Raw genomic sequence first — 72,089 nt, forward strand, 5'->3', positions numbered from 1 at the left:
AGCCAAAACTGATTAACCTTTGAGTATTTTCAATCTACTCCGGGGTGATAAGAATGGGAATGAGCTGAAGTTAAGGACCTTCTATAAAACCAAGTTGTTTATGTTTGTTTGTTTGTTTGTTTTTTGTTTGTTTGGATTACCTTGTCCAAACATGTGTATATACTGGACAGGATTCGAATTCAGGACCCATTAATCAAGAGCCCGGTGATAACCACAATGCTCTCAGTTTGCGTTTATCCTCCCCTTCTACCCACAACATCAGGTCGTTGGCTTACCTATATGATGAGGAGATGTTGCACATTACAATAATAATCAGGGAATTGCAAGCCTTAGATGCAGAGGACCAAAAATGACTATGTTTGGGAGTATATTCCCTGGAGATCCCTCCTTTTAATTGTCTAGTCACATACTTATTCTTCAGCTCTGAAGGAGAGGCTACATCTTTCAGAATTTGTAATGATGTATGAAGAGTTTGATCGTAAAACGACTTAAATCCATTCAATTTGATTTGAGATATTTGTGATCAAACCTGCGGAAACAAAAACAAAAAAACAAACCAACAACAACAACAACAACAAAGAAAGCAATAAGAATATTATGGTATATTTTCATCCCATATCTATACTATATAATCGTATAATTTCCAGAATGTTTCTTAACAAGGGATATAGATCCAAAGGTTTTTATTTTGCTCTTTTAGATGATGGACTTACTTAAAAATGTTAACAAATGATACTTAACTCGTTTTGCGAGGAAAATCACTTGAGCATCAATGCATCAGCAGGATGTGATTCTTGTCCAGAAATCCTTGTCTCGAGGTGAAAGTCTTGTCATTTTTGTTTGCTTATTTTTTTAAGTGAAAACATGAAATAATACATGCGTTTGTATTATTTGAAGAAATTCTGTTCCTCCAACCAATAACAGTAAAGAAAAGTAAGCAACAATTAGTACAGACGGTTGAACATGCTACTGAGAAAATGAGAAACGAGGGAGGATAGATGGGAATAGGAGAGAAGAAGAAGATGAAGAAGAAGATGAAGAAGAAGAAGAAGAAGAAGAAGAAAAAGAAGAAGAAGAAGATGAAGAAGAAGAAGAAGAAGAAGAAGAAGAAGAAGAAGAAAAAAGAGAAGGTGAGAATTTGGAAGACTTGTGAAACAGAGAATCAGCAATACAACTTCATAATAATGCTATTCTGTCCTGAGACAAGTTCCAAACAGTGTAGAGTTTAGAATTACGAGTACGACTAGCCTGAAAGTGCACAAACGCTAGCCAACATGGTCTAAGGGGTCGTCATTTTGTCTGGCTAACGTCATTAGTCCGACACGCAAAGAAACCACGCGATACGACGACGAAGGCTTACTGCAAGCGGTGAACACACAGGAGAAAAAAAGTTGTTTACTTATTTATCGCTCTGTTTCTTGAAATGATTTAGACGAATTTATAACGCGAGAACGAGGAGAACGAAGAGAAGGGGAAAAAAGAGGCGGGAAGGGGGGGGGGGGGGATAAGGAGGAAAGAAATGGAGTGCAAAAAAGAGGTCGGGATATGGATTGTGAAGTCTGGGTGACGGCTTGGCGAAATATGAGCGGTCGCCTCGCGCGGTACATTCCGTCGTCTCCGTAACCTGACGCGGGCAAAACGCAAATACCGGCGACAGGCAGCGACTACTTTAAGGGTAGGTGAAGAACTAGATGCCAAATTAACCCGTAGACTGCTCACCCCAGCGATGCTAGTCATCGCGACGGTGTATACAGCGAAGAGTGCCAGACACAGGGACTTAATAGTTTGAAGGAAACGGTAAGGAAGTAGACCAAAACATGAAAGTGCAAAGGCCTTGAATTGAGGTGAGAGAGACCTTACCGACTTGCGTAACGGCTTAGTTTGAGTTTGTAGACAGTCAGGACATTTCGGCAAACGAAGACGATCTGTTTGAAATGAATACTTCCATCGGTAATGGTAAATGAACACATACATTATTACTTTTAGGGCAGTTGATATGCGTGAGTCATACCCTGGAATATTCGTAAACAGCTATCGAGTCTTTTCGAAGTGATGAATAAAGCTGTTTTCAAAGATAATCAAACTATGGTGGACTCTAGTACTAGTTTGCCATATTTCACCCTTGTATGTTGAAATGCATACTGGTCACTTTGTGTGTTGATAAGTAAGTAGAATCAAACTAATTCTCTTTGGACTAGTGATTGTATTGAAATTGTTTCTGGTACATGTCATGTTGTGGGTTTTTTATGCTTAGTTGCAATTTATAACGTTAAATATTAAATGGAAATGATACAAAAAGGACGACATCTGACGTCACTAATGAATTAGAGTATACCTGCCACAATATGCAGCATGGGCTCATATCAAGATCTTTATCAAGAGATGGACGAACTATTTGCCACTTTGCACGTTGGAATAGCATTGGTCTATCGTTCACACTGCATCGGACCAGTCAGATACATCGCCATTAATCTTACGTATCATTTTAACATCATTACTAAATAAAATATCAACATCGGATCTAAGTGATATGTTCCGCTCTCAATCATCCCTTTTATCATCGCCATCGTAATCTTCATTTTCTTCCTCATCGCCCTTGTCATGTTATGTTCATCATCATCATCATCTTCATCATTATCATCATCATCACCATCCTCCTCCTCCTCCTCCTCCTCCTCCTCCTCATCATCATCATCATCGTCGTAATCAATGTACATAATCACTATCAACATCACTACCATCCTCTTTGTAGACATGATCTTCATCATCATCATCATCATCATCATCATCATCACCACCATCATCATCAGCATCATCATCATCATCATCGTCATCATAACACCCCAACCAACACCACCACCACCACCAACACCATCACCATCACCACCACCACCACCACCACCACCATCATCATCATCATCACCATCACCATCATCATCATCTTCGTCATTATTATGATTCGACTACTGTCACCTCATTGGCTTTCAAACTTGTTACTTTTCAACGTCTTCGTCACTACTTGTGTTAAAAATACTTCTTCGAGGCATTTGCAAAATAATTCCGCCATATTTTCACTGACGAGTATTTTTCACTTTTCAGTCTCTCGGGTGAATGCAACGCGGTTATAATCTTTGTCACGACACGGTAAGAGGGACTTTTTGAATACTTTAACACTGTTCCTCTAAGGGAAGATGGTTGATTCCAGAATTCAGATACACTTAGAACATACATTCAACCCAAGAAGCATCGGGGTTGGATTCCAGAGAGTTTTCTATTTGACTTGCTGAAGGGCTTCTTAAACGAACGTCAAATTAACATAGCAAAGCAAATTGTTTTAAGCTTTAAGTAAGAATGGAAACAGATGGAGTAGAGCGTTATATCCCATATCAACGAGATCTCAACTCTCTCCCAGCATAGCATCCGTTTACAGGTACTAATTAACTTTGCCTAAAAGATTTCGAATCCATTATACCAAAGCCCAAAGATTTGAACTGTTGGATCTGAACCTGTCCATCTTGTCTCGACTGGCAGCATGAAGGGAAAGAAATGAATTTTAGAAGAAGAAAGAGGAAAGTAAGACTGGAGTGTGTACGTTTGTTTTAAGCTTGGGTTATTTCCACCCTAGGGTACGCGCAAACAATGGAAGAAACTTCACAAACAATGGGTAGAACTTCGCCAAACAATAGGAGAAACTCGTCAAACAATGGCAGGAACTTCTCAAACAATGGAAGGGACTACTCAAACAAAGGAGAAAGCTCTCCAGATGACAAGGCGAGCTCTGGGCAAACATCGGTGGTCGAAAAATTGAAGTGTTCAAGTGCTGGCCGAGAAGGAGACGGTGAAAGAATGTGAACTGTGTTTTAAGACAAGGCACAAGGAAAGGTGTTCGATTCTTCTTCGACCGCAGAGAAACCACTTGGCCCATTTTTTAGGTCTTTGGAAGGCAAACCCCACAAAACACAAAACATCCTACAAACATATAGTTTTGAATTTCAGACTATTATACACACATAAATACAATACATATACTCAGAGGCAGTGACACATTTTCATTCTCTCTCTCTCTCTAAATCTATCTACTTATATATCTATCTACCTACCTTTCTATCTATCTATCTATCTAACTACCTATCTATCTATCTATCTATCTATCTATCTATCTATCTATCTACTTATATATCTATCTACCTACCTTTCTATCTATCTATCTATGTATCTATGTATCTATCTATCTATCTATCTACTTATATATCTATCTACCTACCTTTCTATCTATCTATCTATGTAACTATCTATCTATCTATCTATCTATCTATCTATCTATCTATCTATCTATCTAATCTCTCTATCTCTCTCTCTATCTATCTATCTATCTATCTATCTAATCTCTCTCTCTCTCTCTCTCTCTCTCTCTCTCTCTATCTATCTATCTATCTATCTATCTATCTATCTATCTATCTGTTTATCTACTTTGCGAGCTGTTGCTAGCAAGACGATTGCTCTCACCCGTCGTTTATAAACCGAAACCTTCGGCCATATTTGACTCATCAAGAAGTGTATATAGTTTAATGTAATAATGTCGATACCATACAACTATCTTTATTATGTTAAACAAAATCCTACACGACATTCAAATACAAAATGAACACCTGTGTGTGTAGATTGTTGTGTGTGTGCGTGTGTGTGCGCATGCGTGTCTGCTTATCGGTGTACTTGTGTCATAGATCTCTTGCAGAAGTCCAAGCTGGCCGGAGGCTATGACTAACAGATCTATAAGCATTGGTAAGGGAATAACATTTCCTGACATCTACATAAAGTTATTCCACCGATGTGTGAGGATCATACTATAATCATCATATCAGAGTACAGATGACATTTCATGACAATAACAATGTAGGGCCCATGTGTGTGTGATTGGGTGTGTTTCTGTGTGTGTGTGTTTGTGTATACGTTTGTAGTTATACACACATTTTTTAATGTGTACAAAACAAAAATTGTTTGGAATTACGTCTAGAGCTAAGGGCAGTACTTATCTAATGGACAGTTCAAGAAGTACAGAGGTCTGATATCAAAGGGCACGTACAGTACAATTGCTTTCAGTTTCATTCTTCTTAGCAGGAAAAAAAAAAGTCTTACACTCAGGTTTTGCCCCTCGTATGAATAATACACTCATATTATACACAGGTTGCTATAGCTTGGAAAGCAAATACAGTGATCAAAGCTGTGAATATGTTTATGTGGATGGGGATAAAGATTTTATGTATCCAACAATGTCTGTGTGTATGTATCCAACAATTTCAGACAATAATAACAAAGCAAAATAGCATTAATACCATCGCAAAAGTAATTGGGACAAATAACCCATAAGAATTTAAGCGTAAGGCAAAGACTGACATAACCAGTTGCAGAAAGAGGAAAATTTGGAGTCGCATCTGGAAAAAAAAAATCGAAAGAGCAAACAAGCAAAGCAAAATCTTTTTAGGTTGTATTCGTCGTTAAGCTTCACAATCTTTAGATTCTAAACTTTAGGAGCTTTCTCACTTGGTCACCTGTGTAAAATACTTTATTAAGGCAAGGGCAACGTTTTTCTTTTGCCTTTTTGCTTTCTTTTTTTCCGTTAAAAAGTCCATAGACATCTTACAAAGTCTTGGTACCGTTAAAGCATAGTGTATAGTAGCTCCATGGTTAAAATATACCATAGGGATGGCTGTTTCGTTGTAACACATCTATGCACTGAATTATGCGCGAGACAGCAGGCTCTAAATGACGCCATTGTTCAACCCAAGTCTGTTCCACCCCATTTCAATGTGCCTCTCTTTTATTATTATCGACATTCCTGAACTTCTTAAATCCCAGACAAATCCCATTGTGAATTTCTTTTGACTACATGGACGAGTCAATGGCGTGGATCAGGTTGAGCAGTAGGTTCTAGGAATGAATTACATTGGAGGCCAATTAGTGTGTAACAAACGCGACCACCAGTCGAGGGTGGGGACCATGTTCAAATGACCACTCATGAAAAGAATTCGTCCCGGCCAGTCATCCTCCCTTGACCACCTGTCACGCTTGACCGAACAGCTTCCATGAACTTGACCTTTCAGAGATTTTTAAGTCTCCACTGTAAAGAATGCCTGCTTTTCTCTTCTCTCTCAAAGAACATCCCTGACCAAGCACTATGGAAACACGACAAAACATACCAGGCCATACATTTTTGGAAGAGGTAATCACCTCTCTTACGTAATATTTAGGGGGTAGCCTCTACTTAGCCCAGTAATTGCTCGTAGATGACGTTTTCTTGTTTTTCTGACTAATCGATCAAAGAGGACTAAAAGATACCACATTCCTATATTCGCTCTAGAAGGTTTGATGAAGTGCAAATGTGTGCCCTCTAAAGTGTAACTTTTTTCTTCGCACTGACTATGTGGTTTGATTTCCCGGAAAAACTGTTAACTGGAAGTCGATTTTGCATTAAGAAGGAAAAAAAACCCAAACAAACCCAGTACCAAAGTCAATGTCGCAGAATTTAGCAGGATGACTATAGCATTTACATATTTTATGAAGAGCTAGGGCATGTCAATGGGTGTTGAATCTCGTGTGCAGTCAGCTATCTTGATATCAAAGCCATGAATTATATGAACATCATTATCATGCAAAATACCCAAGTCAACGTGTGGAAATACTGAGTACAAACTATTAAAAGCGTCATCACCCTCCCTATAATAGAGGTGTAATAGAGGTTGCTTTTTGATTTGTGTGATGACCATTCTAACTGTTTTAGATAAGATTGGACACATGTAAGCCTATACTCTTCACTGTTCACTTCAAGAAATAGAAAAGAATGAAATAAAGTAACTACATTTTGCAGCAATAGTTAGCTTTGTTTTGATTTTCGGCAGCGTCATGAACAATATCGAGCACAATACAGATCAAATGCAAAATGTCAACGCCAGAACGTTTGGAAAATGTGAGCTTTAAAGTTTAGAGACGAATATCAGTACGTTCGACAAGCAGATAACCACCCCTTTAAGAAATACTGGTTTGCCATAAGTATTGCCATTTATGTTTTTAGTCTTTAAAGAAGTTTTCTCGATATTTGCTCACCTGTACCAAAATATGGGTGATATTATGTGAGCATACTCACATATTTAATTCCCATGAGAATGAAGAGACGTAAAATGAAATGTTATATTATGTCCACTATAGAATCATAAAATATCATTCGTTAGATGTTTAATCGAAGTAACTGGATAACCCCTAATGCTATCCAGGATTCAAACGCATGAACTCTAATGAATAATTACGTAGTACCCGCTACATGGTATAGTATATATTAGAACCTGCGCTGACTGTCGGGCGGAAGTTCGGTGAACTAGTGGATAAGATGCCTGTCAGGTGATCAGGAGGTCGTAGGTTCGAATCCTGCCCGAGTAAGTGTGCTAATGGTTTCTTTTTTGTTATTCCTGCTACTACAAACACCTATCCATTCATTTACGGAGTCGTTAGGCAGATTTGTCAATCAGTTGCAACATGAAATATGTATGTAGGCCTATATAAATGTTATACAAATATGCATCTAAGCGTATTTGAGTGTTATAAATGATCTTGACCCGTTAACAGTCACTGAGAAGAATTTCCATAATATGATATCAGCGTGCAGTGATTTCATTCACATGGAATCATAAAACACCATGCTCAAGCGTTTGGACATTATCAAATATTGATTTGACATGGTTAGACTTTTAACTATTTGGACATGACAAGAATCATTGTCATGATCTTGCGATGAAATTGTGTGATGGAAAAAGTCATTACAATAACTTTTATAGACTTTGAAAAAGAATTAAAGAGAGAGAGACAAAAAATTGTTAACCCCTCTGTGTTCGATTGTTTCTCAAACCCGTCACCGGAAGAGGACGACCTAACTACTTGTATCATTAATAGTTATTGTACCTATATAGGTTATGGCCGGTCCGTATAGTTGAAATGTCAAAGGAACATTATTATCTCCCTTTACAGATCTCACAAGAACCTAAATTCCTTGGGAGTCTTCTTAACCATTAACAAGTCTCAAGACAAAAAAAAAAAAAAAAAAATACAGAAGTGAATGTCAGCCATTCAGCTATCATATAATGGCTTATCCGTAAGTCTGAAATATTCAGAGCACACCATACGGGAGATTACAAGGATTTCTGCCTTCCCTCCAACCTTAACAAAATTCGAAACAATGGGACTAGATTTGTCCATCGTTCAAACCAAGGAGGTGCTATTTGGTTCAAACCCATTATCACTCTCCAAACCTAGAAGCGTCCTAAACCAAGCTGATAGCCTGTGCCATCATGATAACAAAAGAGAGCGCTTAGATAACAAAAAGAAAGAATCTAGATGATTAGAGATGATCTCTTCTAGGATGCGTGAAAAGGTACCCGGAACTGTTCAAAATGGAACGTCACGTCTCTTCAAAGGAATAGCCCATGTACACGTGTTTGGAGAGTTTGTATCCTGGTTGCTAAGCGACCACTTGAAAGAAAGAAGACACCCTTTTAACTGCAGGGCGCCTCCTAAATAGGTTATCAGGGAGGAGAAGTCACGACGTGACAAAGATGATTGACACAACATCGGACCCTCTGCTTTATGGAATGTTTCTAATTAACACGAAGTAAGCAAGCAGTTAAGTGTGTGTGCGTCTGCGTGTAAATGTTCGTACAGACAAATGCAGCTTTTAACGTGTGGAAGGCACTTCTGTGCATTGCGCAATGCGGGCGCCATTAGCAATTAGAACCATTACTTCTACAATTGTTTTACCTCATCGCTTCATTCAAATTTCATGCATATCTCTATGTGAAAGAATGCAAGCCTGGGTATGTGTGTCAATGTGCCTACGTGTTTGGGGCAGACCGTTGATACTACTTGGTAGTGACAGGCAGAAAGAGGTAAGGCTTGCCCGACATAGCGACAAAATAGTGATTCATGCGAGCTATTTTCTAAGCAATGAAAGGCATTTAGTCGGAACAGGTGAATTGCATAGCCTTTCACAAAGGGGGGGGGGGGGGGGGATATCCATTACGAAGCCTCGCAACGCCTGTCTATTATTAGGGTGTTATCGTAGATATGTGCCATTATTCATTCTTGACAGTGAGCTCAGTTAGCAACGAGCGTTCTGGAAATAAACATGTCCATTGTCAATTACATGGTTTTTTTTATAACACGCATATTATAGTATGCGTTTACAGACAACTGCATATTGCGTAGAGGTACATTGCACTTGTCATGCTTGTAGATAATGAACATCGGAAACACTCAGATGAAAAACCCGCGCGTGCACTATATAATGGGACGGTCGTAAATTAGGCTGCACGTTCCGAACAAACATCGTTCATTGGCCTTAAACGAGACATACTTCACCAGTCATATTTGTCGATTTGAACAAGTTTGTTCCAACAACCCCCTCCAAACTTCTCGTTAAAACAAAAATTTGAGCAGCTGCACTGGCGGAATGCACTCGTGTAAATTGCACACCCTTTTCCGTCCCGTCACCTTAAGAGGGAGCAAAGTCGGGCTAGGGTTGCGGCTGAATAAAGACAGGAATGTCGTATCTACAGTATATACCTAATAGTCGTTATTTGCACTATAATCCTGTACCTGCGATACAAATAACATATAAATATATATATATATATATATATATATATATATATATATATATATATATATATATATATATATATATATATATATAATATGAAGAGCTTGATCGCAGAACGCGTTAACTCCATTCTTGCCAATTTGAGATATTTCCGATTAAACCTTCGAAAAAAAAGAGGAAAATGATAAGAAGATATGGGATATTTACAATCATAACTTTAAGAATAGTTTTTGTTGTTCAACAAGTAAAATACGAATGGAAAAGTTTTGTTTGGTATTTCTGATGATAGATTACCTTTAAAAGATTTACAAAATGACGCCTGGTCTGTTTGCGATAAAATTCTTCACAAAAACATATGTGTACCTACATGATGCAACCCTCATAATGATATCAATCATGATAATGATGATGATGATGATGATGATAATAATGATAATGATAATAATAATAATAATAATGAAGATAAGAATAATAATAATAATAGTAACAATTATGATGTTAATATCATAATTATTTATTATTATTATTATCATCATTATTATTATTATCATCATCATCATCGTCACAATAACAAAATTAATGACAAGGCAGCATGAGAGAGTAAGGATGAAATCAAGAAGATTAGACCATGTGTAAATACGACCACACTCTCATCTTATTAAGAAGAAATAAAAGGGCCGCATATGTGATTTTTAGTGAGTCCCCCATCTCCATTCTCCAATTCATTGATGAACAAAATTCCCATTTCTTCAATCCCCATCAAAAGTATAACGCAACCCGCTTTTTTTATCACTAATGTTGATATTTCTTCACTTTCATTCACATTGTGTGCATAATAATGTGTCAATGACTATGTTGAGATGCAGAAAAATGAAATAAATTTGAATTTGAAACTGGAAGGTTTTATAGGTTTTCATGAAACAGTATGGTATCGGTCACCAGCAACATCAAAATGATATGAAAGGATAATGCCATAGCCTTACGACTCTTCTGATCTTATTTCTGTTTACATAACAAAAGCCATATTTTTAGTCTATAATGTTTGGAACATCTATCCCCTCCAACTTCAAGTCAACGCATTTTTCCACTTTCTTCTTCCACAGAACACAATAGAAAAAACAACTAAAATGATCTTAAACACATACGAGTTCACTGTACAATGAAAATTAGAGGTAATTATGAATAAAAAACGAATATACCTAGTTACAAATCAATCTAGATACATGTTACATTATCGATGCTCTGAAAAAAAAGGAAAGCGAGGACTCTACTCAAGAGCAGAGGTTGTACATTGTGGACAAATTGCAATCAACTCAAAAAGTTATAAAAGAAAAAAATATAAAGTCGTTTTGAACAAGACTGACGTAATCAGGACAAAAGGGACAGATTCCTCTGAAAAACTGAGTTTTTCATCTAACATTTAGCCATGACAACCAAACGGGAGCCTACACATCCACAGGCAGATTAATGACACCTGAACTCAAGCTTACTACAGCTGAAAGAACTGTGAGCAGAAGTTGCTGTTTTTTAACTCATTTCTTTCTAACTTCTCCTCAAATAGCCACGACACCACTCGTCGGAGGGACTAGAAGCTCTCCAAATCCCCGTAACGTGTTTGCAGAAACTCTTGAGACTGTCCTAATTATGCAAAAAAAAAAAAAAAAAAAGAAGGAAAACGGGAAAAGGAGAGACGGGGGGGGGGGGGAAGAGCGAAAACGAGAGAGACGTATAGTACTTGGCTGGGCTCAACGGGAATAACGTTAATGCAGGACGGCGAATTAAATAATACATTCAATGTATTGGAAATAGGAAGGGAACTTTTATGACGGCATGTATGTCATGTACATGCAGACTATTACAATTGCTGTTCAAAAAAAAAATAAGTAGGTGGATGAGCATGTAGATAGAGACATAAGATAGATAGACGGATCAACGGATGAATGGTGGAAGATAGATATAACCTGTGCACAGTGTATAACTTGAACATTGGAAAGGGCATTGACCGATGTATATATATATATATATATATAAAACACACTCAAACAAACATACAGACATACACACTTAGGTACGTACATCGAGAAAGAGAGAAGAAGTAGAGGAGAAAGAGAGGGAGAGAAATGAAGAGGGAGAGAGAGAGAGAGAGAGAAAGAAACGTGAAGAGGGAAATGGTTATAAATGGTACCACCGTCGGACCCTTAATCGAGCAAATATTGGGCAAGAATTTACCCCCCTCTTAGTTTTAGGCTTGTTTGTGTTTGCTCAGAGATTTATGCGCGGTAAGATGTTCTCTCGCATGGCGAAGAGTCTTATAGCTGCCAACCAGTCCAACACACACACACACACACAAAAGAAAAATGTCAGCACTGTACGTCAACACACCTGCTATTTTACTGAACACAAGAGGTGATCATTAAAATCATTAATTTACTTTGTTAGCAATATTTTATTTCACGAAAAGAACTGTAATTCTTAGTATGGAGGGCTAGATACGCTCGAAGTCCTTTTACACGAAGTCCCTTACGGTCGTGCGGGTAAAAAATAAAATATCTACAGTCAAAAAATTTGTCTTAAAACACCCGCAAACACACGCACGCATTTACTCTAATAAATAACAAAGATAAAAGTTCGCGTTTCGTACTTACATATAGCATTCATTCTATGGGGCTCATCAGTGCATTCAACAATAATGGGCGTCCATCTTAAGCCAAATGGAATTCCCCGCAAAGATTTAAAGACAATGCTATTAAAGGGCTTGAAAAAACACTTTCATTTCTCACAACAAAAGACTTGGTTATCAACTCAAGCCTGAATCTAACATAAATACACACAAACACAAACACACACATGCACGAACTCACACATGCACACGGAAACACTTTCAAAGATGAAACATGTCCGGAACTATTGAGCAAAGCTATTACTCGTTGAATACGCCAAGAGTGGTATCGCCGTACGATTGTGATCGTAACTACCAGTGACGTTATCGTGTCGTAATCGCGCTATAACGATCTCAAGTGGAGACACACGCTCGCACTGTTTGCGCGCAGGCGCCACGCGCACGTAGATATGTTATTTGTCAAAATGCTTACGCACACTCTCTTATAATAACTTAGATATTACTCTAGAAAATTATAATGAGTTAAAAAGACAGCAATTTGATAATCCTCATTAGTCAACCAGTGATAAAGATCATCGTCTTTGAGAATAACGTTAAGGATTTTACATAAATTGCTAGTCGATTTTGGACACCTGCATTAAAAATAGGGTATATGTTCACGTATCATAACAGAGACATACACACCTATAATACTGCACTTATACTGTAAGATGGTATACATACACAAAACCTTCTGTTTGTGTTTGCGTTAATTGTTGACTGCGTAAGACAGTTTATACTAGTTTCACCCTCGTTTATAGACCGTAACTACCATATAGGCTATTAATGGCATATCAATGCTGTTATGATCATCGTTACAGTAATGAATGTTATATACACCTAAATCATCGTGCTCTGCCATTATACGACGTAGGTTTAGGTCGAAAAAAAAAAAGAAGATAATTATTGATGCTAAGCCTGTTTCGTCACTTTTTCTTTATTCACCACATGTGGGGATTTGGATTTGATTTATTTGACAGTCAGTTTCGTTCGAGGGGGCGTTTCCCCCTCGTTAACCACATTATGTAGTTAGATCTCGACGAAATGTCAGTACTTCTCCCAATAACAAGCGCTGACGTGTTAAGCCTTACACATTACGCAGTCTAATGTGGCTCAGTGAATATGGCCACGGGCTCTGCGTCTTTAGGTTATCAGTTCGAACCCCACGGCGGCAGCTACAGATGATGCTCTCATTATAAGACCATCTGTCTTCATTACTCATTAAACTGTACTGAAAGATTTGCTCCCAAACAGTTGCTTGATTGCAATTACTGACACGCTTCCTCATCAGTGTCCATGTATAATAGAATGAATTCAAATTCGGACCAAACTCACACCTGGACGAGGGCTGGTCCTGTCCCAATCTCCTCCCCAAGTTTCTCTTCGAACTACTGTCTTTGGTTTTCCACGATGTCTGTCTACTCTACTTCACGATCTTCTTCACTTCTAGCTTTCCTTCCTTTTACTTTCCAAGATACATTTTTGGTCTTCGCCATGGATATCAACTTGGAAAGCTTGGTTCTCTAGTACACCGGGACGCTGGATCTTAAAACAGAATGTTCGCGGTTCGGATCCGAGGCTGTTAGGGGCGTTCAACCTTTGATTAGCAAAACGCTCAGTCCACAATGTCCCTCTTAAACCCGAAGTACACATCGGAACTTGACCAAGCTTGGGTGATCTCAGGTAGAGCATGGCAAATACTGAACAAATATAGTCTTATGATCATTATCATTCATTATTGTTATTGTAACTTTCATTAGCATTCTTGTAATGTTGGTATAGTAATGTCATAATAATTCATAATCACCAGTAGTATTATCTATAATATCATACATCAGCCGCTACACGCTTAATCATGTAGCATAATGCATGGGCATAAATCAACTTAAGTTTTTTTTTTTTTGTTTAGTTTCAAAGCATGTATATGAAAATAGAAACAGTTTTCGTTTTCAATCCAAGCAGAGGTGTTGCAGTCTTTGAAGGACCAAATATAATCTGACTTGGCAATTGAATTTGTAGTTTTAAGCCTATATATCAAGCTGATGCTTTTTGAAAGCACAACTAACGATAGATTGTGTTGTTATACATGAACAAGTCTTTCAAATAAACACGATAAAACCATAATTACAAGTATCACAGTGATATCATTTCAAATCTGATGTAAGTAACTTGTCGGTATGGTGCATATCTTTGATTCCTATTATCCCTACACCTCCGAGCAGTAACTCGTCAGTCTCTTAACTTAGTTCAATTGACACAGGAAAGCATGAAGAAGTAGGCAAAGTTAATCTACTGTCTGTCATCACGCGTTTATACATCAAGGTTCCTATATTAGAAACTACTCTCCGGTCTTTTTCTGCGAAACCCATCTGTGTAATCTAATGGGATGCTTTATGGGTTGTTAAGTTCATAGATACTCTCGTAACCCTCAACAACCGACTCGTTTTGGATCGTTCGATGACCATTACTGCCCTGGTGATCAAGAACATCGCAAGTTTATTGTATTCCGCTGACATATCAAATGTTGGATTAAAGTGTAATCTCACTTATGATTAAAATGCTGCAACAACGTCCTACACATACCAGATAGTTTAATTCTCCTAGCAGATAGCTCAATGGTTTCAAATTGGATACTAAATTGAAGTGTGGTTTCTTGATTCTACACGCTATCTAACTCAAGTTGTCCGCGGTTGAAACCGTAATTCTATATTTTCGAGAGGACCTCATTTCCCGTGCTTCTTTGGAAAAAGAATGCATCTTAGGAACGTATAAACGACAACAATTCAGATGAATTCATACCACTGCTTCACCATGGTTACTAGTTATAAGGAATATATTATAATATGGTCACCTCGACGTCGTAGAAGTTAAATATATCATTTTGTAATACAGATAGTTGTAAGTTGCTTGATAAAGGCCATAAGGTGGCGATTAAATTCTCGAGCCTTCTTCTCACTGAGCGTTGAAAAGATAAAGAAAGACAACAACAACAAAAAAGGAAACAAAAAACGGCCGTGGTAGGATAACTTGCACATCATTTTTTTTCCAGTTACTATTCTATACTTAAAATGTCGTATTTTGTATTTGCTTGATTTTAAACTACACGGACTCACAGAAGAACAGTCGTTAGCTGAAGTGAGTGAACCATGGTGAAATAAAATACATGTAAAACTCATACTCAAACTCAAACACACTCAATCTAACCATGTAAAGTAGTTATGATTTAAGATAGCAACTTCAGATCATGTATCAAACTTATAATGTACTATGATGTGACATAACGTAATTTGATATGATATAGCTTAATTATGGTATGATGCTGTATCATATCATTTTGTCATATATCATGACAGATGTAATTTGATAGTTATAATGATATGTAATAACTAGTTATCATGACTTCTTGTCATATACATAACATGATTGTGATTTAATGTGACCATGTGTGCTGTAAATAGTGTAATAATGTGCTGCGATGTGATGATATGAAATCAGATGGTGATATTATAATGAGATGACACAAGAAATTTAAGAGCGTGTTATTACTACGAGAGTCAGGCCACTTGTTTTGAAAGGGAGATGAACTATACTGTATGGGTCAAAATCAAGTAGGTGACGTTCGAGGAAAAAAAAAAGTATATCAGCCGGGCGAAGACTTGCTGAAAAAAAAATACACTGCTGAGAGGGGTATCCCCCGGTTTATTTTTACCACCGATTGTGTGTCGAGAGCGATATTGATAGAGTTATAGTCCAGCGATTATAGGAAAACAAACTGCATTGTCAGGAAGAGATGAAAAGAATGGTGAACAATACGACGTACATAAAGGCTCTTGGCTTCCTAGACGTACTATCCACATAAAACTTTCTATGGCTGTCTGTATATCTCCATTCTCCGTCTCTCTCTCTCTCTCTCTCTCTCTCTCTCTCTCTTTCAGTCTTTCTTGTCCCAGCTACGCTCACCTTTTCATGATAACTGAATGAAAAGCATAAAGAAAAGCGGAAACAATTCCATTGTGATGCTTTGTAAGCCAGGAGAATGGACTCACACACTCACAAAAAGGGTATTTGATCGAATGGCTGCGGCCTAATATACTTCGCAGACGGCATTGTGAAGGTCAAAAGAACGTAGTGTTGGCAAGGGATGCCTGGAAGTCAACCTGCACTTTTCTCAGAGTCTTCTCTTCTCTTTTTTTTTTATGAATGAAAAAGAATTTATGAATGGGATTCTAACACTGGAGCGTCTATGACTGTCTCGTGAACTTTTCCTCTTTTTGACTACGAGGTCAAGTTTGTTATGGTATGCTAATTAGCGAGATTGTTACGTCGTCTACGCGCAGCGCTCGACACAGGCGCATCCACATTTCCCAAGCGTGGATGAAACCAATTCTCGGCAGGCTTTTTCTGTCGACTTGTGTGAGGACTCCGTTGCACTCATGAAAAGGAAATATTAAAATGCTTAACTTATAACTTCCGAGTGTTCACCATGACTTCTTCGCATATTTCTTGCAATTGCTATCCAATGTCTCCATTATCTTCTCTCCAATTAATGAGTGGTACATAAAAGAAAATCACAACAACAACCGACACACACATTCGTTTTGTTTCATTATTCGTCTCATCTTGCTTCATCTATATGTTCCACAACACGGAATCCAAATGGTAATACACTGACATCTTCCCCCTAAGGGGACCTATTCTCACAAGCATCTGCTTCTGTGTAGGTTCCCACCGCACACAATTCATCCGTAATGAATGTAATAATGTACTTGAGATTGATTTCAATTGATTTTGTGTCATGTAAATGTTATTCTAGTCTTTATATACTGAACTTATAATTTACGTGTTACTTTACATTGTCATGGATGGATGTTGCAAATACAACACTGTATAATTTGTGTGGAAACTTAATAAATGAAATGAAATGAAATGAAATGAAATGACATGGCATGACATGACATGACATGACATGACATGAAATGAAACGAAATGAAATGAAAGGTAAGAAACATTGCGACAAACACTATGGTAGAGGATGTGGTCCATTGGACAAGGTAAAGAAAATGAATATGATAATATGTTTGCCTCCGTCTGGTATGGTTGTAAACTGTAGGAAAACCCTTCCAACTTGGTAGCCTATAAAGCGGCAATAACCGACCCATATCTTGTCTAACAAACACAAGTGAGGGAAGACCGATTGTTTGCTATGAGTCATGTATCAGGAGACATGCATTCAACATTCACGTTGATCAAACTGTAGGACAAAGGCGGAACTACTGAAACATATAAAATACATTCCTCTACCGCTTCTGCGACATTACTACTGGTGCTATACTAATACCACAAATAATACTACTACTTCTATTACAACAGCTCCTTACTACTATTACTACTACTACTACTACTACCACTACTACTACTACTACTACTACTACTACTACTACTACTACTACTACTACCACCACTACTACTACTACTACTACTACTACTACTACTACTACTACTACTACTACCACCACCACCACTACTACTACTACTACTACTACTACTACTACTACTACTACTACTACTACTACTACTACTACTACACTTACTTCTACTACTGCTACCACAACTACTTCTCCTATTACTGCTACTGCTGTTGCATGCTGCTACAGTAGTAGGAGTTATATGTGTCGCAGTAACAGTAGTAGTTGCAGCAGTATCAATGTTTGTAAAGGTTTAGTTTAGAGCAGTTGGCTTTTGGTGTAATAGTAATTTAGAAGTAATTTAGAAGTAATAGAAGTAACATTTATTTTACATTCAGTGGTGAAAATGAAGTGTTCATTAAAAAGATGTAGTTAACGAGGTGCAATTCCTGAGTTACAATATGGTGGCACTATGACTGTTGGTATATCTAAGCCAGAATCAGGAGTATACTGCATCATATACAACTGTTGGGGCAATTGAAAGTGGAGTGTTTTGAGTCACCCATGTTATTGCTTAAATTCAGGTGATAATTGTATGCATAAGCGGCTACCGCATCACTTGAAACCTGGGATGAAATTACACAGGGGATCACATAAGTGTGGTGGCATACAGTTTTCGGATAACGGTATCCCAAGCAAGCTTTTAACATGTACCCGTCACATTAAGACCGAAACTGACTTTACTTTTCTAGTGTTATGGAAGCCGCCAAGTATTTGCACAGGGAATACATATTCGTGATGGTTTCTAGAAGGGGGTGAAGGGGACAAAAAAAAAAATGTTGAAGCGACAACACCCCGACCTAAAATCCCAGTTCTGTTTCACCTCATGCTTGTTGTTGTTCTGCACTGCGTCCGTAATTCTAAGAGACAACTATAGGAGACCGGCACCGTTGCCAAAACAACAACATCATTATTATCGTAACTATCATCATCAAGAAGAAACAGGATGATGAGGAGGAGGAGGAGGAAGAGAAGAAGAAGAAGAAGAAGAAGAAGAAGAAGAAGAAGAAGAAGAAAAGAAGAAACCGGATTTCTAAAACTCAGTCTTCCATATTTTACAACGGTCCTATTCTTTGTAATACGCTTCTTCAATCAATCAATCAAGAGTAGTGAGACTTTAAGTCAATTTATAAGGCTTTATAAATTTGTATTTTGAGGCAATTATACCTGAAACTATATGTATTTAAGTATGCATTGTTTCCACCTCTGCTTGTTTTCTTCTCTTTTTATTGTATCTTCCACCTTTGTCTTATCATTTGAATTTGTCTGATTTTAGCTCGGTTGAAATGTAATGAGAGTTTTAAGTGGATCATTTCCAACAAGCCTTTTGTGTGTGTGTGTGTGTGTGTGTGTTGTGATCCCTCCATTCAAAATGTATAAATTGTGCCAAGGCAACTGTATTTTGATTTTTGTTAATGTTATAGTTTGAAATGAAAATAGATGAATGAAAGAAGAAGAAAAAGAAAAAAGAAAAGGAGGAGAAAGAGGAAGAAGAATAAGAAGAAGGCAACAACCGCTGGCACTCGATCTACACACCCTACTAAGTTGCAACAGGTCGTATTTTTCACTTGGGATACATGTGCCAAACACATTCTGAATGCGGGTTCACAGCTTCCGAATATTTCGCGTTTACTCGCAAAGAGTGTTAATTGCAATATTCATGTGTGTTGCTAGCACAGTCATTCAGACAACACCGGCGAACGGAAGAAAAAGTCACGCACTAGTGTGGATATGTACAAAATGAGAAAATAGTGTTAAAACACACACACGCACACAAGCACACCCACATACAACCAAAACAAAACCGCAAAAAAAAAGAAAAGAAATCTTTGTCACTTTTTCGTCATCGACACACGGGCTATGGGGGAAAACGAAATTCCACCTCCCACGTAATGGCGGGGCGAGATCGTGAGGTGAATTTTCATCGCACGACGTTCGGATCATCACAGTTTGGTAAGAGTGTTTGAGCAGGGAGTTTTAAGATGTGGACCCTTGTTGGTTCAAGGGTGACAATGTATGCTGAGTTACAGGGCGTGGTGTGGGTTCTCTGTGTCAATACCCGTAACATAACAACCCCCCCCCCCGACATATACAAACACATATATTCACACACACACAAACACACACACACACTCACGCACACACTCACTAAAAAGCAAACAGTCCAAATTCGCTGTTTGCTACGGGAAATCATGGTCCCAGTAAAACTTAAGGTCTTTGCCAGTTGTCCATTATATAGCCGAAAAACATGCGAGTTATGAGAAGGACAATTCCAGTCCGCGTCTAACATAAACACTTGTGACAAACATTTGTTATAATGAAGTATATCGCTAGAATTCTTTAGACAATAACATGAATCAACCTACATTGTACAATATGGTATTTCGAGGTAGATTTACACGTTTGAAATTTTATAAAGTTACCCTTAACTATACAACCTCTGCGAGACAGCAAGATGTCTCTGTATTATTTCAACGGCATATTTTCATATGAATCGCATTATAGTGTAAGATATGATTTCCAGTGAAGAGGCGGCTAGACATCTCATTGACCTTTTATGCTAAAATATTTATATTTAACCTATTTTAAAACATGCTAAAAAGTTTATGAAAGGATTGAGCGATACACTACGAAAAAGAGATTGTCTGGTTGGTGTTGAATAGATTTCAGTGTTTTTTTTTTTTAATGAATCTCATTCTAATCCCAAACTCTCGGCAACTTTGATTATGATACTATATGTATTTCATCACCTTAATGTGAGCATTATCCCTCGGACAAACAAAATATTGCAGTGCTTATCAGCATTTATGCATAAAAATTATAAGACCTATTACTAGATGAGAATATTATATGAAAATATTGGACCAAACTGTTTTCCGGTTAAAAATGAGAAATTGAAATTTTCTATGGGTTCACTCTCAATGTCTGAAAGATCTCTAGCAGGTTAAAACATTATTGATCGAAGGAAGACTGATTTTACATTGTATCTTGTGAATTACATAGTACGTATAATGCCTTTATCATCACATTGAAAACCCTTACAAAAATCTATACATCTGCAATGGCATAGAGCACATTCCGTAGAATCAATATAGTAATGCTTTTACACAAGGATGCATTAGAAATACTGATCAATGGGCCTGCCTGAATGGTAAACTTATTCTATGTCTTCTATTCTACATCTTCAAGTCACAATAAGACCGTACACGGGGCCTATATATACCTTAACATAAAATGATATACAGAACATGCCAGTAAAAGGGGACAATAACAAACATCTAACAACAAAACTGAAAGCTATTTGGGAGAATCTTGAGGATTCGAATACTTGCTATATTTGTTGCCAACACTTTGTGTACAATAATTTTCATCTACACTTATATAACCACCAGACCTAGTGACAGAATGCAATGTACATTAAAGTCTGCTATCGACCTGGAATGAAAATGTAAAGGTCTTCGGTTACTAACTGAGTCTGAAACTAAAGATTACCAATGTACGTGTCTGCCTTGTACATCTATTTAGCTCTCATGTTAGCCACTGAAACGCAAGTATAAACACAAACCACATGAGATGGAACGAAACGGAGAATTATAGCCCTCATGATGAACGGAAGGACGTGACCTCCACGGAACGCTGTGCCTTGCCGGCCAGTCACGGCAGAATGCGCCCACAACAAGCGTTTATTTTCTCCGGTGGTCTACTGAAACACTGCAGCGACTGACGGAACAAGTTGAACGTCAAATTACCACGCCATCAGACAGCTTCGCGCCGGGAGTAGATAAGGGTGATTGAGGGATGGAAATCCTGAAATATTAACTCAAATATTTACTCATAATCCTTGGAATTGTCCATGTTGCTAATAATTCCGTAGGGAATGGTTTTAGCAACAAGCTGCTGCATATATTCCTGTTACACGCACAGCTGAACTCGCAAGGTCACTTTCTTTTATCTATGATATTTTCAGCTTGATCAAGCCCCCCCGTCCCCACACATGATGAATACCAGTCACCCTATGACACATCAAACTATTGATAATGGTCAACACCTTAAAATTGACACGAACTAATGGCAAAACTTAACTTTTGTGATATCAAATCACATGGGTTCTTTTTTTTTTCTTGACCAACTTACCTGCCTCAGTCCCATGTGTTTATTATTTTGTATATTATTGATCTGATTAGGATTGAAAAGGAAAATGACTGACTGACCTCAATGCGTAACATGAATGCGAAAAGGACCCTATGTCTCGACCTACCTTATGCATAAGATTATGTAATGCAATGTAATGTAATTCCAGCTCTCGCCAGCATAATTATCTGACAGAAAAGGTAGATTTAAAAACGTGACCGAAAATTGCAAAGTTTCTGCCACCGAAAACGATTCCGAAGAAAGGCAAATTGATGTCCTTTAAAACTGCTTGTATTTGATGCCATTGCTTCTCTTTCTGTATTATGTAGATTAGTACGTAATTGTACATTCTCCTTTGAGCAAAACGGTAAATAACTTCTTGTATTGATCTATTTATAAATCCATTCATTATTTATTTTATCATTTTTGAATTTTATTGATCTGTGTATCTGTGTGTGTGTGGTTTCAAGGGGGAGAGCATCACTCCTTCTTTCCCCCTATCCCTGGACACGCCCCTCAGCAAGTGCGAGCCGGATACCACTGTTTGATTTTCCCACCGAACCAAATCAAATGGTCGTATGTTGCCCACTGGTAGCCATCGGATCGCTTTGTTTAAACGGAGTCGCACTTCGTTCTCTCCGTCTCGACGGGAAATTGAGATACTGGCAAGCAGCTACGCTTCCAGGATAGCCACGGTGTAATGAAGTTGGCTGTTCATACATAATTCAAGACTGTAACTCCGATACAGATTTTAAATCGCATAACATTGTTTTGTTTCAGACCTATAGGTGCGCACTTCTTTATGACGAATAGTTATTGATGGTCACAGGTATATAGCTTTGCACATAACTTTGCTCGATATCGTGCTTGGCAAAATAGTGTTGCTATTGTCCATATTAGATTTATCTTAACGTTTGTTCAAAAACAGAAATGGTTGGGATCTTTAACTCACTAACACGCAAATCACATGCTGACTTAATAGCCACGCTTTATTTTGTTAAATCAGTCAATTTCGTCTACTGAGAATCACAAGGTATTATGATTTAAAACATTTATTTTTTTTACACGATTTCCCTTATCGTAACGAATGAAGCGGTGAAAGTATCATTTAAACCATACTTCTGTATGCAACTGAATCTAGTTGCATCCAGAAATATTATCTCCCCCTCAAAAATAAAGTGATACTTTCACATGTGGTTCCTTTTAGCGCTGCAGTCGCTATCGATAAAGTTTACATCGTTACAAATCATATGCTCCGTGAAATGAATGCTTTGTGTTATGTTTGGCCATTTTATCGGATAGAAAATAAACTATAATTGAATTGAAAATTGAAATTGAATTGAACTTGAACTTAAATCAATAGTAGATCACGTGTCATTGTCACAAGCACCAATCGTTCTCTGTAGATGTTGAGGTAAAATCACCTGACATTTAGGCACAGTGGACGAAAAAGCCAGTTCACAATCAGCCCATGCATGTGTGCATTGGTGCACAAATTAATGACCTTTCTCTTTTTCTTAGTTGTTGTAGGCACTTCACGCATTTTCGAAGCGGCATAATCCGTAAGCTTGCCCGACGTGACAATATGGAATCATGCTCAAACAAAGAATGAACGTATGTATAAACCAGGTGACCAGAATGATCCGTCAATTGACACTTCTGCAGGCATCAATTTCAATCCATTTGTTTTGTATTGGATGCATTAACTGGCTTTTTCTATTAATATTTCCAAATGCAATAGTCTTTCTGTCAGGTGGATGTGCTAGCAAGCATGCACCATTTACAGGATGGCATGGATAACTATTCCATCATAGATGCTTATCTAAGTGATCTTAAAAACAAACATGCCTGATATTACAAATGACCTTTAAATGGTCATTATTTTTATTATTTTTTTTTTTTTTGGTCAAGGAGGAAAACACAGAAAGGGTATAAGAATCGTGATGGAATTCTTGAAAATAGAGAAAAGAACTATCCTAAATTAATAATAATAATAAAAAGAACAGACCCCTCATCACACATCACAAATATAGTCGGAGACCAAACTGGACATCTGTATCACTCTCGAAGCCAACATGTCGGTCCATCAGAGTGGATCGGGTTATGTTTATTAAGTCTCAGCAATGCTATAATCGAGGGCCAATCGTTTCATCCCACATGGATATGATGAGATTAAACCGTTGCCGTCAACATAGAGTAACTCCTCTTGCAGCCTGCACGTGACCCATCCTGTACCAGTATCGGAGGGTTAATAAAACTAGAAGCTTTTAAGTGGCAAATTTGATTACAACATTCTTTTTCTTGAGCGTTAAAGGGGAATTCCAGACGATTTTCACAATTTCACATTATGTAGTACATAAATCGACAGCTCCATGAATAGATTTGTTGAATCTATCGTGGTCCTTGAGCAGAGCTAGGAGCCTCACATATATAAAAATATATAGCAATGTAATATTCAATTACAATACCACTTGTTTAACAAGTTCACCTTTGTAGAATGTATGCATGTCATCTTCTTTTGTTCTGCTTCCTTGAGCCCCAACTCATGCATTCTTATGGTGAGGCTGCCATGTCATCATCCTTGCTCATTGGAATTTGTTACAGATTTTGAAAACATTCTTATTCCTTAACCCAATCACTATAAATTCTGAAACTCTGTACCCGGTTAAGTAATATATAGTTGTTAAAATGTAAAAGTCTGGAAATCATCCGGAGGTCTCCTTTAAGTATATTAAGATATTGCATACAATTGATGAATCAGTCTTCAAGTGCACAGGAGGAATGAAGACATGGCGAACGGAACAACAGAGATTCCCCATCAAAGATGTCATGAAAAAGAGTAGGCTAGAATAGTATGGTTATGTATGCCATGGAGATGGGTGATGAATGCATCAGAAGAGTATATGAGATCAAGGTAGAATGAAAAGGGAAACGTGGCAGACCAATACTGGGATGGTTCGACACAATAAACTCCGAACTACGTTGGCTTGATCTGGATAGGAGAGTTGTAAATGACAGAAGAAGATGACGTACGTATAGTCTATACTAAACTTAATGATTTCTTAAAATCCTAGGTTCCTCGTATTACACGTTATTCACACTGGCTATCATACATTTGTTTATTTCCATCTCATATTGACAAAAAACTGTATTATGTTTGTATTTATCTCTTGAAATCAAATGGCATATACAATTTTATGAAGTTTGGAGTATAGAACAAGTAATTAAGAAAGATTGGAATAAGGCAAAACCCCTCTACCCGAAAAGGACCACGGCGGTGAAAGGTGCAAGGTATCCTTGTTCTGTTCTCCATTTTGTTGTTGTTGAAGTGCGAGCCAGAGACATAAATGAATAATAAATAATACATACAATTTCTATAGCGCCATTCTCCACTCTGATTAAATGCTCAAGGCGCTTTACATTAAAGCAAAAAGACTGAAAATACAAGTACATACACTGTAATAAAAGAAGATGGAAAAGAAGACATGAAAGTCTGTCTTCAAAATGCACTACTAAACAAATAGGATTTTAAATTACTCCTAACAGATGTTATGGAGCCTGAGTCTTTCAGCTCACGAGGAAGTGAATTCCACAGTGTAGGTCCAGCGAGAGCGAAAGCTCGTTCCCCCCAAGATTTCCTAGAAAACGGAATATGTAAGAGATCAGAAGTTGAGGATCGAAGAGTTCGTGTAGGTTGGTATTGACGAAACAAACAAATATTGTAATCAGGAGCAAAACATCCATCATAAAAAAAAAAAAACACAAAACGCACACACGTCATGACTGATAGTGAAAGTATCCCAATAGGAAAGACATACCACTGATCTCTATCAATGTCTTTCTCAGCATGATGCAGATCACATGGTAGCGAGTAATCTCTATACTGTGTTAGGAAAGGTGTCTTGCACAGGGTGCAGTGTTACGTGAATATCCGACGAATTGCCACGTCACGAGCCCAGCATTCACGAGTCATACATCCCACGAGTCATTCAGCCACGAGCCACATTGCCCATGAGTTATACAAGCCACGAGTTATACAGCTCACAAGTCACACGTCAGCCCACGAGCTAGACACTAAGTGAACAAGACCCACGAGCTCGGCATCAACTAAAGGAGGCTCACGAGCCATACGGTCCACGAGTTAGACATTAGACAAACAAGGCCCAAGAGCTTGACATCGCGGACCTTTTTTTGCCTAGTGTTGAGCTCACGGGCCTTACTGACCAGGTCCTATAGTGTGTAGCTCCTGGGCCTGCTTGACTTATAATAGCTTTTAGTTGGTGGGCCTGTTCTACATGGTGTCTTGCTCCTGAGCTGTATGACTCGTGGGCTGTGTGACTTGTGGGTCGTGTGACTCGTGGGTCGTATGACTCGTGGGTCGCATATATGACTCGTGGGTGTATGATTCATGTAGGCCTATCTTCTTTCTGTGTTTGGCTCGTGAGTGGTGACCCGTTGGTGTTGAGCTCGTAGGATGATCCCGCGTTCGAGATGGAAAGCATACGAGACCTTCGCATTTCTTTTCTTGTAACTTTTTATTTCTCTCTCCGAGAATCTCTCCGAGAATAGGGGATTGATACCAAGGAACCTGCCGTCCTGACATAACTACAATATAATTCTTACAGCCTTCCCTGCTCTTCCCAACCCCCCATCTTTCGCTCTCGCGTTAAACTATTCACCATGCTCTCCCTTCATCTTGTCCTTGAATCCTTGAGTTTTCTTGTCTTTTAAATGTTCATAATATCTCAAGCCTCTGACCATAATAAAACTAAAATCATCAAAAGGGGATAAAAACAAAATCATTCTCTATGAGTTCAATTAGAATATTTGACTCTGCTTTCGATGGAAAGTCCTTCTTCACATCGAAGCTCATTGTTTCTAAGACATTTTGTACATTGTTTGGTAGTCGACGTCATAACGCGGTACTTAGGCGTTGCTTTTCATCATTTCATATACTTGCCCTTTTAATCAAAGAAAACTTGTTCATTTTCTTAACACGTAAAAAGAAATCGACCTCACTTGATGGAGTTATCACTGATAAAGCATACTGATAAGGGTGAGGAGTGAACATCTGATCATTTTAAAGGTCAAGTTACCATGACAACGATTCCTCCTTGAAAAGATACTGTCTCTTGCCTTGCTCGATGCATGGTATATGAACTATCATTCTGCGTAGTGAAGATTCATTGTTTAAAGGCCAACCAGTGATTCACTGTTGCAAAAAAATGTGTTACCGATTACGTCCACCTGACTGACAAATCTGTACGAGTTCATCAGTTCGATTTCTTTGCACTTTGCAATGACGTCACGGTAACTGCTTGACAGGATTTGACCTTTGAAGGGCGGATTTTGACTAAACAGTACAATGTTCCATATCCAAGGACACGAGGAGAAAATCATAATGCATAGGAGTCAACTTTCATCAAGAGATCCGGATCCGGATACAAAAGACTGAGATTATATCAGTGTTACACATTGCAGTAAGACATTGAGGTATCAAACCGGGTGTAATTAAGTCTGCTGAGAAAAAAGAAAAAGATCCGGATCCGGACACAAAACATTGAAATTTCATTAGTGTTAAACCTTGCATTTAGACATCGAAGTATCAAACCGGTGTAATTAGGTCCGATGGAGAAAAAGGGACACATTTTTCGGCAGAATAATTACGCATTTTCGTTATGGCTTGAAGCCTTTGATAAAATAGAATCCCATTCCTGTGTGTTGTTTCCACGATTTTTCTAGCTATAATTCACCTCTGTGTCTGAAAGTTGTATAAATGAATTGATATGAATACAATACTGCAAACAACGATATAATCTTCAACAAGGAGGATTGAGACTAGTTGAATAAATAACTGTCATATCTGTTTGGTGGCAGGGAAAACTATTGCTTGTGCAGGATAAACATGGCTTTAGAATCAAGTTTACATCAAAGAACAGCCTCATATTTTGAGTGCTATCTTGGCATTGCACTGCAGCAACACATAAGTATACACTGATCAACAAAATATGATTTGAACGATATTAGATTATATATCAGAAAAAAAAGATCAGAAAATGGTTATGGGTATCTTTTTTTCTTTCTTCTCTTTGATTATTTTTCAAAAAACGACACCTAAAGGTCACCGGCCGTCGCTTGTCCCCCTCCCCGAACTTAATGAAATTTTTCCCACGCCACGTTCTGCAGCCATTCATCAAAACTTTCACATTAATAACGCTTTTATTATCGATTTTCTCCGCGCCCTTCCGAAATATCCATAGCACGAGCGTCGCCAGGCCGTACAGCGAGGGGGCAACTGGAGGTTTGGCGGCTACTCTCGCTCTCGCTCGCTACCCCAGAGGCTCTCGGCGGCGGCGGTGGCGGCCTCGGTCCTACTCGCCTATCTCCGCGCGGCGAGCGCTGGCTTCCATCGCAGAGGGGAGCCCCTCGCACCGCTGCGGCTGCTATTGTGACTAAATGAAGCGTAAGCGGCGAAACTCTCCTCCGCCAAGAGGAAACAGCGCTAAGAGAAATAAAAAGGGTTGATATGGATACGGAGCGGGGAAAAAATAATGATAATACTAATAAAAGATAGGATGGGATGTGATGTGAAGCTAAATATGAAGTCCTGTTGCCGTCTCTAGAGGTTAATTACAGCGGCGCGCTGCCCTACTCGCAATATATATCCACTTCGAAACACTTGTTCGCCTAATTCCCCGCGACTTTGGCCGTGGACGGCCGCTTGTGGGTTTCATCTCATAACATGTATCCTCCTCCTTCTTTTTTTCTCCATCCTTCCCATCCAGTGGAGGGGATAAAAGGCGAGTGACTTCCAGTCAATTGATCGCCGGACAGGGGCTTAGAAGCTCGCCGCTAGGAAGATGTAAGAGGTATCTTTTTTTCCCCCTTTCTTTCTTTTCTTTCCCTCCCTCCATCTCTGATGCCATGATAGGACGGTCAGGGGGGAACCCATCCAGGAGGGGAAATGAACATTGTTGCTGTGAGAGAGCGAGAGAAGAAGAAGATGGAGAGATAGAGGAAGAGGGGGAGAGAGATATGGTATCAAAACATATCAATCGAGAAAAGAAAACGCGCCGATATTTAGATGGTGCGGCGATAGCTCACCACGGCGCGCGGCCTGTCCTCCAACACACGGAGATTTGCGGGAGGAAAAGATTGACGCTAATGTGGACTTGACTTTTCTGCATGGAGGGAAGTTCGATTGCTACCGAGGAGTCGCTAAGGAGAACGTTGAGAAGCACTCCAAAGTAAACAACACTCTCAATGGCTTTATTACTCTGCTAGTCTCTTATTTACAGACCCAAGTATGCCCAACTTGGTTCGATTTGATTAGACGTTAGTTTGTTCATTTCTTACATCTATCACCTGTATCATCATAACATTTTATAGTGTATTACAAGGAAATATAATGTTGATAGCATTTATGGCAAACCTGAGCCAAATAACAATGTGAAGAAGAATAAATAAAAGTGACAGAATGTAAAATGTACATTTATATATCAATCTATACATCTATATGACTATTTAATCAAATATTTGCTCTAAATTCTCTGAAAAACCCAAAGTTCTATAGCTCTTATCATTATTCCACCCGTGTTTTATTGCCTTTGAGATGTAAGTCTCTCGATGTAGTTGAAGTATTATAATGGATTCATCTTCAAAACAAATCGAATATCTCTTTTTGCATGTGTATTATCGCTTCACAAACTGGTGTCTGACATTTTGCTCTCTGAAGCTTCATCTGAGAAACCACAATCGCCTCGTGCAACCTCGTGGTTGGAGAAATAGTCGCCGACAGGTAGAGTCAACTTGCCTGTTTGTGTGTTTTTTTTTTTTTCAATTGTGGCAAATTTTGAAAAGAAGTGGCACAAAGAGGTAATAATCATGCCACTTTCACTGGAATGTGTCATTTTTTATTTCCTCGAAGAATGGCATCGTGCCTTGTAAATTAGCTTGAAGAGAAATCGATATCAATCCGTTGAATCTATGCAGAACGCTCTATTATAGTTTGACTCGCTGAACATCGTCCTATGCCAAACGATTTGATGTTCAGAATCTTCGAGGGCTTTACATGATTGTTATTTTTTTTCTGTGCGGTGCATTAGAATCTCCAGATGAGGGTAACGCAAAGAGATTTCTGTTCTTGTTGGGAGAGTTCAGATCGGATCAATCTGTTATATCAAGGACAGTTTAACCCAAATGCCGTGAGAGTCCCCCCCACCCCACCCCAAAAAAGAAGATTTTTTTCCCCAACATTGAAATCGTTGTCACGAGCAATAACCATATGCCAACATATAAATATTACGAAACACAAAACTACTTAAGAAAAATCTGTCTATGTTTCATCCCGATGAAATCCCATTTCTTTGCTCATTTTCATCAGTTTCCAAATTAAGAATTTGTTTAGATTAATGGATGAATTGTGGTATTGTAGTAAAGTTGCGTACAGAATTTAACGTCCTATTATACCCAGACTCCTATTAAAACAGCAGCATACGCTATCGATGAGAATGGTCGATGAGAATTGTTCAGTCAACAGCATCAAAGTATTTGAGCGTGTTTGTGTTTGGCTATACTGAGGAATCATTATATAAGCAAGGCACTAGATGAACGACGACTTTAAGCCAAGGGACCCTGCAATGAAAATAAAGCGCCTTGCCTAGTATGGATTCGAACCGGGGACCCTAAGATTGAGAATCCTCGGTCTCATTCGTTGGGCCACAACGACGGCTTCTTTTGAATTATTATTACACACAGCTACGCCATCATCTTGTCAGCTTGCTGTTGGTATATGGTACATTTTTTTTTTCATTTTTAGACGTTTCTGTGCGTTTTGTTTCATTCTTGAGACTCTTTCGCTACCTGCATTTGGTCACTTCCATTTTCATTCTTCATCATCACAATCCACATGCCTGTTTCTAAAGGAATAGGTTGTGAATCTTGTTAAGGTTGAACGACGGTCAGAAAATAATGTAATCGTAATTATTAGCAAGATTATGGTATCGTTGCTGCTTGTGTTGTTGACTGTGTGTTGTGTTGTGTTGTGTTGTACTGTGTTGTGTATGTTCGCCGCTTTGTGCGTTCCATGTTCACGATACGAAACCCCTTTTCATACTTCTTATAGGTTGCTGAATCGTTGATTCGTGGCCGGAACAAAAATCGATCGAATTGTATAAAACATGTGCAGTGAATGAAGTGAATGGGGAGGGGGGGGGGGGTGAGGGCACGACGAGTGCATTTACAAGGTAATACGATAGGATAATAATCTTACAAAACGTACATTTCATTGGGGCTTGAAATGACGGCGATAAAGCAACAGCAACAACAACAACAGCAACATACCACCACCACCCCCACCACCACTACCACCACCACCAACAGCAGCAGCAGCAGCAGCAGCAACAACAACAACAAAGACAACAACAATAACAGATTAACAACAACTACAACAACAACAAAACAAATCAACCACAAAAACGCAAAATTGACCGAGGGGGCCAAAATTTGCCTGCTACTCCTTAAAGAAACGTAGATAACCATTTTCAGTGAACTAGTCTATTGGGATGATCTTACAACATTATCCTTTCGAAGAATTACTCAGCTATCAGGGCTCGTAAGGATAATGTTACACACCTCACGTGCAAGGGGATAATGTGAATGCAAGGGTTATGAAACGATTTTCGCGAGTACGGGTTGCAAGAGGGAAAAAAGGATTTTAAAAAAAAAGAAGAAGAAGTAAAGAAAGAACAGTAAGCTTTCAGTCAAAGAATCCTTAACGAGTCAGTTTGTTCGAAGTATCTCTCCTATGACTATTTCTTTTTCTTTTCGTATTATTGTTATGCGGCATTGATTGCCCTTTTCAAGTCACCACCAGCAACGCATTTTTTTTTCCGTATTACAAAAAGAAAAAAAATCCCTGGCACTCACTGGAGGAATAAAGCAAGAACCATCGCTTTTTGTGCTGGAATGCGATGTTTTGTGCAAATCACTCGATAACTCCCAATCCTTGCAGAAAGAAATCCACGGGAGTTCTGGCTAGGTGTTCTACAAAGACACATCACATTACTCACATTTCATAACGATTCATTAAACCGATTTTTTATCGATCGGTGGAATTGATTTGAGGTAGATGGATGGAAAGAGAGACGGAGAGAGAGAGAGAGAGAGACAGTGAGAGAAAGAATTCAGAGAGGGAGAGAGAAGCAAAAAGAAAGGTAGAATAAGGAGAAAGAGGGATATGGGAGGCATGAAAGGTTAAGAAACTTCGGGTTTTACCCCGCGTTGCTGTTTACGAAAAGAGTTCTCTTTTATATTATCGTTAAGAGATTTAATTGATTTGATTTTTTCCCCCTTCAGAATCCTCGTCCTTCTTCTCCGACCACACCATGATAACAAGAGAAGAAAGGGAGCTTTTCATTCGCCTTTGAACGCAGAAAAATGAATTTTTCTCCAGCCACGGTATTCAGTCTTTTCCCCCATTCATTTTCACGACAGCGTTCTCCGCTTTAGAATGATGGAGGGGGAGGTTGCAAAGGAGTTACGTGAGTTACCTTTTCTTCTTCTTCTTCTTCTTTTTCATTTGAGATGCGATGTGTAGGTTGCCACTTCATTCCGCATCTTGTTGCGCTTTGATACGGCCCCTCGCTTGATTAACCATGAAAATGAAATAACGCAACTGGTAGGCGAGGCGAGCTTCGCTGATTAGTCTAAATAATGGGGACTCTCCCTTCTGTCCTCGTGACCTGCGAACAACCCGACCCACCTCTACTTATCCGTCAGAAAATTCGTTTATCTTCACCGCCGACTGCTGTTTTACTCTTTTCTTTTTTAAATCATTATGAAAAGATAGAGAAGAAAAAGAAAAGAAGAAGAAAAACAAAAACAAAAATAAAAAATAAGATGAATAAGGACCAGAAAAAGGAGCGTTAGTTCGCACTCTCTCCACAAGTCATGCAAGGTTATTAAGTTTCGATGGAAGTAAAGAATCTAACTTTCGTGAAATTTCATCATTTTTAAAGATGAAAATCACCTTGGAGAATCATATTGGCCTCCAACAAATCTTTGATTTTCACTTGCTCCTACTTTAATATATAAGGAATATCACATGTATATCGACTTATCTAAATACATACACGCATTCATACATACAAACATCCACGTAAACAGACACACACGCACGTTGTGTAATTAGAGAGAGAGAAAGAGAGAGGAAAAGAAAGAGAGTGGAGGGGAGACAGATTCATCAGAATGTTTATCTATATATTGATCTACAATAAATAGTATTATATAGTATACTATACCATATTCTACAGTATACTATACTATACTATACAATACTATATATACTATACTAAACTATACTATACAATACTATACTATACTATACTATACCATACTATACTATACAATACAATACAATACAATACAATACAATACAATACAATACAATACAATACAATACTATACTATACTATACTATACTATACCATACTATACTATGCTATACTATACTATACTATACCATGCTATACTCCAAATTAGGTTCTTGACAATTTTGCCATCAGATAACATACCTCTTTTTCAAGTCTTTGGTTCCGTATGATCTTGATATGGCAAGTGTTTTAACATAAGAATTCTGGATCATCATTAATCGTGATCCAAGAAAAAATCGCCATGTCTAGTCGAATCATTTAAAGTCAAATCTCCTTCTGAAACTAAGATACCGTGACCCTCGTTTCAGTGTCGCAATGAGACTGAAAAATAGAGCTACATGGCATATCAAACTTATCATTCTTGACGGCTAAACCACTAATATCAATCTTCCATTCGGTGTTCGATGCTAGAAGTTGAAAACATGACATAAACATGCTAGTCTTGATACATTGTTGACGCACGTAAGCCTCTGTATTTCTTCGAAATTCAAGAAGACAATAACACCCGGATACTAGTTCAACTTTTTCTCCCCGCCCGTTTTCTTTATTTCATTTATTTGTTCGTGCTTTATTCGTTTGTTTGTTTACACACGAACAGACGAAACAAGCAGGAAATTTGTTGCGGTTCGTCAACGTTTACGTCACAAGAAATGGGATCCGATCACAGGATTTAAACTTATAAATTGAGTTTAGATAAAGATGAAAAACGAATTCTACCGTTTCTGACACTTTTAATAATGACATATTGTGATGATTGCTGTAAACATTTTTTTTTTAAGGCATCATCGCTTAACAAAAGACAATATTAGCAAATTAACGAGGTAAGAATAACACAATTAAAAAGAAAAGAAGCACTCGGAGAACACAAGCATCCACCAGGGCCATAGGATCACTAACGCCATGCAGGCAATCTTTAAACTAAATTTTAATCCAGAATGTGGTTCGGATCACTACAAAAAACCAACACCCTTGCTCTCAAGTTTGTACCACAACAGTCCCTGTGAATTAATGATGTCATCAAAATCCATTCATAACTTTTTGAGTATTACTAATAACAGATAAGCAAACAACGCCAACGAAAACAAAACTCCCTTGGTGGCTGTAAGACCCCTGCAAAAAAACATTACTCTTTCCTTTGCAGAGGTAACAGTCTTAGTAAGGTCTATTATTGACACCGCTGAGAATAGCGAGCATAGCATTCTACTTTTGTCAGGCAATAGAGGGCGCCATTTCTAATTCATAGGGGAGGGATGCTATTTTTCAACGGTTTTGGCTTTCCAAATTGTAATTACATGGCAAAGGCATGATGTTGATGATGGTGGTGGTGGAGGTCCTGGTGAAGATAATGATGATGATGATGATGATGATGATGATGATGATGATGATGATGATGATGATGGTGATAATGATAATGATAAACTGCATTCATACAATGATAGTGTCATTTATCTGTAAAACATCCAAAGCGCCCTGCTACAACAATATGTCACATGAATTGTTATTGACAAAGTTGCCGGAAATAAAAAAGAAGAAGAAGAAAATCTCCAATGAATAGTGACGAATGATTGAATTTGACGTGGAAGAAGACAAAATGAAGTTCTTAGTCAATTATGATTCCTGGCCTTCTATCGGTGAGCCATGAAACGTAATTTCCAAACAAGATATGTCATGGACTTTTGGTCAGTGGTGCTAACTAAGCCAAGCTGAGACTTCCATAGCGACTTTGCATTGTCGACTAATAACTGAATTTTCTCATTTTCCCCCACGTAATAGAGAATGCATGATATCAGTGTATGAGTGTCAATATTTTTTATTACAAATAACAATTATGTTCAATTCATTTATTTTCACTTTATATACAGCAAGAAACAAGTAAAAATGATTTTATTCAATTTGATTTAAGGTGGATATTGGATGAAATATTATACACGTTGCATACTTCAGTCGTGTGGTACATTTTATGCCTTGTTTAAAGGCAGTCGATTTAGCAGTCTGACCATGTGAACTACTCTGAATGGTTTTGGCATTATAAAAGCAAAAAGAGGCTTAACAAAAGATGGATTATCATGTTGTTGGGACACGATTACACGTGGATGAGAAATGTTAAGGAATTTCTGGTATTGTAGTCTTGGGTTTAGATCAACTTGTCATGGAATACTTAAAGGGTAAGTAAAGTTACTTAAGCATAAATATTGAAATCCCTGTCAATGTCACGTCTTCTCTATCTCTGTTGTATGAAGTCACATAACATACTAGTACGCGACAGTTAACGCATGCACTAAAACACGATGTGGTTGTTTCATGCCTCTGTACAATTAGGTTACACTGGAAAGGGTTGTGCAATATATTACAACCTGCCATTTATCAGTCTCATCCGAATGAATAGCTCAGCAATGCTCACTTTAGCTACGCAATACGAGGCGAACAAAATGGAGCTTGCAGTATTCTCTACTTGTGTTTTGAAAATCCATTTTCTTTTTCAGCTAACGAAATGGTTCATTTCAGCCAATATATTGAGTGTAAAGCTAATCATATTACCCGACTTTTTATTGATTACTGAGATATGTTGTATCCTTTTTACTTGTGTGTAATTTGTATTTTTCGATGTGTTTGTTGCCTCTCATGTTTAATAATTTTCTCCCTTCCCCTTGCGCTTAGAAACATTGTATTTAGGGCAATACAAATATAATGTATTAGATATAATGTATGATGATGATGATGATGACGATTGTTATTATTATTATTATTATTATTATTATTATTATTATTATTATTATTATTATTATTATTATTATTATTATTATTATCATTATTATTATTATTATTATTATTATTATTATTATTATCATTATTATTATTATCATTTCATGACTGTAACTCTTGATATAGGTTATAATTATTCTCGATGTCTCTTCATTTCTGGATAAATCGCTTATTCATGTTTCAGTGAGATGTCGAGGCGACCTATTTCATGTTCATTTTCATTACTACCATCTCCGACTCTCTCTCTCTCTCTCTCTCTCTGACGCACACACACAATCACACACACATACACACACACAGACAGACAGACACACACACATGCTCTCGTTCTTTCTCTCTCTTCCTTTCTGTTTTTTCTCTCTTTCTGTCATTCTGTTCTGTCTTTCCATGGAAAGCAGGGCAAAGCACACTACGAGCACGTGAACAAACCATGGTATAACTCGCAAACGATAAGAGAAGGAAGAAAAAGACGGAGAAGGAAAAGAAGAAGAGAAAAAAGGAAGACAACGAAGAAGAGAGAAACGGACCAAGCCTCCTGGAGAAAGGATGCGTTGCTAAGGTGAAGCACGCAAGGCAATTAAGTTGCCAACCTTTTCAGTCGCAGTATCAGAGATGTATGATACTCGCAAACAGAAGAGAGGGAGGGAGAGAGAGAGATAGATAGAGAAGGAAATAGAAAGAGGGAGAGAGAGAGAGAGAGAGAGAGAGAGAGAGAGAGAGAGAGATGGAGAGGGGGAGAGATGGAGAGGGGGAGGGAGATGGAGAGAGGGTAGTTCTGTGAATGAAGCAGCGAGAGCATTTAGGATCGTGAGGGAGAGAATGATATGACATTTTAATTGCCTGTAACAAAGATTGTAGACGAGGGTAGATTGTACAAGCAATAGCTTGATGCGCTAAGAGTGTAAGTCACCGTTCGCCTGCTTGACTTGATACTATAGTGGATTCATCCGCTTCATACACAATGTTAGGAATGTATATTTAAACTGCGAATGATGCCTTACGTTTCACACACATTACATGGTTATGCTGTCTTCTAAGCCTGTTCGCATTTTTCTCCCTCATTATCTTTTTAAATGGTGTAAATTGGTGTATCGACTCGCTATACTTTAATTCAACGAATATGTTAGAGTGGAGGGTTCCGCAAAGGTTAGGCCAGCGATATTTTTATCGTCCATTGTCTCAAATGTGGAACATGGATGCCTTTATACCTTCTTAACCTTCTCACCTTTTGTGGTTGATAACCATGTAAGGATCCTATGTCCTCAGTAAGTTGTTTCATGAAATCGAAGAACATTACTGTAAGACTTTTAACTGAAGACAATTTAAGGATAATCCCACTATCAAGATATACTTACACTTAATATTCTATCCGTTACGCCTTTTTCCTTCTTCTTTTCGTCCACTCAAGCCTTGAGGTTTAGTCATTTTAGAGAATGCTTCGACGTTTTGTTTCATATCAAGGAAAGTCAACGATTTAACGCAACATGACTGCTTACACTACATATTCATATTATAGCCGTGACTGTAGAGTGTCAGTTAATACGACAGTCATGATTTTCCTGTAACGCCTATTGCTTTAACTTGTTAGTAGTATGTGTATAATATGTATATTTTTCTTATGTATTGTTCTGTCTGTTTGCGTTTTTGCCCCCCCCCCCCCAACTCTCTCTGCTACTTTCTTCTTCGATCTTCGTTTTTTTTTTTTCTTTTTTGGCTTTCCTTTGGGTTGGCATACGGAGTGGCTTGCCATCAACTAGATGATATGCTATGAATTGTTAATGGAACCCTGATCGAAGGGGCACAAAGTATATCAAAGGCGGTAGGGGGAAAAACTAGCACAAGCCGCGCGTTTTGGCACCTCCTCGCCCCGCGCCGACAGGTGGTCTCGCGTCCGGTACGGGCCCGCGGCAGGTGCGGTGGACTGCAGTCGCGAGAGAAGAGTGCGGGCGGCGGCTCGGGAGCACCTTTGCCAGGCGTTTAACCCGAACAGTCCCAGCCGTAAGCTACGAGCGGGTGCCAGTGCTCTCATGCACTCTAGCGGTTGGTATCGAGAGGCTTAATTCGGTTATGTTTATATGCTTTTAAGCATTTTTGGTGCATATACTCACCATCGATTGACCATCATACGCCCATACGTGGCTCCTCGTTTCTCGAACCCCTGAGCGCCTGTATGATTGTGTTTGCCGCCATTTCGGATTTGTTTGTTTGTTTTGGGTTTTGTGTATGTGTATGTGTATGTGTATGTGTGTGTGTGTGTGTGTGTGTGTGTGTGCCTGTAAGCGCTTGTGAGGGAGGGAGAGAGAGTACTATCAAAGGAGTAAAAAAAAACAAACAGAACTCGTAATTTGTAAACACGCGTACTCCAAATTTACGGGAGTAAACAGATTTTCACAAAAATCAGATCACAGCCTCTACACACTAGAATCTGACAGCGCTGTGCATGCAACATAGTTGTATCTCTTATATGGGACTTCCTAATTATGGCAGTAATGTTCCAAACACCAAGGACAATGTCAGCATATTAAGTTGGACTGTCCTCAGTATGAGTGATAAGAAGTGATATCAATATCAGTGAATTAATAAATCATCCTGAGCAGTAATTATACCATCAAGATTAGCTCAATATCGCTACATCTTTTTAGCACTATTTGTGCTACAGGTGCTCATACAATTGGCTAGAAATATCATAACTTCTGAAGTATAGCCTACATTATGCTAGCAATGAAATTATTTGCTCCAATGCAGTTGTAACACTGTCATTGCTTATCATTACAGGCACTGCCGTGTTTATAAGCTATTGTTGAATCTTCAATTCATGAAGTTCTTCCGTCGACTTGTCCTCTATTGCTCGTGATTGACAAATTGCCCTATTTAAGACGTAAATAAGCACTGAATTAATTAGTGATTAAGTAATAGCCATAACAAAAGAAATCATGGGAATAAGTTCTCGGGCAGAATTCGAACCTACGACCTCCTGATCTCCGCACTACCGTCTTATCCACTAGACCACCTAGCTTCCACCCGACAGCCACCGGTGGTTCTAATCCTCATAGCATGCAGTGGGTATAACGTAATTATTCAATTCAGTGCTTATTTACGGAAATGTTTACTCTGTTGTCAATATAAGATCAAAGTACTGAAAGACTAAATATTGTATATTATGAAATCTTCTGAGATCGCTGAATGATTAGATCACTGTCTTTTTAGATGCATACATCCCTTCATTTGTACTTCCGTTGCTGCAACAACTTTCTGAACCCAGGTGTGAGAACGGTTACCGGGTGCAGTAATGTTTGAGTGGTTGTAATTAGCTTGAGCGTTACTAAGTGGTAGCTTGGCTGCAAGTGTGTGTGAGTGTGCATTGCAGGGGTGCAGCAGGATAAATCTAAAGAATTCCAGAATGGGATATGTGGCCAAGTGCGTCAAACACTCAACACGACACAGTGGAATGGTGCTGTATAGAAAGTGATTCTTCTGATTAATGTCAGAGTAACATCACAAGGTGTAGGTGTCCCTGAAGATATTGGATAAATTTCAAATTTCAAAAAATCTCAAAATGACTCATATCACATATGACAATCTATGTCTTTTTTTTTATTCGATTAGCAGCCAGAATCTCCACTATTTGCCCCTTGATATAGTAATATCTTTTAGTAGGAATGTGAAGAAATGTTTCAAGGAGGATTTCCAAAGAAGAGCAACAAGGGTTTCTTGGTTTCTCGAAGACCATGATTGATATTAGCCTACCAAATAAATGTGAAAATCTCTCCGGGGAGATATAAGCTCACATCTTCGCAATCGATATGAAAGGTTGTATGCATATCTCTGCATATTTTCTTGTTCTGCTTGTCTGTATAACCTTGTGAATAACATACCGGATTGCGATAAAAGTTGCTCATCGTACATCTACACAAAGTTCATCTTTACAAGCAACCGACAGGAATGAAAGCATGCATAACTAGGTAAGGTAGCGCAGAAGAAGTGACACATTTCGAAAAGAAAAAAGCAACAACAATTCGTATGAATATGCATCATAATTATGCAAATTCGTGATTTCATGAATTGGTTCGAGGAAACACGTGGATGGAACAGTTTCTGGAGAAAGATCATACGCGCGTGGCGAGAAAACCTGCAGAAAAGAACACAGTGTCCCACAGTGTGAGAAACACAGTGTGAACACAGTGTGAAATCTCTTCACACTGTTAAATTCGAGCGTTTTAGCAGTGTGAACACAATGTGAGTCGTCAAATCACAGTGTGAAACCAAGCATTACTATGTGAATACTCTGTGAAAACCACACCACATTGTGAAATCATCTTCACACTGTTAGATTCGAGCGTTTTCACACGGTCGACTATATGAACACACTGTGAAGACACTGTGAACACACTGTGGGACAGTGTGTTCTTTCCAGTAGGGAATAAAGCTGGCTCTTGTCGATTCCTTCTAAACGTTCGATGGTGATCATGCATCTAGCTTTATTATTGTTCTGGTGTCACAGAAATGATGCGCGTGCTGTTTGTTCCTTCGTTCGTTCGTTCGTTCGTTCGTTCGTCGATTCGTTCGTTCATTCGTTCGTTTTTTCGTTCGTTTGTTAGTTCGTTCGTTCGTTCGTTTGTTCGTTCGTTCGTTTTTTTATTGTTTTTCAAATCTGCTTCTCAAAACTGTGAAGTCTACCATCTCCTCCCTGAGGTCACAAACAAAAACAAGAGCAACAAAAAACAACATCAACAACAACAACAACAACAACAACAACAACAACATAAGCAACAACAACAGCAGCAGCAGCAGCAACAGCAGCTGCAACAGCAACGAAACAACAACAACATTAACAGCAACAAAAACAAGAACAGCACACACACTCGCGCGCACACACACACACAAACATAGAAAGACACTATGTGTATCTATATAAAGTTCCTCGTTTCCTGTAAATAAAGAGTTGTATCGGAAAACGATCTAACTCCATACTAGTTAGGTTGAGATATTGGTGATTAAAGCTGCTAAGAAAAAAATAAAATGATAGGAAAATGCAGGATATTTTTTATCATAACTTCTAGAATATTCCTTGTTCTGTCACACGTGAGGTATTACTGGAAATGTTTAGTTTTGCTCTATCTAATGATGGACTTACTTTGAAATGTTTAATAATGGTGCTTAGCTCATTTTGCAATGAAGCTCTTCATATATTGTTCTGGTTGAGGCCTCGCTTGAGGTAGATAGCAACAAAGTAGATATGAGTTGTTCGAAGCAAGAGTTAGAAAAAAACAGGTGCAATTAAGGCGGAAGGAGTTACAGAGGAGATGACATATATTTAGGCCCACAACTATGCCATCTTTAATCTGCTTAGACAAAATTATATCTAACTGAAGTTGAAACATGAATAATCTGTGATATATACTATGTATATATTATATTACATATGAAGGGTTTGTTTGCAAAAACCGATAAGTCCATTTTTGAAGATTTTGAAGTACGGTCTTTGTCATAAAGTACAAAATAATACCTTTTAAATGATATATTGGTCACTACACATACAGGTATATTTTTGAAGTTATGGTCAAAAGAAGCAACAATTTTCTTATTATTCTCTTTATTTTTCTTGACCTTTAATCGCAAATATCTCCATATCTCCAAATATGGACTTATCGGTTTTTGCAAACAAACTCTTCATATATACATGGATATATGTACATATATATTCATCTTTTCAATTCGATTTAGTTATTCTTTATATCATTTAATAAAGGGAATATACATAATACAATGTGATGCATTTATCAATTCAAGTGATCAAACTATTTGAAAGGACAAATTAGTAAATATAATACAAAATATATCATTGCCCATATAATTATGATGTATATGTGTATCGAGTTATATAGTTATGTAGCATGATTGTGTATGAACATATATGATATCTATCTATCTATCTATCTATCTACCTATCTATATATCTCTATCTATATAATTATTTCGTCAGGAAGCTTAAGATGTGAGGTTCTCATTTCAAGGGGGGGGGGGGAAGCAAAACACGAAAGAAATTAAGCAGCGGGGGAAAAAAGGATTCACATCGCTTATGTCAAGCTTCTACACGTCTCGCAAGACCAATATTTCAACAGTAGGCAAACTTGTGTTCCACTTTAATCGTGACCAATATTAACGACTAGCTGGAGAAAGGATAGAAGCAACTTGATCCTATTTTTCTTTGCCCGTCTCTCTCTCTCTATCTTTCTCTCTTCACAAACGTTTTCTCTTTTTTCTCCCCTAACCTCTCAAATTCCCTCGTCCAGCTCAAATTGCCCAGCTTCCCCGCCAAGGACGGGTTTGACAAAAGCTCGACATCCGCTCAGAAATATTGTCATTTCTCTATCTAAATATAGGCAAAGATAGTGAGAGAGTGAGTGAGAGTGAGGTGGGAGAGGGAGATAGATAGAGAGAGATATATAGAGAGATAGACATAGATATATAGAGAGATAGATATAGAGAGATAGAGAAAGATACAGAGAGATATATAGAGAGATAGACATAGATAGATAGAGAGATAAATATAGAGAGATAGAGATAGATATAGAGAGATAGATATAGAGAGATAGAGATAAACATACAGAGAGATAGATATAGAGACATAGAGATAGATACAAAGAGATATATAGAGAGATAGACGTAGATGTATAGAGAGATAGATATATAGAGAGATAGATATATAGAGAGATGGATATAGAGATAGAGAGAGAGAGATAGTGAGAGAGAAAGAGTGCGTGTGTATGAGAGAGAGAGAGAGAGAGAATGAGAGGGAAGGGGAGAAGTTGCGGATGTTGGCGGCATTGGGTGTAACTAATATATAGTTAGATAGAAAGATAGAGAGACAGACAAACAGAAAGACAGGGAGAGTGTAAGGAGATACATGATGAAAAAGAGGGCGTTATACTCGTACTTATGTGATCTGCCTGTCCATACTTTCATATGATATATATATATATATCATATATCATATATATACATCTATATATATTTCTTTTTAATTTGTTGTTGTGAAATATTTTGTCCTACTTCCCTTCAAAACTGAAATATGGATGCTGCATTGAAGAAGGAAACGTGACATACTTCTCACACACTACTCTTCTTTTTTGTTTTTGTGTGTGGGAAGGTGGGGTGGGGATGGGGCATGAGGTTTGAAAGAAAAATAATAAAAATGGTATAGATTTACATTTCGCTGAGTCACCAAAAAGTGATTTTATCTCTCCCCCTCCACCCCCTCTGTCCTTTCTATCTCGCAGATATCAGGAAAAAATAAACAATCGCTCTCACCCAAAGAGTAAGAGACAATAATGTTTTCGTCTATTTTATTCTTCACGAATGCTGCATAGTGCGATGAATGGTATATATATATATATATATATATATATATATATATATATATATATATATATATACATATATATATATATATTATATATATACATATATATGCAGAGTTTGATCCCGAAATGTTCTAAGCACCAGTTCTAAATATTTCAAAATAATTCCGTCATCAGATAGATAGAGGAAAATAACATCTTTTTTTAGTGATAACTCACTTGTAACATAACAAGGAAGTATTCTGATTGTATCATTAAGTTATTATAATATGTTATTATGTATCAGTAATGACGAAAAAAATCATCCTATTCTTTTCTTGTTTATTCTTTTTTCTCACAGATTGAATCGTAAATATGTCAATTTGGCAAGAATTGAGTTAACTCATTTTGCAATATAACACCCTTCAAAAAATGACATTCATTCGTAAATTCAAAAATATATTCATAATCCAATACAAATATATATAGAAATATAGGTCCACATACAAATATCATATACCCTGCTAGAAAGAACACAGTGTCCCACAGTGTGAAATAATCTTCACACTGTTCAATTCTAGCGTTTTCACATAGCTAACTATGTGAACACACTGTGGGACACTGTGTTCTTTGTAGCAAGGTATATATTGTGTAAATATATTTTTTCATATCCATATGTGTCTTTGTGTTTTAGAATTTGCAATCATGCCCTCTGCAAATCAAACCTCATATCCAGTAATCAGATACCATCACAACAATTAAAATCATACAAACAAACCTCTCTTTGACCTAACTAAAATTAACACAACGCACACATTTTTTTTTTTTCGGCAACGCACAAAGTACGAACAAAGTGAAATTATTTAATGCTTAAACAATGGTACCCGTAGCCAGCTCGTCAAGAATTAGGAAGTACATCTCAGCCAAAAAAAAAAATGTTACATGATAGGAATAAATATAGATGTTTGAAAACGAAATACACAAAAAGGCATTCAAACTTCTCGTTTATCATGTTCGTGTTTAAATGCCATGTCGTGCATTCTTCTACGCGTCCATCATTAGCTCGTAAATAGTAAACCATTAAGTCCACTGAGCAACATGCTCATCCAACTAAACGCAAAGCGTGTGGTATTACTCGAAATGATTGTTAGAATCAAACAAGCTCTAATCATGCGTTAGACGTAAACGACTCCGTGCTTGTGATAACAAGCTCATCAGGATGCTACGCGAGGCTCAGGGAAAGACAAGAGGCAGACGACACTCAGCACCACGCCAATTTTGGCGCGCAAAATGTCCACCCGCTTGAAAAATTGAATAATTTCATTTGAAACCAATTCCATTTCGTCGCCTCCGTTTCCCACCTCTTCTTTCGTCTCTACCTCCGCTTTCCGTAAGCCTTTGCAGACACTACACACTTCCTTATTGAAATGATGCGTGGAAGAACACACACAGACACACGCAGACACACACTCTCTCTTTTTCTCTTTCTCACCCTTGCTAAGTTAATTACACGTTTTCACACCTCCTTACAAAAAATAACCCACAAACAATCACGTATCAGCAGCTAAATGCGTGTAAACTGGAAAAGGAGCACGTGCAAACTTTGCGGCCCCCGTCGAGGGATTCGTGTCGTATTGGGATGCAGTTGGCATTTGATGGAATAATTGATTTTGATGATTTATTCAAGTGCAACATGTCATGCTAACCCTTGGTTGAGTGTGTTTGTGTGTTTTTTAATTTTTCTTTTGTTTTTAGGTATGTGTTTGTTTGTTTTTTTACCCACTGGCAGCGCGCGTGGCCAAATACTGTCTTTACATCAAGTTGTCAAACCGGGACTCGAACTTCGCCAAACGATTTTGGTTAGTATATTAGAGTCAGCTCGAACTTACCAGGGAGGGGTGATGTGAAGTTTTGGAGGGGGAACTTGGGTACTGAAATAGTTACTAACACACTAACATAAAATTGATAATATGCACTTTTAGAACAATTCTCAAGAAGTCCTCAATATATCATATGAAGCATTATTTATCTTTCTTAAAGATAAATTGTAAACCTAAATGAAAATTGGACTCATGGGCGGAGGACAGGGGCTGATTAAAGGGGAATTCCAGGCGATTTTCATAATTTTACATCATCTAGTACCTAAATCGACAGCTCAATGTATAGATTTGTGGAATTTATATTGTGGTTCTTGAGCAGAAAAACCAACACTCCGAAAAACCCTAAAGGAGACCTCAGGATGATTTTCAGACTTTTACAAAATATTGAACAACTATAAATCAGTTATACTGAATACAGAGTTTCAGAATTTATAGTGATTGGGATGAGGAATAAGAATGTTTTCAAAATTAAAAGCAAATTGCAATGAACAAGGATGATGACGTGGCAGCCTCACCATAAGAATGTATGAGTTGGGGCTCAAGGAAGCAGAACAAAAGAAGAAGACATGCATAGATTCAACACAGGTGAACTTGTGAAGCAAGCGGTATTGTGATGGAATTACACGGCGACATTTCTGAAATATGTGATGCTCCTATGTCATCATCACTGTTCAGTGTAATTTGTTAAACATTTTCAGAGTATTGATTTCTCTGCTCAAGTGTTAACCAAAATAAATTCCAGAAATCTATACATGGAGCTGTGTACTATATGTTGTGAAATCATGAAAATCGTCTGGACTGCCTCTTTAAACAAATTACATTAAACAATGCTGATGACATATGAGGCTCACATATTTCAGAAATGTCACCGTGTAATTCCACTACAACACCGCTTGCTTAACAAGTTCACCTTTGTAGAATCTATGCATGCCTTCTTCTTTTGTCCTGCTTCCTTGAGTCCCAACTCATGCATTCTTATGGTGAGGCTGCCATGTTATCATCCTTGTTCATTGCAATTTGTTATAAATTTTGAAAACATTATTATTCCTCCTCCCAATCACTGTATATTCTGAAACTCTGTACTTAGTATCACTAATCTATAATTGTTCAAATGTAAAAGTCTAAAAAATCCGGAGGTCTCCTTTATAGCCACTTTGTGAGGTCATATCAATAAGTATCTATCTATCCTTAAGTTTTGTATAAAGATTTTCTTGGTCTTTTAATCGATACTATCTATCAACAACTAACAGAGAATAGAAGGAGGGGCAGAGAGAGAGAGCGAGAGCAAACAAACAAACAAACAAACAAACAAACAAATAAACAAACAAACAATACATACGCACAAACACACAAATGCACATGGGCACACAACCTGACAACCTATACAAATCATAACAACACGGATGTATACACACTAATGTAATCATGAATACGTCCGTACAAAAGTATACACACACCAACACACACATCGACACACACACACATACACGTGTGTGTGTCCCTAAATGCATATGAATACACACACACACACACACACACACACACACACACACTATATATATATATATATATATATAGATATATATATATATATATTATTATTATTATTATTACTATTATTATTACGGAATGAGGGAAATCCTGGTGGGGCAACAACATGTCACACATTCTGACACCGAACAAATCACCACCACTAATCAAACTTAAAGTAATGAAAACTTTATTCTTCCCTCGCTTCCTCAGACGGCATGGTCCCAGCCTCGAGCCATCTTGACTTCCAACGTGGGCCGAACAGGCCACACCCACTTTTTACCAACATGTATATTCATAACAATATATATATATATATATATATATATATATATATATATATATATATATATATATATATATATATATATATATGCATGTTCCTTGGTGTACTATACACATTATTACATATTCTTAGATGCATTATGATAATGCATAAAACATTGTTTGCGTGTCTGCGTATCTGAAGATACTGCAGAATCGTACAGGTGATTTTCTTTTTGTTTTTGTTTTTTGTTTTTAAAGCCACTTCTACTACTCGCTGCCGGACTGCCGGGCTAAAGATAAAGGTAGTTTTGGTAATAAGAAGAAATGGATGTTGAAATCCAGAGAGAGAAACAGCCACGGTTAGCTCTTCTTCGTCCTTGCGAACTGATAGGGTCGCCTACTACCTGACTGTGTAATTACTCGAACAAACAAACATAAAAAAAAATAAAAACAGGTTCATGAACTGAAAACTGTGTTTATGTAGACGTATATATAGGACTCTTTTTGTTACCCTTGACCTTTCAATTCCTGACGCGCTCAACTCTGACATGTTCACTCGTGGTATTCTCAACATCTGACATTTTTACCGTTAACATCCCTCATCTGACATTAACATCTCTTCCACTCTAATACACGTTTGACAGTGTTGTCGGGCTCCCGTCGTTACAGCCCCTGAGCTTAGCGCGCCATCACGTACACATCTCCGCAACTTCATTCAGAACGTGTAGCTATATCAACTGTGATCGCTTCAACGACGCAATAATGGCGATTTGAGAGTGAAGAACCTTGCTTTTGTCCAGTGACAACCGAATAACATCTATCAAGTGTCAGTGAGCGGAAATAGGATTGATTGACTAATAACAAGAATTCACCTTGCCCCTCCATGATGACTTGTCATTCACAAAAGGCTGACCAAAGAATGATAATCCTGAAAGGAAAAGGAGGAAGAACAAAAATTTCCCGTTCGAACAAAGATGCACATCCGCCATGAAATGACGACTATTTTCTTAACATGAGATCACCTTGCTTTACCTCTTTTTTTCTCTTTCTTTTTTTCGTTTTCTGTTCAAAACTCATTATTTCTTTCCTTTGTCATTCCTAACGGAAAGTGGAAGGCCAGCTAACGTTAAACTCATGGTTTTCTCATGGAGGGTGGGAGACAATTGGACGATTAAGGGTCTATCCAAGTCAATGTCTTTTGATGACGGATAAGCGCTCTTAATTACCCCCCCCCCCACCACCACCACCGCTATGGTAACAAAAATTCTTAGCCATGCCTTAAGCTTAAGTGTCCGTGCTGATTTTTTTTTCAGTTCTGATTATAGAACACATGACGCTTTCTAATCTGAACAATAATGGGGGAGGGGGGGGGGGGAGGCATGACGTGGAATCACCTGAACATTTCAAATGCTCAAAGATAATATTATTAAGACTTTCATTAACAGGTTTCAGTAAATGTTTCCAGCCGGGTTAGCCAAATTACACTGAATGGGGGAGTTTAACACGAGAACAGAGCTAGAGGTAGTGGTATGACTGCAAAGTAGATGATCAAACTTGCAAACTAGCCATATTTTATCGGTCTAATGCCTCCATAACACTTCCATCTCTCGACTGGTGAAGATCTTCAAGATTTATTGTTTTCCTTGTACACACAAAACAAAGAATGTCCTTTTCCGAGTTCAAGATAAGGGTAGGTTTAACAAAAAATAAGGAAACAAAGAAATGAGAAACGAAGAGAGACAAACAAGCCATGTCGTGAAAATGTTTTTGCAGCTTAGATAATTTTCTCTCGTGAGTATCGAGGCATGAGGGAGTTCTCGAGACTTCTATCGCTTTTCGTCCCTTTTTCTTCTCGTTTTTCTCTCCCCCCTCCCATTTTCATTGCAGTTCACACAGCGAAGTGTAAACTCTTCAATAAACACCAGACAAACACGTCATTTTTTTTTTTTCAGGAACTGATTAATATCACTACTACCCAAAGAGAGATTGATTTATGTGTTTTTAGGGGGTTCTTTTTTCCCCGCCTTCGGTTAATAATCTTCCATGAATTCAATTCCATAGACATCCGGCATGATTATTTGCACTTGGATGGAGGAAAGGGCCCCGAAAAGCAGTGACCAAACGTAACCTCTGACAAGAGTCATCATAAAAGTCAATGCAATCATTCGAATATGTGCTTGATTTTGATCGTACCGTGGATCCAGACATGTAAGAGAAAACAGAGAAAGACTATTGAAAAAAAAACCCACACACAAACGAATGAGAACAATAATAAAGACGCGATGTCGTGGACGGAGTAAGGGATGTTGAAATGTGTCTTCAGCTATAATAGCATTAATGGTAAAGAGCATGGGCGCTGGTGCGCGCGAGGTAACGTACGCGCACTCTGCGTGACGTCTTTCAGGCCCGCCGCGTCGGTTTTTGTGTAATGTAAATTTCGCCCTGCCCGCCGCCGGCGCAAACTGCTGTCAGAGGTGTCCCCCCAGCTGAGCCGGCCCGAGATTAGGCGTACTTTAGGCGTATCCCCTTGCAAGGCGGGACGGGGTCCGCCGGGACCAATTTGTCGACTGCCATGTATCACCACTTTACACGACATCGAATAATGAATTGAGAATTGACGGAGTGTTATTAAGACGTCTGGAAATAAGGGGCGAATAGAGTGGGACTGCGGAGGGGGGAGACCAAGACAGGAAAACCGAGGATAATAAGACGGAAGGAGTAAGAGGGAAAGGAAATAAAGGTCGGGGATCTGATATACAGATATAACATTGAGCTGATGGCAAATGACGATGATATGATACAGTGCACTACCGTTATAACGAACACCGTTACAACGAAACTCTCGTTAGAGAGAAGTATATATTCAGGTCCTATTACAGAGAAGTAAAAATTCAGGTCTAAAAATTATGATCTATATATCTTCATACACTTAATTATTTGGGTATACCGAAATTACGATATACTAAAGGAAACCTGGCGGTTCCGAGCACTTCGTTATAACGGGCGTCGTTTGCACTCACAAAACGATTACATTCCTTTATTCTAGCCCAGTGAGAAAATATTACAATGGAATGGGAGTTTATAGAGGCATAATTTTGAATTGCAAAGAGTTAGCTGTTACAGGAAATACAGTGTGCATTATATTAGATAATTTCTTTCAGTCTTATGTGTGCTGATTATCAATACCCCTTATTGCACTTACAACATCGAATCCTAAAATTCTAAGTACATTGCAGATATCATCAGGGACTAATGCTGAATTATGATTAATGATATTGAGACTAATAAAGAAATAAACATTTGACCATTGTATCCATCTTATTTCGCTTTTAGAGTATTATATCTAAAATCTACGATATCACAATCAAGTTTAAAAGAAGACGATGTACTTTTTTTGTTGAATGATTATTGCTATGTAGCTTTACAAACCTCATTCACATTTACTTGTATATGTAATTTACTTCTTGTGATGAGCATGGTTATGCTGGACAGATTAAAAAAAAAAGAATGGACAGAATGAATATCTAAATCATTGCAAGAAAAATCGATAACGTTTCAGTCTCGGTCATTGAAAGAAATCTCACACCTCATACGCAGCTGCTGCGATCAGCAACATTCCATATTGCTGACACTGCAAAAAGGAGTCGGAAGTATTCATTCATTCATTCATTCATTCATTTGGCAAAATATAAAACAATATACAACTTTCAGGTCATTACAAAGAAAAATAAATACAGCTACTATAAAGTATAGCAGAGGAGGGGCCTTTGAACGGGATTTGAGAGCTTTTGTATTTCTTTGTTTAAAATTCATCATTTAAACGAATGCGGCAATCCCAGAGCGGCAAATCCACAGACCACTTTACAAACACCACACGTATGATATGCATAAATACACATTATGATATATACATATCATTTTTTATATATCATTTCATGTTCATAAGACGCGTGTGAGCGGCTGTGCTTTTTTCAGAAGATGTGTCAACATGCTGATACATGGCCGGCGCCACGTTTTCAAAAGTGGGGGGCACTTCAGACTTCTGGTGCCACTTCCGGGTTTCATCAGCTAACAAGTAAATAAAGAAAAAAAGGTCTTCAGCGCAACTTCTGTAGGGGTGCCACTTCCGGGTTTCTCCAGCTGACAAGCAAAAAAAAAAAAATAAATAAATAAAGAAAAAAAGGTCTTCAGCGCAACTTCTGTAGGGGTGCCACTTCCGGGTTTCTTCAGCTGACAAGCAAAAAAAAAAAAAAAAAAAAAAATGGTCTGGGGATATCGAGAGGTATCGTTTATTATAGAGTGGATGGCTTAATGGCTCATTATACCTAATTGCAATCAGGTGGTTCAGTTCGAGCCCTGTTCCACTGAGTCTAGCCAATGTCTGTATGTAGTAAATGGCTAAACTATCTTCCCCCTCCTGATAGGACTGAAGAGTCGCACCTCGAAACAAGTAGGAGATTCTACTTCACTTTTTGCAACAAGCAGGGTGAAGTGGTCCTCCCCATAACCACCCACCAGCAGATGACCAGCAAACGGGCGAATGATAACCCCTCTCATATTCCGATGATGTTCGTTATTCTGGAGATTCGTTAATCCGAAAATTAAGTAAGGTTCGCATAATTCCGAAACATCCAAATTCCGTATACCAAAAATGAACATTGATTCTCATATCCGAACATTTTTTTAAGGTCATTTCGAATGTTTGCTATTCCAACGGTTTGTTAGTCCGAATTTGAAATAAGGTTCGTAACTAGGAAAGTTTGCCAATCCGAAAATGAAGTAAGGGTCGTTAATCCGAAAATGGAAAAAAAGTGTGCAGTCTAAAAAAACCTTCGGAATTACGTACCTAATTTCGTTTTGACATAAATGAACCTTCGGAACAACGAAACTTTTTGTCACTTTCGGATCAACGAACCTTCGAGAATAACGAACTTTATTTCATTTTGAGATTATTGAACCTTCGGAATAAAAAAAACCCTCGGAATAACGGACTTTCGGAATAAGAACCTGCGGAATGACGTTTGTAACCAAAAATTCAAATGCCGGCAGTCCACTAATTCACCAACCGCACTCTCCTCAACTCTCCTTCTCTCTTCCATTTACTCTGCTTGCTATTTTCACGTTATCATTTCAGTATGGGTAGAAATAACACCCAGTGGTGTAGGTGCGGCGGTAAGCCAAAAGTTAAATACGGTGCAGAAAAAAAGTGAGTCTGGGTTCGAGATCAATAGTTTGACGGTTATGAGCCTGAGTCACGCACGAGACGCGAGGGTCGTTGAGGAGCTGTTCAATCCATAACGTCTTGGTCTACTAAAAGCAACGCCAGTAGGCTGACATTGACAGGTAAATTGCCCAAGGGGAGGGCAAAATAGAAGTAGGTAAGTCGAAAGTGGCTAACAATATACTGCCTCTTGGAAACCTACTTCTGTCGAGAATGAGACGTTTTTATGAGTGAATGCCCCCCTAACCTTGCCCGTCAATCATATTCTTCGTCCTGGTGGCACGAACGAATTTTCCTTAATAGCTGCTGTGACATCTCCTCATAAAAGTCTCGGTCCTATAATCCTTGTACCGTGCATATTTAGAACACAAAACCGTTCGTTTTTCTCGTCCCCCAATGTCGTCATAAAATTATATACAAGGGCAAGGAAAAGGTGAAGAAAAGGTTTGTCTTGACGACAGCTGACTCAAATCCATACAATTTTATCTTATCTCATCTGATAAAAGTGTTCAAGGAAACATTCGTAACACATATTTATGAACATGGCAGCAAATGGTAATAACTATATGTGCGAAGCACTTTGTGTATCGCTCAGAAAAAACAGCATAATTGTAGCTTAAAGAGTCACGTTCAACGCAAAATATCATTGCATATCTTGCATTATGAATATGATTATCTTCCATATTCCCACCCCTAACCGACTGACAGTTTAATCTCACACTGGAAACAAGTTCTGCCAACGCCAATGACAAGCAGTGACTGAGATTTGTTTAAACAGGAAAACCTTACAGTGGCGGATCCAGAGGGGGACGCACCGGGCTCGCGCCCCCTCTTTATTTGTTGTTAAAACAAAAGGAATGAAAAAGAAGAAAAAAAAAATGAAATGAAACACGGAAATATCACCAGAAATATTGTTTGCGCCGCCCCCCCCCCCTCTACGGAGTTCCTGGATCAGCCCCTGCCTTGACTAAGGAGAATTATGTTTTCTTGTACTTTTCCTCATCATCCATAAAGTGGAAAGCCAATCTTGTAGAATTCTGGAGCTTCCGAGTCTTTATAGATTCATTTCTTACGAATTCCATAATCATTCGGAAAAGAAGGGAAAACACAACAACCCAGATTTGCTCCTTATAGATAGAGAGAAAATATCTGTCATTTCCCAGTACTTTTACTTTCATCAACATGTAAATCATATCCTTGGTAAATCTTTTAGTGGTTCCATTATTGATATATTGTAAGAAAAACACGACAAATGGCACATATCGTTGGTAAATCTGTAAGTGTTTTCATATTGGTATATTGGAAGAAAAGCAAGACAAATAACACATATCTTGGTAAGGAAAGTACGACAATTAACGCAATACTGTCGTGCACTGTGCAGATTTGAAGGAATCACTCTTTCTATCTCCCTCTTTCTGAGTGTACTTTAATAATTACGTCTTCATATACCTTAAAAACAATCCCGGAAGTAATCGCTACATTCGTATTCAAGGCCAGATTTGATAAGCTGCTTCGGGCCGTATGATAATCCTAAATGGTATTTGTCGTAATCTGGTTGATATATTCAGTTGAACATTTGTCGCCTGCGGCAAGCAAGAATTAATGGGATTACTGGTCTGAATTAAGAGCATAGTACTTCAGTGCCCTAAAACAAAAGCGGCAGTCAAGGCGTGCAAACCCGACGAGGTATGCTCAAGCAGGGTTAGCTATGTAATTTTGCACTGAAGTTGAACGGATTTTAGAGAGCACCGCGATACACCTCTCTCTGTTATGAAAATGTATACTGTGGTGGTGGATAATGATTCTGAATTAATGAAATATTTCTCTGGTCTATCGTGTTTCGACATCAAGCATGCTCGAACGATATTATGCGTCATGCACAACAGTTCCCCTACCATGCGTGATCAGGCAGTTTGCCTGGAATGTCTACAAAGATACATGCTGCTGGTATCAGGGGCTGCTAACGAGAACGCACTGGATTTGGGGATACAGTTCGGTTAAGGGTATTCCTTCACGCCAGTGATTTTTCACTCTGTGTGTGCACAGTGGTTTAGTGGATAGGGATCTGAACTCTCGCACAAGGGTTCGACACCCACCCGGTATGTGATCAGGTAGGGACACCAGGTTTTACTTCCTGTGTTCCTCTTGGCACCGGTTTTACAAAACTAGTGCCTAACAATGCTGAGGCGGTAAGGATAAAAGCAGGGTCCTCTGAAATAAATATGTAGAAGCTATGATCGATGGATACATGAAACTTATGTCACAGTGATTTGATAACTACACAAGAGTACCATTCCAAGGTGAAAGATGTAAATTGGTTAGCGATAACGTTTTTTATTACACAGACATGTCAGAGATGTTGGTGGTGTTTTTTAAACGCCACAGAATGTGTTGAATGTCACCACCGGAAGTATAATTATTACGAGCTTAAGTCAAGGCAACACTTCGCCTGGCATTGGGGTTGCTGCAGAAGGAATATCAATCTGCAACAACAACAACAAACATATACATTGACTTCTCCAAATTTCTCCAGGTCGAAAATTGCAGGTTCGCGCAGCAGTAAAACTACGCAGATACGGGCTTTAGTCCAGGGCTCGCGGAAATTGCTGTTCAGTGGAGATCCAGGCGCGGCAGCCTTCTTCTGAGCTGCTGTTACGGTACCATGCTGATCGGCGGCTGCGCATTTACCCCTTGTCTGCTAACCCGAGTTCCGCGATTTGACAGTGCAGTGTAACGATACTACTGACCCACACTCAGTGTGAGGCGCCACTTAGGATGGCGGGACGACACGATTGAGCGCTTAACGTGGTCTAGGACTCTAATCCTTATATCTTTATCTTGACTCTTTAAGATTCCCGCTCATTGCCATTTTCTCGTCTGCTGAAGTGGCGAGGAAACACACAGTAAATCTATGAGGTGGCAGGAGTATGTTTTCCGCGTTTTTCCCCTTCGAATGCCATACAGTAACATGATGTAGAACTAATAAGGCTAAGAGTGAGAAACAAACTGCCAGCACATTATTATCCATTTGCACTTTTCAACCATTTTTTGATCCAAAGTGTGAAATATATATATTCATTCCCACTCATAAAAAAAAAAAATCAACCTGTCTACGATATGCAGCCTATTCGAGAGTAGGTAAGGAAAATTTGTTTGAGTTGCATGTCTCGCTTCGATAGTAAAATAATATATTAATCATTACACAAATATCTATCGTGTTCCCGTGGATACGAATATGATATCGTAATTGTGGGTATACTTACTAATATTGGATGACACTGCATGTGAGTTAATCCAGCAGTTTTGCCCTTTTTAAGTGAGTATCCAGGAACGGAGTTAAGTCCTTTTTTCTTAAAACCACGTGATCTTTCCCCTCGTCTTCATCTGCTTGCCTGTTCATCCTCCCACACGAGCCCGTACTAGTCCACTCTATATGCCCGGCTTGGTGAGCGGGGCGATATAACAGGCACAAAAATTCCCTGAAATGACTGATTATGAACCAGGAGACTTCCCCGTATGATCACCATACGGTATTCTACAGCAACTTTTACCCAGCAACTTCTCTCCTTTCCCGCTTTTTATCCTATTCACCATTTTCCCCCTTCTCTCTCTCTCACCCTCTGAGTATACCGCTGTAAAGCATTGTATTTGCGTTGCATGCTGAAGAATAGACTGCATTTCAATATTTAAAAACAATATAATGGCCGTTCCCAAGGATAGCCGCCTGATTTTTCTTTTCTTTCCCCCTGTATTGTGTTTCGTATAGATTTTCACTCTCTATACAATGCGCGTGAAAGGATTGTATACAGACCCCAATTCTTATTTCGCACAATGCTTGTATATATCTACTCCACACTCCCCTCCAAACACAGTGAAATATTTTCAATGGGGCGACGAGAACGGGAAAGAGGAAAGAAAAGGGGAAAAAGAATAGGTACAATGCCGAGTACACCGTTGGCACATGGATGGCTTTTATTCTTTTTTTCTTTAATTTCAAAACAGCTGTCATCGAGAAACTAAACATGTTTCAAGCTGAATTCCCCTTCATATCCTATGGCTGGCTTTACCCGCTGGAGACATCAAATACTCTTAACGTCGTGGAAAAGAAAAATCCCATTTCACTTCGCCCTCGAAAAAAAAAAATGGAAGGCAAGGAGTGGATGAAAAAAAATGTAAGTATACCTTTCCTTTTCATCAATCTCGTGTCGCCCACTATCGCCTCGGAACCAATCTTTGCACCACTTTTCTATATTGCATCTCAGCTTTTTCCCACAGCGCGTTGACATGGCAACGAAGAGGAGAGGATCTCTAATTCGCGCCAAATTAGATTTGAGGACACAAAAGCGCTATTGTGTCCAGATTTAGGCATTCGTTTTCCCCATTTTCCTCCCTCTCTCTCCCTCCCTTTCTCCCCTTCCATCTCTTTCTCCTTCTCTCTCCCTTCACTCTCCCTCTCTTTCTATCTCTCTATTTTTCTCTCTCTCTCTTTCTATCTCTCTATTTCTCTCTCTCTCTCTCTTTCTCTTTTCTCATTCCTATATGAACCGGTATTCCTCTACTATTCCATCTTTGCCTGTGTATTACTTCCGCACTGAAATCAAACACCCATCCCGTTAACCTTCCATCAAATTCGATCCAGCAGCCTTTGTGTTCCCGTTCATGTTTTGAGGTAGATGAAGAACAGCCCAAACTATGTCCATTCGTCTCTCTCTCTCTCTCTTCTTCTTCTGTCCATTTTGTTTGTTTATTCTTGTTGCAATATATTTCTTTCTATATTTTCGACCCATCTCTCTGTGTTTCCCTTTTCTCTCCTTCTCTCTGTCCCTTCTATTCTATCTGCCAAGAAATGTTTGGTACATGCGGTGCGCGCCGCATTCAGAATAACCTCAGTCAGTGTTAATTTCAGCACGATGTTCGCTTTTTCTTGGGAGGGCTTTTCGATTCACGTGTCCAAAACGACGCCGAACAATTAAACAAACAAACAAACAAACAAACAAACAAGCAAACAAATATATGGGGAGGTTATTTAGGTGGTTTTTTTCATCATTGCGGCAAGCGTTCGATGTCGTTATAAAGATTGGATTCATTTTCCCCTGCAAATGGAGAAATAATTAGATAATCGAGATGCTTTTGGAGAAGTGGTACCATAATTCTATGCACTACATACCCTCTATCGTAAGTGCTTGGTCCGGCCAAAATTAAATTCAGGAGAGAAACATTTCGCAGATTCCACGTTCATTTTAGTTCATAACTGTACTTACTGGAACGCCGCGTGGACATATAAGAAGAAAAAAGAAGAAATTTTTATGTAATACCCTCTACCAAATTTAAAATTACCTCATACACCACCACTTTCGATAATCAGGTAGATATGTGTTACTATAGTGATGGTTAATTTACCTCCAATGTTACAGGCTATCAAGGCGTACGACTTCTACATGTTCTACACAATCATAATCAAATTATACGCACACTGTCCACTCCCGGAATGCAATGATTTTATATGTAGATGCCGCGACAGCAAGGTAAAGAGATAGATAGAAAGATGGATAAAAATACCAAATAAAATCATTTGAAATCAACGAAAGAGCAATATAGCACCCCAAGCTTTGCAGATTTGCCAATTATGAATATTTTGTTTATTTGTTTATATGTTTATTTGTTCATTTTTATCTGTTTTATTTTTTTAAAATTTGAATAGTGTTGGTCATATAGCACAGTCGCTACACGAGCAACGTGTATTTTCGTATTACAGTTGGAGATAAATGACTATTTGTAGACTTAGTTGTTGTTTTTTGTTGTTGTTAGGTCTATCATATTTCTTAAAAGCCTGATTCATTTTTCTCCTTGTTTATTTCCATGTAACACCATCTTCAGGACGCCACAAGGTTTATGAACACCTTAATCTGAATGTAATTTTGATTCAATTGTCACAGCACAAGCAATAATTTTCCAGGAATCAATTTTTTCTTGATTACTTCTTTCATATAATAACTTTATCTTTTATCCTTTTTTTGTTTGGTTGCATCAGTCTCTCTGTGAGTTTCACATAATTAATTTTCGGAGGATTATACTTGGAATAAATGCAACACACACACACACACACACACACACACACACACACACACACACACACGCACATAAAGATATATGTTTATATACTTGTGTAAAGTATATGAATATATATTCATTTTTGTTTTACAATTATTTGGTTCTATTCAATATCGTGCCGGCCCATAAAACATATACGTGAAAGTAGTTCATAAAGAATTCTTCCTTAAACATGATAATTAAAGCAATTATGAAAGGCAATTCTAACATCCTCGGGTGAACTAAGCCGCGCCATAGGCCATGACAAATACAAAGACTGCAGCAGCCTTGGCACTGACGAACATTGATTGCACTTTCATTTACAAGGAAAGAGCTGGAGTAAGGGTAACCCTTTTATTATCTAATCCGTACTTTAAGACGTGCTTTTATGTACGCACGCGCAATCGCGCAGACGATCAGATCTCACGCGCGCACACATTTCCCGCTCGTTTCCTCATCATCGCTGCCAACGAAATTGATTGTCATGGACACGCGCTAACAAGATGTAATTTTTCAGAAGTAAATTTCATCAGTTATCCGATAGGTGTAACACCCGAGCAATATGGCTAGAGTTACGCCGGAGCAATTCGGCTAATGCGTTCCGACACGGGTTCTTGGGGGAAGTATAACAAGTGTGTTATCACGATCAGGTAGATGACGCCGGATCCCCAAAGCGCGCGGGGATCAGACTTAAAGGACACGACTTCAAATGTGTACAAAATGACAGGAAAGGCGTTAACTTGCGAAGCATGAGAGAACATGAATTATATTTTTTGAGAAACTGAGTGTAGGAGATAAATTGCAAGGTATTTAACATGTGTGCAACTCATGTCCCTTTTTTCATTTCTCATGCTTGTCAACGACAGAGTTCAAAATCTCTTGAGAACTAAAAACCTGAAGTTGTTAAAAGCGAAGAAAGTTGCTTTTGTTTCCCTTTCTGATGTCACAATGATTACAAACCGCGCATCAGATATCTCTTGGGCTAAATCCTTATGTCATCAGCGTGACATTAGGATGCAGATTGATTTAGAGACGTTAACCCATGACAACTGTCAAAATTTTGAGGATTATCTGACGACAAGGTATGAGTCCTTTAAACCGAACCCGAGAGTGTAATCGGGAAGACAAGCTCGCTCTATCTTGCGCTCGTTAGCACGCATTGCCTTCGGCCACGTCGGATTCTTCGTGACAGCTAGAAGAGCCAAATCCGTCAGATTTGGAGTAAAAAAGCAGAGAGAGAGGGATAGAGAGAGGGAAAGAGAGAGAGAGAGATCGAGACCCAGAAACAGAGGTATATGTCTTTACAGTGTCACCACACACATGCCCGTCTTGAGAAGAACGCTCACAAAACCTTCATATTACCTATAGTACCTATCATAAACTGATACTTTTGTCTGTAGGTCTACAGGGTATAATGTGGATCGACATTAATTAAGTGACAAAAAAAATGATGACAACAGCGACCATGACGACCAAGTCGACTACGACGACGACAAAAAAAAAAAAAAAAAAAAAAAAAAAGGAAGAAGAAGAAGGAAAACATCTGGCTAACATGACTCATAGAAAAGTTTTGATTAACAGTGAAACAAGTTTTATTCTGTCGAATTCAAACACTGGAAACCTTTTTTGAAACAGCTATTCCGCACTCTCGTTACTCCAACAAATCTGATTCAAACCAATCTGAACTCGTGATTCCAATTGATTGAATAACTAATGATTACCTGGCAGGTCAAGCTTCGGTTTTTAATCAATGTGTAAAATCAATCACTGTCAGGAGCTTGTTTCCTAATATTGCCTGTTGATGACGTCATACCAATTGGCAGGAGACGTAAATGAATAAGCAATTATTCGAAAGTACATAACTTTGGTGGCTCCATATGAAGTATATAGGTTCACATTCAATCGAGCTGTTTTTGTTTTTTGTTTAATGCTTTTGTTTCCCAATGTCACGGCTACTTTCGTATAAACATTATCATGTTATGTTTTTGTCGAAAATGAAAATGGATTTGATTTGATTTGATTTGATTTGATTTGATTTGAATTGAATTGAATTGAATTAAACTGAATGGAATTGAATTGAATCATCTAAACATGATTCAGAACTACATATTCTTGATACTCATGGAATTAACGGTGAATGGTGCATGAAGTATAAAGGGTTTAGCGAAAGTTTCTAACAAAAAACAAACAAACAAACAAACAAACAAAAGACCTTCAACATTGAATGATACCGTTCCGACTGACATTGAAGGAGTGTTGGGCGAGGTAAGCGGGTACCAACCGCTGCACAAAGGAACGGGACCAGTTAGCGGACGGATTTGCGGACGATGCGGACACGCGTGCACTCGAGTACGGGCGGGCTCGCATTACTAAATGACAAGAAAGTGTTAAATAATTTGCGTTAAGGCTGCGCGCCGCGGGCTGTTGAGTGTCTATGATGGCATGCGCTACGTCGCAATTACAAATCCCTCGTGTGCGATTTTCCTCATTGACTTGAGTGCTTCAGCTAGCGTGCGCAGCAGTCGTAGTTTGCATAGGGCAGCCATGATTATAGCTTGGGATTTAAGATTTCAATTTTGATCAACATTTTGAAGTCGTTCCTTCTTTTAACTTTGCAGTGATAATCTATGTCCCATGTTGATTGACTGAAAGTATCTATAATTTCACTGAAACCAATTTACTTTCAACCATGTTTATAGATGCATTGCTTTAGAGAATGTTTAAGACATTGTTAGTGTACTATACACTTCTGATCTGTTCACCAATTGAGGACTATTGCGCAAGTTTTCAGACAACGACTACAGAAATAGAAACACAAGAACACTATTCTTAAACGCTGTCTTTTACAAAGAAACTCGAACAAACATGACCCAGAAAACCGATTAAGTGTTTTGTCTAGCCGTACAAGCCGATTGGATGACACCGTGCAACAATTGCAATATACACCAACGGTTACGCAATCGAATCTTGCCATTATTAATTTTCCTCGAAATATAAACCTACCTCCAGCAGTTAATGTTTAGCCTCGCGTTTCCTGCGGCTCTCTCTGTAAAACGAGAAGCAGCTAGCTGTGATGTTTTCTTGACCCAAATACCTCCCTCCTTATCCTCATTTGATGTGAACTTATTATCTCGAATCCCCAAGTTTGCCAAAATCGCTAGCTTTAGACATATTTCTTGTGAGTTTTTCCTTCCTTTCTTTGTAACGGGTCGCTATTTTGAGCCCGAGGAACTCCGTGACTAAGTCATGCATCATATACAAAATTTACACACACACACACACACATACGATTACACACACAAGCATAAAACAAAAGACAGACAAACACCAAACAGCAATAAAACATATCTTCTCTACTACCCCCTCCCCCTTTTTACCGTTACAATGCAGTAAGTTTACAAATCATTTGCAAAAGACATTTTGTACTTGGAACAATTAACTTAACAAACAGATATTCGAATGCCATACAGAGAATCAATGTGTTAATATAAGTCAATTTTGTACTTGATTTTGTAATATTCATACGTATTATTGGATGTTTGTAAAATATTGTTCGTCTCGTGTTGTAAGGCTCATCTGATAGTAACTTTGATGTTTACAGACTTAAAAGCTCAACCCTATTCATCCGCAAAGTATGACTGGACTGTAAAGTGACACACAGATTATTGTTACTCCTTTCTCATATTTAAAGGGATGGCATAATTTTGGTTGAGATGAGGATTCATGCTTTAACTTTTTGCGATGTAATTAAGAAAAAAAAAACTTTGTGAAATATTGGTGAACATAAAGATAAATTAAAAGTTTACTTTGATGAAAATCGATTTCGGAATGGCTGAGATATCCAAAAACAAAGCAAAACAATGCAAAACAGAGTGGTCCTAATAAAAGGTGGGACCCATATTTTATCTTTCTTTTCGGATATCTCAGTCATTACAAACAAATTTTCATCAAATAAATTTTGAATTCATCTTAGAATTGTATGCCCTTTAATATTTCATATTAATGGTATTTGATTATGTCGCAAACACTTAAAGCCTGAACCCCCACCTCAACCCAAACTATACCAACCCTTTAAACTGCCTGCATGAAATTCTTTAACCCAGTGTGTGCTTTGAGTGCTAATTGGCACAGAAAACCCCATAGAATTGTACACACTGTCCAAGGTTCGTGGCACGGAAGAGGCTAAGAAATATTCGATAGTATTTCATTTTTATTTCACCTCACCTCCAAAAGTCTCGTACACCTAAAGTAGCCTAAATTATCTATAATTTCGCGTCCCAGAATATACATGATTCTTTTGTTTTCCTTATGGCATTCGCGTTTTAGTGGTAAAAGGGACTTACACGCAGCACTTAAATTTGAATGTATCCTACAATGCCTTGATTTGTCTACCGGTATACTCCAGGCAAGGCAAACTATTCGCATTGCCTAATTCCTCGGAGAGTCGCACCAGTCTGATAGTTGTCCCAGTGGTATCATGCTAAGAAATATTTAGGAACTTGTTTGATAGTGACCACGTATCAACGGAAAAAAGAAAAAGAAAAAGAAAAACAAACAAACATGATTTACCAGTACAAAAGTTTGCGTAATTGCTATTTCGTAATATTTTCCCTTTTATAACGAGTGACCCTGGCTATTCATCCTAACCCCAAAGAAAATTTGGATCCTGGGACTATAAATGTGGAATGACAAGATGTCTGCCCCGTGCAACTTTCCACTTCGGGTCGATAGGAACCTCGATGTTGTCGAAGCGGGAGGTTGCGATTATCCCTCCCGCTGCGATCGGCTCTGCCGCCGCGTCTCGAAGTGCTGCTGTATGGGTTACCAGTGCCCCCTTGATACTTGTGTGATTTCCCTAGTGGATGTGCAGCGAGGCTACACCGGCGGGCAATGGGGGTGAGCAGGGTACGGGATAGGCTCGGAGCGACACCCAGATAGATCCGTCGAGAGAAGCAGAGGTAAGGAGAGATTAATCTTTGAGATATCAGACCCAGAGAAAGAGAGATAAAGAAATAGATAAAGAAAAAGAGGGAGAGAGAGAGAGAGCATGAGACGAGACTAGATGCCGGGGAAGACGGTAACAAACAAACAAACAAACAACAACGAAATGCACACAAAAATGACACAAATACAAATAAACGGAAACACGGAAAAACGCGCTTTCAAACAAATAAGAAATCAACAACTTAGAATAACAAATAATAGGACAACCAACGCACATGAACATGGGCAATCGGAAGAAGGAAATACCAAAGGAAACATCTCTAGCTGTCAACTGATATAAATTCACCTTCTCAAAGGAAACTATAGAGTTTCCTTTATCATATCCAAATTAGTATTTGATTACCCCCATTGGTGACACCATCCAAAGCGCGCTTGCATTCCAGCTATAGACGCCGTGAGGGAATAATGTTTGTGGGTGCCCCTGTATACACCAAGAACACCAAGAAATACTGGATAAGGGAGTTCATGGTTAGCGCATGTCTCATTTGACCCCTACATCACATACTTTCAGGTAACATGGAAAAGACCTGTGACAGAGCATTTTTTTGTGAAGCATGCCACCTTTGTAATCAATGTCAATGAAATGCGTGTGCAGCTTTTGTTAAACATTATTGATGAATCACTTTCACCTGTGCGTTCTAACAAGGTGAAACACACAACTTAACATTCCAAATCCTCATTTGCCTGAGGATTCTTTTCGTTTGAAAGTCAATGGCAAATACACAAACATTTTCTTTTGACCTTTATTTTGCACATGCGCAAATCGCAACCGTGAACTCCCTTATTGGTATGCATTGTAACTGGACAAACACTGAAACACTTGGAAATGCATGTATCACGGACAAATACAATGATTAATTGTACTGTCACTTGATCAGTTAGAAAACGTGATATGCATCCTGGAAAAAAAAAACAACAACAACAACCCAATGACATTGTTTGTTGATTGACACTTGAACACTAAGAATTATGTAATATGTATTCAGAAGAATATTAAAATTAGTACAATGGGATTAACACTTCAGCAATCACAAATGTAACACAGTGTTAAGTGTACTTATGGGGAATTGCACGATGATTAATTAGATTTTGTATGATCGTTGTCAGTCATCAAAAATTTGTTATAAATATAGCTATGGTGTAACTTATTAACTGTTTAGTATTTGTAAATATGTCATTACCTGTAGCATGTGTCCAGAATAGGACCATGGACCTGGTAGATTATGTCAACTTGTCTTTTGCTGTGTTGTGTTTCATTTACCAGTAAAGACATGATTACAATAACCCTCACTACACGGGAGGAGTGTGGTGTTGCAGAGAGCGGTTAGCTAGAACCCTCCTATCCATCGTTCTGGGATCAATGCTATCCTTGTGTAACTACATCCCTGGTCTAGGGGTTTCCCCCCATCACGCCCATCTGACTGGTCCCTCGTGGCCCAGATGTGACGCTGACAAATTTAAAGGGACTGTACAGTACTGGTTGAGGTAGGGATTCATGTTTTGAAATTCCTAAGTGAGATAATGAAAAGCCTCCTATGAAATATGAAAGAGCATGTAATGTTAAGAAGGATTCAACGTTTATTTGATGAAAATCGGTTTTTAAATGGCTGAAATATAAAAAAAAAAATGCTATTAATAAAAGGCGACATGCCACAACTTTCTTAGGATCTCTTTGTTTCACCGTGTTTTGGGATATCTCGGCCATTTCAAAACCGATTTTCATCGAATAAACTTTTGATACCCCTTAGAACTGCATGCTCTTTGTCATCTCATAGAGTGGTTTCGGAATATCTCGCAAAACGTTAAAAGCTAAATCTACACCTCGACCAGAACTGTACACACCCTTCAACACCGCAAACAGAACTTCCAAGACATTTCAAGATGCTCGCTGTGAAGAATATGATATCTACACCATTGACTTCTTGATGAAGATTTACATGATTGCGCTGGAATCAGTATCAGCAGCACATTAACCACTTGTATTCCTGCTGTGAAAGTGATATGATAATCAGCTAGTTGATTGCGGTCACTCACCAGGAAGAAGAAGAAGAAGAAAGAAGAAGAAGAAGAAGAAGAAGAAGAAGAAGAAGAAGATGAAGAAGAACATGAAGAAGAAAGAAGAAGAGGAAGGTAAAGATGATGATGAAGAAGAAGAATGAATAAATTAATGAATGAATGAGTGAATGAATGAATGAATGAATTGATTACTCCTCCTCTTGATTTTGTCATGGTGTCAATAACATCGATAACTTTAGTGCACTCAGCCTGAAAAAGAAAAAAAGTTTGGGGGTTCAAAATTCGTATGCAAACACTTTAAGACGATAAAACCTTACAAAGTAAATACCTCTGTAAAGATGACCTCCAGACCTACCAAGCTTATCTCTGTTAAAGAGGGGCAAGGTATACTTTTATGCATCTATAGAGATATTATGCCAGCAGTCAAGAAGAATAAGAGGTCATGACAGCCACTGACAGTGGAAGAGCTAATCTCCAAAAGCCATCCGTACTCTTCTTTGAATTCTGATATAACACATCGGATGAGCAAACAGAGCGAGTAAAATAGAATAGAATAGAATAGAATAGAATAGAACAGAATAGAATAGAATAGAATAGAATAGAATAGAATAGAATAGAATAGAATAGAATAGAATAGAATAGAATAGAATAGAATAGAATAGAATAGAATAGAATAGAATAGAATAGATTAGAATAAAATAAAATAAAATAGATTAGAATGGAATGGAATGGAATGGAAAAGAATAGAATAGAATAGATTAGAATGGAATAGAGTGGAATGGAATAGAATAGAATAGAATAGAATAGAATAGAATAGAATAGAATAGAATAGAATAGAATAGAAAAGAATAGAAAAGAGTAGAAGAGAAGAGAGAGAGACGTATTCAAAATAAAATAGAGAGAGGGAGGGAGAGAGAGAGAGGAAATATTAGAGAGACAGGGACAAAAAGAGAAGAATAAACTAAAGAGAAAAAAAAAGAAGTGTGAGAGAGAGAGAGAGAGAGAGAGAGAGAGAGAAGGGAGAGAGAGAGGAGAGAGGAAGAGAGAAAAGTGAGGGTAAAAAGGAAGAAGTTGACACAGTCAGAGCACGTTTTCTGTCCAGCGGGAGATATAGAAGAGAAAGATGTATCAAGATGTAAACAAAAAGAACAAGTGCAGTCAAATTCAGCAAGTTTGAAAATACATTGACGCTTTGTCATCTTCACATTTATCATTCAGTCTTCAGAAGTGTTGAATTCCTCTTTTCTGGAGCAAAGAAGATCCGAGGAGAAGAAAAGAAACTACTGCAACGCGACGACAACACCGACAAGAAAACACATATTGCTCTGGAGTGAATTTTCCTACGCTGGTGGAACATTATATACAATGAGTACTTTCTCATCTTCCGCTGCAGTAATCCATAATTCTTGAGATTAAAAATGAGTGGCGATGGGTCGGTGTTGTTCCGCTTATTTTCCCCACCCCTGTTCACATTCAGAAATTAAATGTCATGTGCTGCTGTATAAAATTTCATTTGTGTGTGTGTGTGTGTGTGTGTGTGTTTCATGTCATTTCTCATTGCATTTTTCGATTCTTTGATAAATGTTTTAATTGGTTTTATGAAATAGTTTCTTCAGTATTAATGAATGTTTTATTTTTTGCTTTATTGTCATACGGTATGTTGATCAGGAACTGCACGAGGTAACAAATAATCTTTTTCTTTTCATGTATTTCTAACATCGTTAACAGTACGTGTATTATCATTATCGTAGCCATCATAATCTCAATTACTATCATTCGAAACAATCCAGAAAACAACTAACGCTATGAAAAATGCGTTGAAACCATGAAAAGGCAATTATACAGATATACATGATTGTCAATCGCGGTGAAAAAAAAGTATGATTACTTTAGCATTATTACATTTTTCTCACTGGATGAAAGTTTTAATTCTTTGTTAGCAGCCATCATTGTCTGTATCGAATTGATTTGTTTCAAACCAACCTGCATAGTATACATCTCCTCTCTCCCTTTCCTCCTGCAGGTGAAATTAAGCCACGTATACATCGAGGGATGTGAAATGGGCCGAGGAAACTGCGCTGGAAGATGGAGCGCGCACTGCCGTCCATGTCCGCATGGTTGTGTGTTGATTGAGGGATTAGGTGCGTTTTTCCATTTTAGCATTCATGACGGCAAGCTTATAATCCATTCACCGGGACCGAGTTCACGCACAAATACGTCCATTAGAAATTAAAGCGGGAAGACTATACAGATATATATTGTATATGAATATAAAGATAGCTCTGGGAAGTTGACGGACATACAGAGAAACCGGGAGGAGAATAAAAAGAAGGAGAAGGAGGAGGAGCAGAAGGAGGAGGAGCAGAAGGATGAGAATTAAAAAGACCCAACAGGCCGTAAATAGTCGTGATGAGACAAGAGTCAATGCAGTTCGTAAAGTACATTGGCCATATACAGTTATACATTATTTGTTTGCATTCTTATATCGGTGGTTTCCTGTTCTTCTTGAAACACTTTCATAGATTCTCTATCACACTGATTTGTGGTGGTGGTGATGGTGATGGGGGGGGGGGAGGGGACTGGTGGAGGGGGTATCTTGGCCCTCAATACGGAGTCTCGTATTGGTCTGTAAATAACATACGTCAATGTAATGAGTGCGTGTGCTTGTTATCTACTATATCTGCTGGTTATCCATTACCTTGGACGGTTACGACTCAAGCTAAATGATTAGGAAATTACAGCTTGTTGTAGACTTGCCATGTCGCCGAAATATCGCACTCTTTTGTTCTAATTCAATCAGATATCATTGCATGTCAAGTAGACAGAGGAGTATCATATAAAGCATGTTTTTGCTGTCTGTTGTCTGTTGAATAGAAATGAAGTTACATTTTGTTTGAGTATTTTGTCAGCATTTGTTATTGGTATACATACATTGTTTGATTTTTTGATAGCGTGTGTACGCTTGTTAAGCTGTTCATACTGTCGCTTCTAATACCCTATTCAATAGTGCTGTGCACGATTCTTAAAAGAGTTGCGTGAGAACAAGAATGACATTAATGGACGTAATGTTTACCATGATTATCACCACCAAACACCATCCTTATCGTGATCTTCATCACCTTCGCCATCAACATCGCCATCATCATCATCATCATCATCATCATCATCATCATCATCACATCACCATCATCTATCTGACAAAAGATGAGAAATAGATAAATCATCATCATCACCATCACCATCAACATCATCATAACTACAGCCATCACCATCACCACCACCATTACCATCGCCGTCACCATTATGTTACTATCATGTTTATGACGGCTCTAATTGATTCGATGTTCGTATTACTGGGCTGTTTCCCCCTCCCCCCCCCCCCCCGTCAGCACCTGCTGCTTGCTAGATACTCAGAGCAATCAAAGCTATTTGCTTCCAGGTTCATTTCTTAATAAGCCACGCTCATTCCAAGTCCTGCCTCCAAAATGGCCCAGTCATAAACTAAAACCATCTAACATGTGCCAAAACGTTAATCCGTACACTTGGAAATCTGCCAGTACTCACATATCAAATTTGTTCGAGTACCAGTGCAGACAGCATTAAAAAAAGGTGCACTTCGACCAAACATAATATTCATATTCCCGATGAATGTCACTTAGATTCCCGCTCATGCAAGTATAATGCCCCCATCACTTGCGCGACACAAAAAATTTACATTTCCACCCAATTCGCTGAGCACTTCGTGCTAATCACGGTAATGACGTTCGGCATCCAGCCCCTAACATTCGTTCACCGCTTGTTCGCAGCAATGCGCTGGCTCTCGCTGGCGAAAAAAAAATGAATGCCACCCTTAATGCGATTTCCCTTTGCGGAGTAATAATGATAATGATAAAGTAAAAAAAAAGGAATGACAAGAACAAAAACAACGCAAGAAGAAATTCTGTCTATTGTAAGCTCATAGTGTTGTCGGGTTTTTGCACCCACCCATTCCTTTTCGAGAAGGGAAACGAACCATTCATTACAACTGCAAATTTATGACAAATTCAAAAGAAACAAAACTGGAGAAAATCCATCTCAGTGAGTGAAAGTAGGATTGTTGCTCGAATAATTCATTACAGTTCACTGGCTCAATTTCGGTAGCTCCGCTTGACTGGTAGGATTTCCAATCTTTTAGATGATTTGGGATACATGCTGACTTCCTCCCCCATATAAACCAACCACTTCATCATGAATGATTATCACCGTCTAATAATTGCCATTCTTTCACTACCATCGTTTGCTTTACAATGGCATCATTGGGAGGTTATGGTTTGAACCACTTACGGTCTTCCATGGTTGAGGACGGGGGGGGGGGGTGACTAAACATTCAATAAGAGATATGATTGACAGGACGGTAAGACACAGAGTAACGTAAGATCGGACTATGGGGTATCTAGTCCATTATTTTCACAAACTCTAATTTAGCCTAAAAAAGAATGAAGAACAAAATAATGAAAACAAAACTGAAAGTCTGTGATGTTTATTTTCATATTTTACATAGATACAATCATCTACTTGCCAACAAAAATGAGAAATGCGTTCACATAATACGCATACAGGCCTGCTGATTGTCGACACACACGTACATAATATATCTTATATATAATTGTGTCTATTTGTATATATCCTGTTGTGTACAAGATTGTGTTATACATGTCATATCTTACGAAACCACTCAAGTGGCACTGGGTGTCGAAAACCTGACCTGGTATGGTGCAATTTTCATTTAAAACACAAAAAATGCATACTTCTAACACTGCAAACAAAATAATGGAAACAGCTACTTGCCATGAAAAATCACAACTACCTTCTAGTACTGAATTGTGGTTTGTTATCTATGTCAGGGAGTTACAACAAGTGCACGGGCAGAAGTACTTCTTGACTTGTCATGTTTTGAGAATACGAAAGCTTCACGTTTTGACCAAAAAAAAAAAAAAAAAAGCCGCTCACCCTCCAATGAACCTGTAACAACAACAACAACAACAACAACAACTGCGAAGCTACTTTCACGTGTGCAGCGCACACAACTACAATGTATTCTCTTTCATTCAGACAGTAGACACACGCTCTTTCCTAGATATAAGCGTTCATGCTCAATTCTGATTGGTCAATTGTGACAGGAAGTGATATGCATATCTTGAGCAACTGCGCAAATCTCTTTTGTCGTGTTTGACGAATAAGAGGAGCATTACATTTTGACGAGGCTTACGAACCGATCACAGTTTTGGAAGAAGAAAATACATTCTTACCTATTCTGTACAGTGTAAACAGTTATTAACAGTTGCTTTTCGAAAGAAGCAGTAACAACTCCGTGATACTCAATGTTTATTGGTCAATCTTAACAGCAAGTGATTTGCAATTGGTCAGCGACTGCTTGTTAAGCTTTTTGGTAAAGTGCCTGAGACACGTTTCATTTCTGTGAGGTCTTGCTGGCTATCTTTTCCATTTTCTCGTGGTCACATGCTGATGAGAAAAAAGAGAGATTGGATTGTAAAGAGATAGTTTGTCCCGGGCCGTGGCCTCTTGCATCGTCCTAGGTGTTGACGTGATCAATTTGACGCTCGAGGCACCTGCACGAAACCTTTCTGCGCCACCGAGGCGCCACCGGGGCAGAGAGCCGGCGACACCTCGTACAAAGTGCCGCTCATCGCCGAGTCACGGAGTTTTTTTCTCTCCCTCACCGCTGTCGCCTGCTTCTTAATTCTTATCAGTCAGTGCTGGCAAACTGCTACACTCCGGCATAACGGTGCCGCAAAGAGCGAATTTTCGCGCCAGGCCAAACCCGTAAATGACTTGCTCCGAAAGCGAAAAGTCGAAGAAAGACTCAGTAGAAGTGTTGGAGTTGATTCTATAGCATTTTTCAAACAAAATGCGTTTTGGCTGAGACCTTCCTTTGAAAATAGAAAGGGAAAGTTGTAGACTTCCTTGAATGCCTTCTTTCTATCTTTCTTGCTTTGTGTGAGTGTGTGAACGTAATTATTACTTGTCAATACAAATGGGATGACCGTGGCACATTAGCACATATGCAGGTTAAACAAGCCTAAAGTTAAACGTTTCAAGGTTAATGCATTCATTTGGGTGAGCGGTGGACACGTAGACTCACACAACGCCGGTGGAAGTGCCAAAACGCGGACAGGAAATGAACAACGTCAATGATTCTGAAAATTGCTGTTTCTTGAGTCTCACAACAAAAAGGCTTTTCGCTATTTTTTTTTCTCTCACCCTCTCCTTCTTAATCTCTGTGTCTGTGTCCAAGCTCAGCTACAATCTTAAGGATAAAATGATTAAAGATCAATCGTGAAAACTACGTTACCTCTGCATCAAAATATATTTTCCTTCTGATGTGAACATTCTAAGCTGATAGAAGACAGCATAACCGCGTTCAAAGATGGACTATCCATTCTCTCTTTTGAAAGAACATTGAATTGATTTAAGGCTTCACAGAAAACTGCAAAGGTTAACACTTTCACCTTTGTCTGTATGGAATATATACTTGGCGGTGTCACAAATACTGACTCCCAATTGAATCAGTAAAGATGACAAGATTCATTCAACCTATGTGCTCGAATGTTTACAGAAATGTATCAAGACTAATTTAGATAACGACCA

The sequence above is a fragment of the Diadema setosum genome, chromosome 21 (genome assembly GCF_964275005.1).
Source record: "Diadema setosum chromosome 21, eeDiaSeto1, whole genome shotgun sequence".
NCBI classification, from domain to species: domain Eukaryota; kingdom Metazoa; phylum Echinodermata; class Echinoidea; order Diadematoida; family Diadematidae; genus Diadema; species Diadema setosum.